A 72089-nucleotide genomic window follows, 5' to 3' on the forward strand; every position below is an offset into this window, starting at 1 on the left:
ACACATAATACACACTTGAGAGGGTTCAAGCACAAGTTATATTATCGAAATATCTAAAAAACTAGGAAGAGGCCATCTAAATAGTTGGTACATTTTTTGGAATGTACTGTAAGGTCATCCAGATATGCAAGGATGAGATGAGCTAGATCATGGAAGATGTAGTTCATGGCTTGCTAGAAGGTGGCACCAACATTTTTAAGACTGAAAGGCATAACTTGGTATGTGAATGTACCCCAAGGGGTTGTGAATGTGGTTTTGTACTAATCCGTATGACGAATATGAATTTGGTTCTACCCAAAGAATCCATCCATGAAGGATAAGGCCTCATGATTGGCTCAAGAATTGATGACCTGGTCGAGGAATTGTGTTGGGTAATTATATTTAGGGCATGCTTTGTTCAGATCCATAAAATCAGTTCAAATGCGGATGGTGCCCTATTTTTTCATAATGGGTACATTGTTAGAAACCCAAGAGGTGTAAGAAATAGGGTAGATGAACCCAACTTTGTTGATTTTATCAATTTCCTGTTTGATTATTGTTTCCTTAGAAGGATGTAATTGACATTTTTTATGCCAGATAGGATGGGCATCAGTCCATATGTGAATGTGATGTTCCATGATGGTGGGATAGATGCCTGGCATCTCTAGGTAATCCCACACAAAATATCCCCGTATTTTTGGAACAAGGATGTATATGCAGTTATTTCTTCTAGAGAGCATGCTGCCCCCAAGGAGATCTCTTCGGCTTTTCCAGGTTTTTTTGAAATATTCACCTTGATGGTAGGTGAAATGTTGGACATGTTCCCTTCCTCAAATGTATCAGGTGTTGGGATGGGATTTTTGAACCAAAATCTTTTGATTCAATGGCACAGATATCTTGAGTTTGTGCGCTGCTAGGAACAATTTTTTTTTTGGGTAGAAAAAATGAACAATGGTGCATGGCATCCCAAGGATATTTAGGTTCCGTCATGGCTTCTAGAATATCTTCATCTGAGTGAAAAATATTATCTAGTGTTGACTTGGGTTGCGCTAGGTCTTGAAGTTGGGGTTCAGACCTGGTTGTGTTGGTCGACAAGAAATAATATGATTCGTTGGTTGATGTCGTAGAATCAAGAGATGTTGACAAAGTGCAGATGGGATGGTTTTGCACCATCGGTGGTGTTACCATTGTTGAAGTGGGTTTTATGGTCTCAACACCAAAAAATGATGAGCATATGACATGAATCATGGTTCCTACGAATGAGGAAATGAATCGTATATGATGTTGTGTGTCATCAGCATTGGGTGGTGGTAGAATTTTGGTTATGGTGGATCGATGCTGTGTGGGAGGAAGTTCTTACATTCTTGTTGGTGTACAAGGGGGAAAATTAGCTTCCTCAATAAGATGTTGACGTTGAATCCTAAGCTGTCGAAATGTGTGTAACATAGGGCATGCTTTAATGCTATGAGAGGTATTGGTACATATACCACTTACCAGACCAGAACTAACCAAGTAGATACTTTGGGAAGCGATACTACTCATAGTATGAGATGTTGATGCCTCATTGATGTCATGAAATGGAATATCCTATGGTGCTATCCATATCTGGACCTTAGTATTACCGTGAAGTTGCTTCTTGGTGTGGGTTGGCCTTAACGTTGCTCTTTCTACACAAAAATACGGAAGCCATTGATAATTAATTGTATGGTGGAATTGAGAGAATATGCGACAATAACAATGAGTGATTTTCTCTTGATTGGAGAGATGCTTGTGTGGAACTTGGACCACTATGTCGAAGATGTCATTGAACTCACCTAGTTTGCAAAATTCATTCACCAAATGGTTGAGTTTATCGCATCGAGCACATGTGATGGGTAATCTTCTTTTCCAGGTGGCCTTAAATCATTTTTTTATCTATATTGATGGTGGTGAGGGGAGATAAAATGTCTAGGGCCTTGCTTTGTTGTTGGTGACCGTTTCTCCTAAAACACACATAGAATAGACCTAGATGCTTTATTCCCTCATGGTGGTGAATGATTTCATGGTTTCATATTTGATCCGACTAAATCATAATTCTAAGCGATAAATCACCCAATGAATCTAACAAAGAACAAAATCGAGAAAGATGGGGACAATGTCACACATCATGATTTCCTGCACAAATCTAGCAAGTGTGACGCCTATGCCTGGGTCTAGTGCTTTTAGTGATGTGGGGCGCTAGATATAATTGGTTAAATTCCCTTAATTTGGTGTATTAGTTGATCAAATGATCTAGTACGTCGCACAATGTGCAAGTTGGTGATGGTAGGGTGGTTTATGGTTCTGGTTTCCTCTGATCATGGCAAGGGGTTGATGGACTAGATGAGGGATAGGAGCAAGAAGATTCTTCCCTTATGACATAAAATATGTTTTTGGATCCATCCTCTATTGAGAATAATAGGGTATTAGATTGGGTGAGTGCACTTAACACATCCCGATATCGAGGGATTTCGGGGCAATGATGAGTATAATGCTTGTACCCTATGCCAATGGCACATGCGTGGTTGGTGCGCAATTTCTTAAGACGTGTGGGTGTATTCTTTTCTCTGATAGGGGGATGAGGGTTCACTGGCACTTTTGGGGCATGTAGAAGAGCTTTGAGTTCTTTTAACTCAAGGTACCTATTGGTGGGGTGCCCTACTGTTTCACACAATGTGTAGGGTTGAGGGACCCTAGAGGAGAGAGTGTTTGACGCTTCTGCCTTTTTACCTTTTTGCTTATCCCTTTTTTTTTCATAGGTTGGTGTTAGTACAAGCACTGATTATGGTGTGGGCACTACTTGAGTAGGCATTGTTTGGGGTGTCACATTATCTTGAGGAGGAATAGGACTAATGCATGTTGCAGGGATACATGTGCTTGTTGATGTGGCCTGTGGGGCCAAATACCAAATCGGTATCGCGAGTCATATGGGGAAAAAAAAGCATTGCGATGACTTTCTGGAAGACAAAAACAGGTGGGGGATATAAAAAGGGTGAATGAGTGATGGAAGTTGGTAAGAAGGTCAGATTGGTAACAACATCATTATTAGTGTCTAGAACTGGTTCTTGAGTTTGGGGGGTTTTTGATGAGGTCATAATACACACCGGTGCTCCAATGTTTGGGGAAATTTCGTGTATCACTGGAGGGTCTCCTTGGAATGTACCTAGGAGCATTGATGGAATAAATTGGTTAGGGCTGAGCTCAGTGTAAGTAGTGATCAAATCGTGAGAAGATGAGACTAAGAGTAACACACTATCAGGTGTGGGTAAGTTTTCCTTCTCATAGTATGCTGGGAACGGGATCCCCCAAGGACAGTTTTGCAACGAAAGGCCCATGTTTTGGGTCAAATTTTGTAGTAAAGATGTAAAGTCTCTGCATTTTGTGGTCATAGAGCACAAAGGTGTCATGAGTCATAAAGGGTTGTCAGCCCTTATTTTTGTAAAGTAAAGTCAGCAGTAAAAGATCTGCCCATGGTCCGCAAACCATGGGATTGTATAAAAAGAGCTAAGTAAGCTCTAAGTAAGTTTTTGGGAAGGAAGATAGCCATATCTTTGAAGTAAGAACTCTAAGTTTGGGGTTGTAGTGTAGGTAGAGGCTTTGCAACTAAGTACGCAGAGGCCTAGGGTGGAAGTCCGCAATAGTGTGCGTGGACCCCTGCAGTTGTGTGCATAGGGCGGATAGAGTCTATAATCATCTAAAGATATCAATAAAGAGAAGCATTCTACACATTATGTGTCTTTGTTTCTTGTTAATGCATCTTGACATGTTATGTATTAATTTCATTTATAATGCTTATATGATGCACGAATGTATGTAATTATGTTGGTTAAGTGAACGCAAGTAAGAATATTTTTTTACACAGTGCTAACTATGATTGTTTAATAAGATAAGTAAGAAACTTAAAATAGTTTGGGAATCTGCACTGTACGTTGCCCTAGCAGCACGAAAGTACCTAAACCCAGGTTAGTGTTGCGCGAAGGTCAATCGTACCTTTTCGTGGAGGTACTGAAGGGTGGAGTAAAGGACTAGTCTGGAGAGCCCTATAACTAAGTGACCTACATGAAAGCAGGGATAGAAGGAATAAACCGACATCACAACCATCTCAGGGTGTGGAAACTTGGTTCCAGCATCCCCCCATACTGCTTTGGGTGAGACTTCGGTCCACGCTCCACGGGATGATGCCAAAAGGGCCAGTAGTGTAGGGATTTGTTTAGCTAACTAACGTTGAACCTGGGTCAGGCCCCACCAAGCCAACAAATGGTCCCATCTGCATAAGATATGTGTGATGTCGTATCACTGGAATCCAATTAAGAAAGAAATCAGAGGCTGGTTGGATAGGAAGATTCACGAATTCGCGGCGTAGGAGAATAGAAACCCACAACTGATAAAGGAACAGTGGTTGGACAGGTATCTATCTACAGAGATCCACAAGATCTTTTTCTGTTCATTTCCGGTTGAGGTATATGAGTGGATCACGAAGCTAGAAGATAGCCAAGGAAGTTGGAGACTTGACGGCCCTATTGTTTGGACCCTGGAGCTAGTACAGAAATTGGAAGCATTTGAGGATAAGATCGCCCACGCTATCAATCATTGGCTTGATCATGTTATAGGATAATTTGTGAATTTGTTCACAGTCGATACCTCAGTCAGCTATAGCGATGCGGAGTGGCACTTTTTCAAAGGTCCACGAGGTAACTACTTGAAATCTTTGAATACCTGGATTAAAATGTTATTGTGCGAAAAGTGGGTTATGCAGCTACCTTGATGTTTGTAGCTACGCGAAGCGGAAAAAATTACAGGAACAGAGGAAGAAAGGGTTCTGAGTATAATCCATTGATTTCACCTCCACGAGGTGATGAAGAGGGAGTAGCACAGTCTTCTCCGTGAAGTGTTATTTAGTTAATAAGGCAGGGATTACTACGACTGCCACCTCCACCCACACCACCTCCAACATCACCACCATCGCCTGCAACTTCACCCGTACCACCTCCACCTCCACCATAGTTCAGCATGGCGAATTCAATGAAGATTCCCTTGTTCAAAGGCTTGGGAAATGAGGACCTGGACCAGTTTTGGTTCATTGTGAAATCTGTATGGGAAGCTCAAGGCATTATAGATGATCACTTGAAGTAGGAAACACTAGTTAGTGCATTACAGGATCACGTGCTAACATAGTACATTAAGTACTCTAATGATAACCCAAATGTTGGAGTGGAAAATATCCAGACCGCGTTGAACAAAGAATTCAGTAGGCCTAAATCTAAGGCACAGTCAATTATGGGGTTCAAGGAAATTGTGATGCAACCAGGCAAGACCCCTTGGGAACTAGATCAGAGGTTGAAGTGTAAAATCCGTGAAGCTAATATGAACTTAATAGATGGACAACACCGCGAATGGTTCATGGCTTTGCTCTTGCCACACTTAAGGGTTGCGCTATCACAATAGAAGATAACAACTTAGGCAGAGGCCTTAGAGATTGCAATGAGACTGCATGAAACACCGATGCAAGATCCAAATCTGGGGGTTCAACAGATCCATGCGCAGTTGAAAAATCTTTGCCTTGAGATGCAAAGTTTGAAGCAGGACAGAATAGTTTAACCAGAGGTGCGCGAAGAGGTATGGTGCCTGAAATGCAAGGGTCACAGGCATGACAAATACCATTGCCCGGTCTTTGCAAACTATATTGCAGGAAGAGGAGCAATTCCTTTAAGGCTGAAAGCTTAGGTAGGACCAAGCGCAAGGCCTGCATTGTGGTGCGCTATATGTCAGGTCACAGGAAAACATGCCACATATAACTGTCATTTGCTGCAGAAGTTTGTACGGACACCACAATAACTGTTCTGCAACTTATGTAGGTCGATAGGGCATGATGAGTGCAACTGCAGAAGCTATGAATTGATGATGGATAGAAAACCTGCCTATAGGGTTTAGGTAGAAACGCGACCCCCTAACCAGAGTGCGGGGATGGCACGGATAGGCTTTCAGGGGTGCGAATGAGGACGAGGCAGAGGAGGACCTCGCAGAGGTAAGGGACAACTGATTTGCTATAATTGCGGGGGACCAGGACACCATGCCTGCAATTTCACTAACCCAACACATCCTTCATGCAATTATTGCACTTTATTTGATCATGAGACGGAAGACTGTCCTACGTTGATAGCGAGGATATGCAAAAAAGGGGCGCTACCACCTCAGCCGACTCAAAACCTGCAAATGATGAGGTTTGAACCGCACGAAGAGGATCTGAATGTGAATATAGTGCTCCAAAGTGGAATCACAATAGGAGATGACAAGGGGAAACAACTCGAAGACAACATATGGGTTCGCAAAGCTCCAGTTAAGGAGGATGAGTTCAATTTGGAGCACGCACATGAAACATTCATGGAGGCAAAGAAGAGCTTCGCTGAGGCCTCCACCTCAGGAAGCAAGGATAAGCCTGATCAGGAGATGACGATTATGAGAGCAATGACGATAGTGAACCACTCTGCGATTATGAGAGCGATGACGATTTGGATTGTATCTATAAGATAACAGCGCGAGACCATGATTGGGTGAATCCAATAGCAGATGGATGAATTACATGGGATCGCGAGAGTTCTTGCACCTCGGACTCTGATGAAGAATTAGAGCACTGGTAGAATCAGTTACATGAAGTAAATACACCGAGCTGTAACATGATGACCCGGTCGCTGCGCTGTGTGTCGTCAGAGGCAAGAAATCCACCCACTTATGATGGCCTGAATGATGTAGATATATTTTTGGATGCATTTGAGAGGGAGGTACCAGAAAATCAGCTCTTGTAGGTGTTGGACTGGGCACTGCGTGTTACACCCACAAGATGGTGGGGTATGCACAAGGGAAGCTTTGATGATTGGCACGAATGTAGGAGGATGATGAGAACATGCTTTGGGAAGCCAAAGGTATGAATAATAGACAAGTATGATGGGCAGGATGATCCACGAGCACACTTGGCCAAATGGGTTCAAGCTTATGGAGAGAAGCCCCAACCTGAATGGGTGCACCTGTTCTATCACAACCTGGATGTTGTCCCGATGAACTGGTACGTAGAAATAGAGCTCCACCATGGTACATGTGAATGGGATATTATGCACGAAGGATTCATAATGAAATTTAGCTTCAAATATTGGTTTGACTATATCGACGATGTGCTACAAGAAGTAAAAGCAACAATCTTTAGGATACCGCAGGATCCTTTGGACCTGATTCAGCCTGATTGGGCTACCTAGCTGAGTCACGCGCTAGAATGCTATAACGTTACAGCTAAATAAGAATATGAGGATCTGCAAAAGGTTAACATCCCTGAAATGGAAGGTCACCACAAGGTTGAAGGACCACAGATTTAGAATCCTGATACAACCGCACTGCTAAAAATGAAACAAGTAAATATTGGTACGGAGGCAAAGCCCAAATTCGCGAAGATTGGAGATTATTGGGATGACACAATGGTGGATAAAGACGGTGAATTGCTCCATGAATACCAGTATTTATTCCCTACCAAGTTTACAGATCTAAAAGGGATAATCGGGGAGCTAGGTGTTATGAAGATCATGTTGAAGCTTGGCACGAAGCCGATTAAGCAAAGACCTTACCATCTCAATCTGTAGTATAAGGAGGAGGTCCATGTTGGGCATGGAATCCCCCCAAGGCATGTTTTGGGGCTTAAAGCCCAAGTTTTAACTGAGTCCATTGTAAAGACTCCGCGATTTGTAGGCGGAAAGTCATAATAGAATCACTGGGTTGTCTGCCCTTGTTTTTATAATGTAATGTCGGTTTGAAAGATATTCCTATGGTCCGCGGACCATGGGATTGTATAGATAGAGTGAGGCTCTAAGTGTATAAGATAGCTAAGCAAGATAAGTCTAAGGAATTGATGAAGCGTTGTTTCGAAGTGTAAGTCATGTATTTGTGTCGTAGAGTAGGAGAAGGCTCTGTAGCTGAGTGCATAGAGACCTAGCAGTCCGCAGCTGAGTGTGCGGACCCCTGCAGCTGAGAGCGCAGGGTAGGTCGAGTCTGTAACCATTGGAAGCATTAATAAAGAGAAGTTTCACCATATTTCTATGTATATTTTCCTATTTTATGTATTATTGGGTATGAATTGCAAGTTACTGTTTATTTGTTGCACAAACTCGTATGAATATGATGTATAAGTAAATATAACATAAGGCATACGATTATGCAAAGAAAACTAACTGGTATAAGAAGATAACTAAGATCTCGGGTGTGACATAGGGAATTAGTATAGATTGTTGCTCCAGCAGTGTGGATAGCCCCTAGCTAGGGCTGCGTGAAGGTGAATAGATCAAGGCGTGAAGGCTAGGGAAGTGCACGAAGTAACCTGCGTGAAGGGAATAACAGTTGGACAGGATCAACCCCTCAGACATCCCAAGGGTGCGGAAACATGGTTCCAACACCCCCCATACTACTTCAGGTGAGACCTCAATCCATGCTCCACGGACTGTTGCCGAAAGGGCCAGTATTACAGGGATTTGTTTGGCTAATTAACTTTGAACCTAGGCTAGGCCCCAACAATCCAACAAATGGTTCCGTTGTTAGGACTGGGATCTGCGTAGAGATGTCTGATGTCGTATCACTGGAATCCAAATAAGAAAGGAATTAAATATTGGTTGGATAGGAATATTCACGAGTTCGCAGTGCAGGAGAACATGAATCCGCGACTATCAAAATAAGAGTGGTTTGATTTCTACCTGTACACAGAGATCCATGAAATTTTCTTCGCATCTTTCCCTACCGAGCTATACAAGTGGATCATGAAGCTAGCAAATAGCCAAGGCGCAAGCTCGACAAACCTATTGTGTGGACTCCAAAATTGTTGCGCAGATTGGAAGCATCGGAGGATAATATCACGCGCGCTATTGATCACTGGCTTGATTGAATTATAGGAGGATTCATCATGAGTTCGCAGTAGATACTTCAGTCAGCTATAGCGAGGCAGAACGATGCATTCTCAAAGGACTACGAGATAAGTAAATTAAGTCTTTGAACACGTAGATTAAAATGCTACTATGTGAAAAGCGGCTTATGTGAATTCATTGATGTTTGGGGCTACGCGAAGTGGGAGAATTTATAGAAATGAAGGTAGTGCAGAACTAGAAACTAGCCCCTTGATTTCAACTCCGCGAGGAGACAAGGAAGAGCTCATGAAGGTCTCACCAAGAAGTGTGATCAATTTAATAAGGCAGAGGATTCCACACAAACCACCCCCACCCACATGCCACTAGTTTCATCATCTTCACCCCCATCTTCGCCCATACCACCTCCGCCACCACTGCGAATCAATATTGCAATCGCGATAAAATTTCCAGTGTTCAAGGGAGTAGGAAATGAAGATCCAAACTAGTTTTGGTTTGTGATAAAATATATATGGGAAGCACAAGGAGTTAGGGATGACAATATAAAGAAAGCAACATTGGTCAGTGCTCTGCAGGATCGCATGCTGACCTGGTACATTAAGCATTCCAATGACAATCCGAATGCAGGGATCGCGGATATCCAAACTGCGTTGAACAAAGAATTTAGCAGGTCGAAGTCAGAGGCGTAGTTGATCATTGGGTTCAAGGAGATCATGATGCTACTAGGAGAGACCCCTTGGGAGTTGGATCAAAGACTGAAGTGCACAATTTGTGAAGCTAACATGACTTTGATGGATGGACAACTCTACGAATGGTTTGTAGCATCGCTAATGCTGCATTTAAGGAATGCATTGTCACAACAGAGGCTAACAACTCAGCTCGAGGCCTTGGAGATCGTGATGAGACTACATGAGACTCCGATATAGGATCCTAACCTGAGAGTTCAGTAGATCCACGCTCAGTTGAAAAACTTGTGCCTTGAGATGCAGAGTCAGAAACAGGACAGGACAACTCGCTCATAGGTGCGCGATGAGGTATGGTGTGTTAAATGCAAGGGTCGGGGTCATGACAAGGACCACTACCCAGTGTTCACTAATTACCTCGTAGGAGGAGGACCAATGTCATTGAGACCAGAGGCAAAAGCAAGACCTAGCGCGGTGCCTACATTATAGTGTGCGATTTGTCAAATAGGAGGAAAGCATGCAACGAACAACTGCCATTTATTTCAAAAGTACATGGAGAATTCACAACATTTTTTCTGTAATTTCTGTAGGTCAGTGGGACATGATGAGAAAAAATGTAGAAGCTATGAACTGATGATGGATAGGACTACCATCTATAGAGTTCAGGCCAAAACGTGGCCCCTTGACCAGAATGCAGGGATGGCGTGAACTGGATTTCAGGGGCGCGGATGAGACTAGGGTGGAGGAGGACCTGGAAGAGGTCGCGAATAGCTGATATTTTACAATTTTGGAGGGAGATGACATTATGCCTACGACTGTATGAATCTGATGCGTCCATCATGCTTGTATTGTACATTGTTTGACCATGAGATGGAGGATTGTCCCACACTGATAGCAAGGTTGTGCAACAAAGGAGCACTCTAACCTCCCCCAACTCAGAACCTACAAATGATGAGGTCTGAGCCGTGTGAGGAAGACCCTAATGTGAACATTGTGCTCCGAAGTGGAATTACGATAGGGGATGACAAAGGTAAGCATCCTGAAGATAGTACTTAGGTTCGCAAGGCTCTAACGAAAGAACCAGAGTTTGATTTGGAGCGCGCTAAGGAAACCTTCTTGGAAGCTAAGGAGAGCTTCGTTGATGCCTCTACTTCAAGAAAAAAGACAGACTGGAGCCAGAAATGGACCCATCGATGCTCACGACATTCCTGGAAACATGCATGAAGTTGTTGCGCGACAACAAGGCTATAAAGGGACTACAAGAACTTATAAATAGATGTGATGGGACCGCGCCAGGAAAACCGTCCATAGTCTGGAAGATCGGAAAGCACGTGACAAGGATGGGAAGAGAGATGAGATTGACTGCTCAGATTGGGGAATATTAGATGGACCAAGTGATTCTGGACCTAGAATTAGACGCAAACGTTCTACTGAAGTAGACATGGGAGCACATGGGAAGGCCTATGCTGCAATGGTCTCCTATCCAACTACAAATAGTGAACCAGCAAAAGATCCTACCTATGGGAAGATTGCAGGGAATCACCGTGGACATTGAAGGAGCAAGCGCACTGGCATATTTCGAAGTGATAGAGATTGTTGATGATAGAAATCCCTACCCTACACTATTAGGGATAGATTGGGCCACTAGGATGAATGGGGTGATAAATTTGAAGAAGCGCAAGATGATTTTTGAGAAAAAGTCTCTACGCGTAGTTGTACCTCTGGACCCTACGAAAGGATCATGCTACACGAAGCCAGTGCGCGACTATGAGAGTGATGATGACTTGGACTGCATCTACAAGATAACTGCACAAGAGAAATACTAGGTAAATCCCATCACAGATGGACAAATCTCATGGGAGTGTGAAATCTCCTGTACATCGGATTCGGACGAAGAGATAGAGTGATGGTAGAACCAGTTACACGAGGTAACCACACTGAACTATAACATAATGACGAGATTGCTACATTACGTATCAACGAAGGTAAGGGATATGCCTACGTATGGTGGGTTAAGTGAGGTAGATGACTTCCTGAATAGATTTGGAAAGGAGGTGCAGGAACAGCAACGTTTCGAGGCTTTGAAATGGGGACTGCGCGCTACACCCGCGAGATGGTGGGGTACGCACCAAGGAAGCTTTGAGGACTGGCGTGAATGTAGGAGACTGATGCGCATATGGTTTGGGAAGCCTCATATGCGATTAACATAAAAGATTTCCAAACGAAACGATCTGCGTGCACACTTATCCAAATGGATATAGGCATATGTTACAAAACCTACACGGATGCACACAGACTTCGCATTAGGAGACATGGTCAGTAAGCATGTGCGGGCGAGGCAATTGTGAGAACAACCCCTCAGGTTGGAACAACAAAGTTTGAAAAGAATGGGTGTGCAGAAGGTTATCCACACAGAAGCCTTTAACGAAGTATGTGAAGCACTAAACAAGGTCTATGATGCGCAATAGACTGATTGGGACCTACGCGTACCATCGGTTCTGTGGGCTTGTAGGACCACGCGCAAGAAACTGATGGAACAGGTGCCTCGGAGGCTGGAATATGGAGTGAACTCTTTAATCCCCTTAGACTATAAAATGCCTAGTCCATGCATAGCAGCACCAATAGATATGACGGCTCGCGGAACCTTGGAAGAAGGGATCGCGCAGCCGAATGGAGTAGAACACTTGGGACCTGAGGAAGAAATCTAACGGGGTGATCTTAGGTTCCAAGAACTTATGAAAGAAAGGGTGCAGTTAAGGGAGAAAAGTGCTTTGTTAGAAGCAGAAGTCAAGAAGCTTGAGGACGAAATAAAGAAATATTTTCTTGATAAGAAAACCACGGTGCGCACAATCACGTTGACGAATTTGGGGACTACGGTTGAGAGTTGATCAGCCTGATGCCTTGGATTGGACTGCATATTACTAAACAGATCAACCATGGTGGCGAGCTGCATATGATAAAGTGCACAACCTAGCCCGTAACAATAAAAGGTGGATGCTTTCTAGGAAAAGTGATGGATGACCGGTTGCAACCCTATACAAGTGGCATGGCCACCTGACTGGCTGTGGGAAGTACAGTCTTAGCACTCCAGGTAATTGAAAGGAGGCACGAGACTATAAAATACTCTGCCCGGGAGCTGTACAATGTTGGAGCTGCGCGTAGGAGCAAAGTGTCACAAGGTCAGCGACCGCGCAAGGGGGGTTGTGCCACTGCACAGGTTGGCTGGGAAGTGACCCTTGTGCTGCTGCCGCCAAGGGAGCATTAATGAACTAGATTTGGGGGGGAACGGTCGAATTCAAATTCAAAAGATGCTATAAATTACAAAGGGATGCCTAGCAAACAACACTTGGTCATTTGAAAATTGAGTTGTTCTATGCCCCACGTATTCTGAGCTGAGACCTAGGTGGCCTGTGCAAAGCATTGATTGAGCCCCTGATTGAGTGATTGAGAGATTTCCGGATGAGCAAGATGGCAATGTCTGAAGAAGCTAGGGAAATTGCAGAGACGACTAACAAAGTGGTCGCACAGGCCCTGACCGTAGAATATGCCTCCAAAGGTGTCGAGATTGTGGTGGAAACCCATAAATCACCGTGCATGCTGATGATGAAGAAAGAAAAACAACTGATGATTCTCGTACGTGTGTCCCCTCGAAACCCCCTGCGCACCAGATTAATGATGGAAGAGAAAGGGAAAGGAGTTAAATTGGAAACCGATATGGAGGAGGAAGACCTTGAGGACCTCATAATTGATGAAGACGAGGATGAGGGCATGGAGGAAGAAATTGAGCTTGCACACCCTCTAATAAAGCTACCCATATATATCCCCCATGGAAGGGGAAGGAAAAAATTCCTAAGGACCTCGACGAGAACAAGAGCTCTCTCCAAACTCCGCTCCTCCTGGACAACATCATCTTTGAGGGCACACACTTGGGATGGGTGCCAAACTTGAAGTTTGAAGATTGGGATCTCGCTGACCATGAGAAATTCCCTCATCTAGAGACCACGCAGCTCATGAAGCCCAAGTAGAACACCGCGGCGGGGGTTATAGAATTGGAGCCACGAATGCTGGGTTATTAAACCTGATCTAGGTACCGCATTTCCACCGTGCCCCAGTGACGATATTCGTCATCAAGCAGCTACTCTACCTGGTGCATGGTGGATTTTTATGGCTGGAGGATCCCATCCCAATCACGGACCACTTAATCCATCGCATTACCTGGCTCCCATGCAAAGGAGAGGACCCCGCAGATATCTCGGAGGGGAAAAGCAGCGATTTGGCCATTACGGAGACCATGAAGAAGAAATACAATTTGTAGAAGAAGAAAAGGGGCTATGCCATATCCAGCATCAACAAAAAAGCAATCAAAGTTGTGACCCAGATACTGGCAGGCAAGCTCATGCAGAAGTGTTGCGCGTACAAGGTGCCCACACCGGTGGTTTCACTTGTTAAGCAGTGCGTCGAGGGGGTCCAATTTAACTGGTCCGAGTTCTTCTGCGAAGAGTTCCTAAGGAACTGTCGCGAGGCATAGGAACAAGGAAAAATGTTCCACTATGCATGGCTTCTGCTGTCCATAGTGCTGGTGGCGGGGAAATTTCCGGAGGATAGCCAGTTCCCCACAATTGTAAGGGATCTGCCATAGGCTGCGATGTACACTTCGCTATGGGCCACTAACGACGCAAACCGGATCCGCGACAGTAAAATATTTTGGGTGTTCATGGAGATGAACATCAGAATGGGGATTAACTGCAAGCCGTGGTTATCACCCACTGTCTACAACAGCTTGCAAAGTTTTGCATAATTTAAAGCGGACTTCCACCACATATATCTCAAAGCACGCAAGGACCTAGCCAAGAAATGGAGTGAGCTACCCTTCATAGCCATAGATGATGTAATTTTCAATGTACTGGAGACATGGCCACCAGAGTGGCGTGCCACAGACATTGCTGCAATGGAGAAGTCTACTGCATAGAAGAAAAAAGAGGAAGCCAAACTAGGCATCACGTAGTTGGTAGAAAAGACAAGGCAAGAAGCGGTGGAAGCAAAAGAGTAGGAGGCATGGGATGCCACACAGGTAGCAGTAGAAATAAAAAGGCCGCAGTAGCAGTAGCGTAGAAGGCAACAGAAATGGGGCGAGGGGGCCAGAAGTCGCCTCCACTAGAGTAGGAGAAAGAAATAGAAACAGAGGAAGAAGAGGGTGATGCAGACCCACAAACAGCATCAACACTATTGAAGTGCCAGCAGTTGAGTGAGTGGACGGGGCCGTGCAAAAAGGTGAAAGCATCCAAGTTGTCAATTGACCCAATCACCCTTACAAAGGGTGATCTGCACGACATAAGAGAGACAGTATGTGACATCACCACAAGAAGCCCTCTAGAACTTCGCAGAGGAGAATCAGATTGTGTTGGGGGCCCTCCAAGCGCAGATTCAGGAGTTGCAGGTGTGCACTCCTCAAGTTGGTACTCTTTCAACTAGCCTTGTCCTAGGGATAACTGCAGCCAAGCAAATTCTACGTGCTCGGACAACCAACAAAATAGTGCTGCCAAAAGGGGCACTGGTTACAACAAATGAGGTCGACAGGCCAATGGTTAGTGCACTAAAAGGGATAGGGATCAACATCGCTACACTCCTGCAGGAGACGCTCTATGTTCTGTAGGATGGGATTGCTGTAGAACTGAGGGCTAGGGAGAGTCGCGTGTTGCAAGTGCTGAGCAAGCAGAAGATCAACATGGAGTAGTTGAGCTTGCAGCGTGACGAGGTTGTATTGCGGAACAGGTAGATGGTAGAGGTTCTAGAAGAATCCTACTAGATGGTCCTTGAGCTGGCCATCCCAGTAGACGCACCATAAGAGGCGCGCATCCACAGATTAGCAGCAGGGGTGCATGAGGCGCGAGAAGAAATGGCCAAGGTTCAGCTACAGCTGAACCTTCAAATAGTAAAGCTGCAGTTGAAGGCACAACCATCCACCCCTCCATAAGTAAGAGAATAGTGCGCCAACGCTATTACATCAGGGATGGAAGAGATCAGTAGTGCAATAAGGGACTGCACCAGAATTTTGCAAGAGTCATTCGAGGTCCTCACCAATCTACAGGAGGAACCTAACATCTAGCGCTTAGAGACAGAGGCACGTGAGCTCCAGTAGCAGTATGACAACATCAAAGGGACCACACAGATGGTGGCCCTCACTCAGAGGCTCGTGCGATTGCAACAGGCCAAAGCATTAAAAGAGCAAGTGGACACTGCACAACATCGAGAAGAATTTTTGAAGGCACGCGTTTAGCCTTGGATTGACAAGGCCTTCATCATTACAACAACAATTGAAGGCAAGCTTGCGCAAATGCAAGGGATGTAGGAACAAATCCAGGGAAGCAGTTCCGACACCACGGTCTTGGAACAATGTGTAGAGGAGATTCAACAGGTAGCTGCTGAGTGCACTACCAACCTTGCAGCTGTTCAAGAAAAGTTGGAGGGTCTCCGCACAAAGATCTCCACACTGGCAAAGTTACTCGAAGGTGAGTCACAATGTTTGTTTTGGGTGCCTATTGGGTGTGGAATCCCCCCAAGGCATGTTTTGGGGCTTAAAGCCCAATTTTTGACTGAGTCCATTGTAAAGACTCTGCGATTTGTCGCTGCAGAGCGCAAAGTCATAATAGAGTCACAGGGTTGTCTGCCCTTGTTTTTGTAATGTAATGCCGGTTTGAAAGATCTACCCATGGTCTGTGGACCATGGGATTGTATAAATAGAGCGAGGCTCTAAGTGTAGAAGATAGCTAAGCAGGATGGGTCTAAGGAATTGATGAAGCATTGAGGCGAAGTGTAAGTTGTGCCTTTGGGTCATAGAGTAGGAGAAGGCTCTGTAGCTGAGTGCGCAGAGGCCTACTAGTCTATAGCTGAGTGTGCGTACCCCTGCAACTAAGTGCGTAGGGTTAGGTCGAGTCTGTAACCGTTGGAAGCATTAATAAAGAGAAGTTTTACCATATTTCTATGTATCTTTTTCTGTTTTATGTATTATTGGGTATGAATTGCAAGTTACTGTTTATTTGTTGGGCGAACTCGTATGAATATGTTGTATAAGTAAATATAACATAAGGCATCCGTTTACACGAAGACAACTAACTGGTATAATAAAATAAGTAAGATCTTGAGTGTGACATAGGGAATTAGTACAGAGCGCTGCTCCAGTAGCGTGGAAGCCCCACAACCCCTGGTTAGGGCTGCATGAAGGCGAATATATCAAGGCACGAAGGCTAGGGAACAACACAAAGTAACCTGCATTAAGGGACTAAAAGTTGGACTGGATCAACCCCTCAAACATCTCAAGGGTGAGGAAACCTGGTTCCAGCACCCCCCATACTATTTCGGGTGAGAGCTAAGTCTGCGCTCCTTGGACTTTTGTTGAAATGGCCAGTAGTACAGGGATTTGTTTGGCTAATTAACTCTGAACGTGGGTCAGGCCCCAACAAGCCAACAGTTCGCTTAGAGCTAGACAAGATGCTCGCGGCAAGCATCATTGAGCCTATGGAAGAATCTGACTGGGTAAGTCCAATGGTGGTATAGGAGAAGAAGTAGAAGGATGAAATAAGGATATGCGTGGATCTAAGAAAGTTGAATGACACTTTCGTACATGATCCTTTCCCGACTCCATTCACTGATGAGGTGTTGGACATTGTAGGTGGTCAGGAAGCTTATTCATTCATTGATGGGTTCTCTGGGTACCATCAGATTAAAATTGCGCCAAAGGATACGAGCAAGATGACCTTCACGACTGAGTGAGGATGTTTTCAGTACACTGAAATGCTGTTTGGATTGAAGAATGCGCCTGCGATTTTCTCGCGCGTAGTCGTTGCTGCTTTTAAGGAATTTATTCATAAGTTCCTATAAATATACTTTGATGAGTAGACCGTGTTTTGGGCTGGTGAAATGCCATGTAGCAAGCTCACGCTTGATTCTAGATACCTATCGAAGACACCAAATCACACTAAATCTGAAGAATTTCCTGTTTTTTGTTTCTTTTTGGATTTTGCTAGGTCATGTGGTTTGCAGATAGGGACTAATGGTAGAACCCGCAAATATCATTGTAACACTAGACTTGGAAGCGTCGAGGAGTGTGAAATAGTTTTGCACTACCCTAGGACATGTGAGATGTTACATAAAGTTTATCAAAGGCTATGCCCAGATCATTGCGCCTATGGAGAATTTGTTGAAGAAGGATGGCACATTCTACTGGAACGAGGGTTGTAAGAAGAGCTTGGATGTATTGAAAGAAAAGATGGTCACCGCACCGCTTTAGTCTTCCTGGATTGGAAGAAGGAGTTTCATGTACACGTCGACGCGTCCTGTATAGCGTTGGGAGCAGTACTGACACAAGTTGGTGGAGGATACTTGGACCATCCTATAACGTTCGCGAGCAGGAGGTTATCCAAGGCAGAGAGGAAATATTCCACCACCAAGCATGGAGGGTTAGCCATGGTATATGTGCTCCAGAAATTTAGACACTACTTTCTGGGTGGCCCTTTTAATATGTGTACAGATCATTTTTCACTGAAATACCTGGTCAATAAGCTTGTGTTGGGGGGGGGAGAATCTGCAGATGGTTTTTATTGTTATAGGAGTATGATTTTGAAGTTATTGTGAAGCCTAGATGACTGAACGCGGGACCAAAACATCTGTCGCACATCGAAATAGGGGAAGGGCCCACTAATTTGGAGGAAGGATTGCCTGACACGTAGCTATTTTCAGTGCGCATTGCGGATGGTCATTTTGAGAATATAATACACCTCCTAATGACGAGAACTACCTGAGAAGGGTACACCATCCAACAAAAGAAGGAGTTAGTGGTGCTCGCAACGGACTTTTCTGTCATTTCCAGGCATCTGTATGGGGTCAGATGAGATATTGTGATGATATGTACCAGAGTTTGAAAGAATCAGTATCCTCACAGACGCTCATGGGGGCACTATGGGAGGGCATTATGCAGGGAGACCAACTGCACAGAAGATCCTATGCGTAGGGTTGTGGTGGCCAACCCTCCATCAGGATTCGAAAGCATACTGCAAAGCATGTGATGTGTGTAAAAGGATTGGTAGGCCATCGCGGAGGAATGCGCTACCTTTGAATCCACAAATGACGTTACAACCCTTTGAGAAATGGGTGATAGATTTTGTGGGACCCATCCATCCCTAATGAAAGATGAGAGCAAGGTACATTATCACCGCGACGGAGTATCTAACTTGATGGGTGGAGGCACAACCTATAAAGGATTGTACAAGTGTGACTGCTACAAAGCTCGTCTTTGAGTATGTACTGATGCAATTCGGGTGTCCAAAGATCTTGATGAGTGATTGCGGTACACACTTTCTGAATGAGACGATCAGCGCACTAACGGAGGAATTTCAGGTATATCACCAGAAGAGCACGCCTTATCACCCGCAGACTAATGGGATGGTGGAAGCATTCAATAAAGTGCTAGAGAATGATCTGACCAAGGTTTGAAACACTCAGCGAAGTGATTGGGACCTACGCTTACCCACAGTACTATGGGCCTATCAAACGACATGCAAGAAATTGATTGGAAAAACACTCTTTAGGCTTATCTATGGTGTTGAGTGACACCCATGGAATACATTGTGCCTAGTCTGCGCATAGCGGCATTCACGGGTATGAATGATCGCAGAGCTGTGGAGGAGAGGCTCGCACATCCAACTAAGCTTGAGGAAGAAGGATTTCTAGCTAGATTTCACCAACAGGTCCAAAAGCAGCACAAAAAAGCATGGCATGATTGACAAATTAAGCTGTGCACTTTTAAGGTAAATGACCTAGTTTTGTTATACGATAGTAAGTTTGATAAATTTCCAAGGAAGTTCAGAATGCACTGGTTAGGGCCCTATATCATTAAGGAGATTATCGACGAAGGAGCGGTACAGCTGGTCAAATTGAATAGAGATCCCTTCCCAGGAAAGGTGTTGCGCACGGGATCCCCCAACGGAATTTTTTGGGCTTAAAGCCAAAATTTTGGTCAAAGATTGTAATTCCAATGTAAAGACTCCGCATTTTGTGGGCGCGAAGCATGTAGTTTTTAAAAGAGTCATAGGGTTGTCTGCCCTTAATTCTGTTATTGTAATGTCGGCTGTAGAGATCTACCCATGGTCCGCGGACCATGGGATTATATAAATAGAGCGAAGCTCTAAGTAGTTAAGACATCATAGAATGTCTAAGGAAGAATGATGTATGCAAGCTAGATCTGAAGTGTAAAGTCTAGTTTGGGTCGTAGAGTAGGAAGAGGCTCTACAGCAGAGTGTGCAGAGGCCTAGTAGTCTGCAGCTGAGTGTGCGGCCCCTGTAGCTGAGTGCGCAGGGTGAGTCGAGTCTGTAACCGTTGGAAGTATTAATAAAGAGAAGTTTCCTATCATTTCTGCGTATTCATTTCCTATTTTATGCATCTGCTACATTGGGTATAAATTTCACTTTTAATGCTTATATGATGTGAAAATGTGTATAATCGTGTGGGTTAAGTAAACGCAAGATAGAATATATGTTTACGCAAAGATAATAAAGACCTGTTAATAAGATAAGTAAGATACGTGGTGTAGTTTGGGAAAATAGTGCAGTTCACCGCCATAGCAGCGCAAAAGCATCTCAGCCCCTGGTTAGGGCTGCACGAAAGACTATTATAATAGATCGTGAAGATACTGAAGGTTAGAACAGTGCACGAAGGGACCTACGCGAATGCAGCTCTAGTTGGACTAAATCAACATCACAGACATCTCAAGGGTGCGAAAACTTGGTTCCATCATCCCCCCATACTGCTTCGGGTGAGACTTCAGTCCACGCTCTGTAGGCTGATGTCGAAAGGGCCAGTAGTGTAGGGATTTATTTGGCTAAATAACTCCAAACCTGGGTCAGGCCCCCTTAAGCCAACAAAAGGGAATGCTAGTCGATTGAAGCCATACACCAGCGGTCCGACCATGTGACTAGATGAAGGTAGCGTAGTCTTAGCACTACAAGTAGCTAAAAGGAGGCACAGGACTATAAACTACACTGCCCGGGTTGGGGAGCTATGCGATTGGAGGATTATGCGAAGCAAGGAAGTGTCAAAGGGTTCGTGGCAGCGCAAATGGAATTGCGCTACCCAAGGATAAATCACGCAGGTCAGTTAGAAAGTGACCGTTAAAGTCATTGTTCATGATTTGACGGTAGAAATGCGGCCAAATGGAGCGAGCAGCCAGAATTTAAGATGAAATTTATGGGTCAGATCCTTGAAGATCTGCCACCAATCCGGCATTAATGAACCGAATTTGGGGGGAATGGTCAGATTTGAATTCAAATTCCCTATAAATTACAAGTGGTTGTCCAGCGAAAACACTTAGCGTTTTGAGAATTGAGTTGTTGAGCTCTCAAGCGCACATGAATCGCAAGCATTATGAACATCTGATAGCCAGTAAAGTATTTGAGACAATACCGAAGGAGACACAAGAGTTATTGCAGAACATCATGTCAGCGCCCACAGAAGCTATAGATACCGAAGTAGAGGAGTCTGTACCAGAAATGGAGATGGAAGCAGAGGAAGCTACTCCAGAGGTTGCCGAAGTATTAGCAGAAGTCCCAAAATCACCAAGTACGTCAAGACCAAAACCCACCCCAACTAGGGAGAATGCGAAGGATAAAAATGGAAAGCAGCCTGGAATACCGGTGCGCGCATCTCCAAGAAGAAACCCACCGAAGCCTACCACGCAAGAGAAGGGAAAAGCCATCAATTTAGAGCCGGAGGAGGAAGAAATCAAAGACATCCTGATGGATGACAAGGATGTGGGAATAAATGTGGAGGAAGTTGAAGCTCAGGGTGCTGACCCTATCATTCAGTTGCCTGAATACGTCCCTCTGCACAAGGGCAAGACCAAGGTAACAGAGGATATCGATGAGAGCAAGATACCCTTGCAAACCCCTCTACTACAAGATGAAATTGTTCTTGAAGGACCGTGCATGGGGCGGGTTCCTCTGTTGAAACTTGAAGACTGGGACTTAGCTGACCACGAGAAGTTCCCATACCTGGCGACCGAGTAATTGATGTGCCGCATCATCAATACAAACACCGGAATGACCGCATCGGAGCCACGAAGGTGGCTCAAAGGAGTAGACAAGGTAGGATTTCTCAACCTGCTTTGGGTGCCGCACTACAACTGCACCCCAGTTATAGTATTGGTCATCAAGACACTGCTATTCTTGGTGCATGATGGGTGTTTGTGGCTGGAGGAGCTAATACCCATCACTGACAGGTTGATCCATAGGATCACGCAGTTGCCTTACACTGGAGAAAATCTGGCCATGATATTTGGCAGAAAAGGTGGTGAGTAGGCCCTCGCAGAGGCCATGAAAGAAAAGTTTAAGTTGGTGAAGAAGTCGTGTGGATATGCCATATCCAACATCTGTGACCCGACTATAAAGGTAGCTACACATATTTTAGCGGGGAAGGTGATGAGGAAGTGACGTATCGATGAGGTGTCGGTGCCTTTAGTCGCACTAGAAGCCTAGTGCACTGAAGGATTCCAGTTCAACTGGTCAGACTATCTCTGCAGAGAGTTCCTAGAAAATTGCTATGAAGCACAGGAGCTCAGCAAGACATTACACTACGTGTGTCTCTTACTGTTGATTGTGCTGGTAGCATCGGAGCTGCCAGAGGATAGCCAATTCCCTTCGGTCGCGCCAAACCTACCAGAAGCAACAAAGTATGATTCATTATGGGTGACCAAGGATGCACAACACATCAAGAACAACAAGATGTTCTAGATCTTGATGGAGATGAACATCCGCATGGCTATCAATTGAAAACCACGATTATCACCTACGGTGTGTGCCAACCTGCAGGGCTACGCCGAGTTTAAAGCAGACTTTCACGATGTGTCCATCAGGGCACAAAAGGACCCTACGTAGAAATGTTATGACTTTCCTTACCTGGCAACGGATGATGCCATTGATGCAGTACTTGATCGATGGCCGGTAGAGTGGTGCTCTATAGTAGACTTGGTGGTAGAAGGAAGCAAGTCCATTACGCAAAGAAAGAAGGAGGAGGCCAAGCTAAATATGACACAGTTGGATGAGAAGAGAAAGAAGGAGGTCGCTGAAGTGGCCCAGGTAGAGTGTGATGCCGCTCAACAAACAGAGAAGCAAACGGGTGGAACAGAGCGAGGCTCTGACAAAGGTGTGAGGTCGCCTTCACCTGAGACAGAGGAGGAGACAGATGAGTAGAAAGAACAGCACGACACAGACCCACAGGCGACGTCTGCCCACATCAATCATCCAAGGGAACAAAAGAAAGGAGGGTCTAGGAATAAATCAAATGCTACAAAGACATTGCTGGCCCAATCACGCTAACAAAGGGTGATATGCACGACATCGGTGACACAATGCAGGATGTCACCGCAGAGGCCCTACAACAGTTTGAGAAACAACAGCAACTAGTATTGGGGGATATCTAGACATGTCTGCAGGAGCTGCAGACCCACACAGAATAGGTTGGTACGGTGTCTACCAGACTTGCTATCAGCACTTCAAAAGCTGCTGAGACGCTGCACACAAAGGCCTCCAATGCAATAGTGCTACCTGATGGAGAACTGACCACAGAGAATGAAGCTGACAAGCCCACTGTTAGAGCCCTAAAGAGAGTAGGGTTGAATATGGAAGTGCTCCCTAGTGAGGCATTCCACCTCTTGCAGGATGGAATGATTGCAGCACTAATGGATCATGAGCACCACGCCCTCCAGGTGATTAGTGAGTAGCGGATCAACAATGAGCAGATGGCTCTACAATGAGACTCTACCATCCCTGTTGTGACCGAGGTGACCAACCAAAATAAGTGCATTGTGTAGGTTTGTCAAGGAGGCATGCCGAATGGTCCCAAAGTTGTCCATTCTTGAAGAGGAATTAGTCGAAGTGCACGTCTGCAAGCTGGCTATGAGGGTGCGTGACGCTTGTACTGAGATGGCGAGGGTTCAATTGGAGTTGAACCTATAGATCATAGAGTTACAGTTGAAGGCCCACCCTTCAACTCCGCCAGAAGTAAAGGAGCAGTGGGCAAGCACTGTCACAGAAGCAGTAGCAGTGGTTGACAGTGCAGTAGCAGACTGCACGTAAATTTTTGAACAGTTGTTCGAGGTCCTGACAAGCTTGCAGGAGGACCCCAATGTACAATGACTAGAGACAGAAGCGCGCAAGCTACAGTAGTGCTATGATGAGGTCAAGGGCACAACACGAACCATCGCACTGACACAAAGACTAGAAAAGCTGCAGGAGGCCAAGCAGCTAAAAGAATAGGTGGATGCAGCGCTGCACAAGGAAGCAGTGCTAAAGGCATGACTGAAGCCCTGATTGGATGAGGCTTACATAGTGATAGACTCTATTGAAGGAAATCTTGCGACTCTACAAGCAACTCATCAAAAGATTTAGGTCGACAGTTCAGGAGAAGTGATTGAGCAGATGGTTGAAGACGTGAAGCAGGCGGCCTCACAGTGCACTTCTGAGGTTGCAGTCATACGAGTCAAACTGGAAGGTCTTCGCGCTAAGATCTTCGCACCTGCTAAGTGACTCGAGGGTGAGTCATGATGTTTGTGTTGGGGGCATGTTGGGAACGGGATCCCCCAAGGACACTTTTGGGGCTAAAATCCCATGTTTTGGGTCAAATTTTGTAGTAAATATGTAAAGTATCCGCATTTTGTGTTCGCAGAGCGCGAAGGTGTCATGAGTCATAAAGGGTTGTTCACCCTTATTTTTGTAAAGTAAAGTTGGCTATAAAAGATCTGCGATTGTATAAAAAGAGCTAAGTAAGCTCTAAGTAAATTTTTGGGAACGAAGATAGTCATAGCTTTGAAGTCAGAAGTCTAAGTTTCAGGTCATAGTGTAGGTAGAGTATCTGCAGCTGAGTGCGCAGAGGCCTAGGGTGGAAGTCCACAACTGAGTGCGTGGACCCCTGCAGCTATGTGCGTAGGGCAGATAGAGTCTGTAATCATCTAAAAATATCAATAAAGAGAAGCATTCTATGAATTCTGTGTCTTTATTTCTTGTTAATGCATCTTGACATGTTATGTATGAATTTCATTTATAATGCTTATATGATGTGCAAATGTATGTAATTACATTGGTTAAGTGAACGCAAGTAAGAACATCTGTTTATGCGGTGCTAACTATGATTGTTTAATAAGATAAGTAAGACACTTAAACTAGTTTGGGAATCTGCACGGTACACTGCCCTAGCAGTGCGAAAGTACCTGAGCTGCAAGTTAGGGTTGCACGAAGGTCAATCGTACCTTTTCGCGGAGGTACTGAAGGGTGGAGTAAAGGGCTAGTCTGGCAAGCCCTAGAACTAAGTGACCTGTGTGAAAGTAGGAATAAAAGGAATAAAACAACATCACAACCATCTCAGGGTGCGGAAACTTGGTTCCAGCATCCCCCCATACTACTTCGAGTGAGACTTCAGTCCGCGCTCCATGGGCTGATGCCGAAAGGGCCAATAGTGTAGGGATTTTTTTGGCTAACTAACGTTGAACCTGGGTCAAGCCCCACCAAGGCAACATAGTATGAGAGTCAATGAATCATAATTATTTTTCCGTCATGGGGAAACATCATTATTCTAAACACTGATGAGGCGACTGGTAACATCTTGTACATGTAGCTTCACCCTAGTAGGATACTGTAGTCCAACTAGGTGTCTAGTACTTCAATGTCTATTAACACATTTTTTCTAGCCTACTTAACTAGCACGCTAGGGTATAGGCCAACGAGAGCAGAAGGGTGCCCATCGTACACTCTAAGCGTGATGTCAGAAGGCTTGAGTTCAGGGGATCCTAGTTTTTTCCAAACGTATTTGGACATGAAACATGTGGAGGCCCCCTTCGTCAAAAATGCAATGATGAATGTTAATGTTTTGGACTGAGGTTGGAATTTGGAAAGAAAAAAATGATGGTAGTCTTGGAGTAGCTTTATCCAAGTCGAATACCATTAGGCAAAAATCGGATGGGTCAATTGTTCCTAGAGTGGAAATCAACGATTTCCGTTGGGTGGGGAATGTTTGCAGGAACTCTAATGCTGACATAGATGATGGTGATTGTGCTAAGTCTTCGACTATGTTGTAGTTATGAGAATCTTTTAAGTTATTTCATGCACGTCATAGAGTTCCTTTGACCATTTTAGGCATATATTCTATAGAAGGTCGAGGAATGGTCAATAACCCTATAGGTATTTCCATGGTTGAGGTGGACGGATTGGGCTTTGGGGGAGATTCATAGCTTCTATTTCATGTTTGGAGGAGGATATCTTCTCTTGTCATGAAAATTTCATGATTATAATTTCCATATGGATTAGAGTGGGGTGATTGTTGTTGAGTGTTAACCACTCCCTGATGGGGGAACGGGTCTTGCATTACTACAGTTTGTTGACCTCCTTGCCCCCTACTATCCTATATCCTTTTTAGGTTAGGGAGTTGAGGAAAATTATGGGTATAGTGACTATATTCCCCACAGATAGCACATGAATGATTAGTCCATAGACTTGTGTTCTTTCTTTGTTTCTGTGGGTTATTGTTGGTCAATCCTTGGTTTTGATTTCGGTTAGGGTTCCCCTTCTTGGTGCCCATGGGGGTTGTTTCCCCCTTGCTCAGGTTCTCCTTTTGGCTTGTTTTTATGTTATTTCTTAGCAACATTCGAGGGGTTATTTGGATTCAGTTACTCCTCCAATTGTTGTTTTGAAGTGAGAGAAGGTTGCACTAGATTAACCCTTGCATTATTTTGCGTTGGTGGGTTATTCTGTTGTTGTGTGAGGAAAGGAGAATACTGGTTTCCTTGTCCCTCATTAATGTATGGCTTCTGAGAAGAGGAAATTATGTCTATATTCCTATAGGAGTATTGGTTTCCTTGTGGGGGAGGATATGAGCCTCTCTAAGGGGGATGATATTAGTTAACTCTGTATTCTGCATAGGTGTGGGTTGGTCGTGGTAGTATTCTATATGTTTCAATGGTGGTGCATTTTGTGTAGCATCAAATGCTTGGCCATTGAACGAGTATCCAGGGCACTCGTAGTTATTACTGAGTTGGTTTTGGGTTACAGACCGAATCAATCCATCAACATTATTGGATGTGCCTGGGGTATTTTTATAAGTTTGTAGGCATGGGGCTTCTAGAAGCACATGATAAATGTACCTAGACTAGGTGTAGATAAGCTCCAACTATTGAGATTTACTAATGGCTTCTTCCTCATTATGCAGGGATGAATTTTCCATGTCTTTGGATATTTCCAATGTGAGGGATCTCAAAAACAAGTCCAAGAGGACTTTATCTTCAAACTGAGCTTTGCATAGGCTATGAAGTTTTTTCCATTCATGTATATGATTCGAGATGTGGGTAGCAAGTGTTTGCTTGAAGTGGGTGAGGAGTTCCAGGATCGAACCATGGAGAACCAGGAGCTGGAAGAAGGTGAGGAAAGTTGTAGCTAGGGAGCTAAATTTTCTATGTGATGCAGAAGGCTAGTCAACATACCATTTCATTGCAGGCCCAGTAAGGGTGCATTGAAATAGTCATAATCTAATAGTATCATTGGTGATACTATTATATGAACACCATAGGTGAAAATTCATGACATGGTTTCCTAGATCATCACCCTGTTTCCCTTCGAACTTTGAAATATCCAAAGGGAGCTTGGTGGGCATAGTTGATTCATTTTTTCCATGGACAATCAGGTTGTTTGTTAGATTTCTTAAATCCAGTAGGTTTAAATACTATAAGAACTATCTGTGAGGTATCTTCCATAGCGAAATGATTTTGGATAGCTATATGTAAAGTGGTCCTATGTGGGGAAGTCTTAGGAGAACTACCTCATGGGCGTCTCACAGACTATTCAGAGGAGTGGTGTGTGGGTTGCCTAAAGGGGTAGCACATGGGGACCCTTCTAGGGTGGTGAAGGGTGCACTTTTATGGGGAGGGGTCCCGAGAAATGATGCACCAATAAAGAAGCTCCAATAATGGTGGCTATGTGATCTCCTCTACACTTGAATGGTGAGATTTCTAGCACACCTCCCGATAATGGGGGGAGGTTTAAAAAATGTCTAAATCGAAGAGGAGCCATGGGGTCCCCTATGGTGTCAATTAGAGAGTGTGCTACTTTGTGTATGGTGAGGGAAGGAGATAATTATCAATGCAATAAGATCACATATATAAAACAAAGAAAGATAATAAATGGTTACTTTCCTTTTACAATTAAGCTATGTGATCAATCAAACAAGAAAAGGGTTTTTTTGTTTGTTGCGTATGATAACAAATCCTATGTAGACCTAATCATCCTTGCCACTCTCAAATTAATTGGGCCTTGTGAAGGTATCTTCTGATGGGTCCTCGGGAAACATCCTGAAAGAACTAGCGACACCTTCCAACGATTGAATAATCATCCAAGGTAATGGAAATGAGGCTCAAGTGCTATCTGCACCATCACCTATAGGGAAAGGATGCCCTAGATTTTTTCCACTAAATTACCTTCGTCCAATGTGAGTATTCAAATCTTTAGCTTCCTGGTAGTCAGTAACTAGTATTGAGCACTAGATGGGTCAGGCATCTTCAAATAGTACCCTGCACACTGGACCTAAGATGAACCCCCTCTGAATCGGGTCTCTACCATGCTTGGGTATTCTTTTCCATGGGATGATGATGCCAGCCTAAGCCAAATTTACCCACAGTATGCAAATAAAATTCATAATCTCATTTCTCCCAGGAATTTCAATTACCCTGCTTAGTCAAACCTTCATAAATTAAGGTTTAAGACCCCTTCATTTAATCTCATGCGGAAATATTTCATTTTGACTATACATAGTCTTAACCTTTATAAATCCTTTTGAGCAGAACTTTATTCACCCTTCCTAAACTTTGCTTAATCCTTAATCCCGCATGTATTAACCATACCCTCTCTTTAACTTTGGTTATATGCAAACTTAACCCATAAACCTTTATCTGCTTTATTTATATTATAACCCTCATATAATAGAAATACACGTAAACTTACCTTTTCACCAGTCCACGGCCTTTGCACATTTATCGATGCTTACCATTATTAGGTTCATTCTCCACCATTGATTTCACTCCATCAGATCAACAGCTATCACATGATCTCCATTCATCCTCCGGAACTCAAATACATTTAACCCTATTGTATAAACTTCTCGGGTCCGCTCCTTCCAAAGCCTTATCGGCTTCAACCTCCGGCGTAGATCTTACCCTGCGATCCAATGGTTGATGTCTTCCTCGATCAGAAGAACTGTTGGGTGATCCTACGTCGTAGATCAAAACCCATTTGATCCGACGGTCCACAACAATATCAGGTGAGCTACTTGCACGAGGATTTCCCGCCCGATAAAGTGGTTTCCTCTCTCCTCCAACATGCTACATGTCGCCTGCTAAATGGAATCGGGTGACTCCCCCTATTACCACTTACCACTTTTTCTTCGTCCAATAACCCACTTTTGCTTATAAACCCACCTTTCTTCTTTGACTAACACCCGAGATTATTAACGCCTGATGACCATAGATCTTCTACCATCGATGGCTGCGACAGCTCCTCCGGGTTCCTCTTCCACTAACACTTAAGTTAATCTTCATCGTTCATTTCTTTAACTTAGTGTTGCACGACTTAATCTTGACCACTCATCTCCTTCAGCCTCGTTCGTTGATCTCCAAGATCCAAAGGATCCTATGCATCGACACCTCACTTCTTCATCCTCCTATTTAGTTTTTTTTTTACGTGGTTTCTTCAGTTTTATTTTGTAGTTTCGGTTTTCTTCAGGGTTCTGGTCTTTCATTGTTCTGCCACACAATTCTCTCTTGAGCTTAACTCTACATATTCTTTAATCACTATCACTCCCGAACTTCACTTGGATCCTTTGATCGGATTCAACAATCAAAACACGATCCTTCATCCTCACTTCTTCTTTGTGATCTGCCTGAATTCCACCTACATACATATACTATGCAAAAACTCTAATTCACCAACAATTTATCATTAAGTTTATTCAATCCACATGCTTACACACTTTAGGAATCGAACTCTCTCTCTCTCTCTCTCTCTCTCTCTCTAGATATATATATATATATATATATATATATATATATATATATATATATATATATATATATATATATATATATATATATATATATATAAATATAAACAAATGTTTACATAATGAGACTTTCTGTCTCTCTAGCCTGATTTACATTCAGTTGGCCTTTCTCGTTTCAATGCCCATAGGCTCACAATCCAACCTATCTAACTCTCGACCTGATTAACTAACCAGCTAACCTGTGACTATGCCTTTTAGGCTTACATTTGTACAAAAGGATTCTACAACCAATTCCTGGTTTAGATCCATAACCTTCTCAACAAAATCCTAAAATCTCTTCCTTATCTCTAAGGATCCTCTCTAATCCACAAAATCATGAACTAACTCCTAGTTCCTCTAACTCACACACTATTCTTGAAATATCTCTTAACGAGAAGACTTCATTACAATATCCTCACTATTATACAACCCTCATAAAAACATAAGAAAATAAATAATTAATCACTCTTTAGGGAATCAGGTCCCTTGAAACATAAGACCCTATGCTTACTAAAATGTAATGGTTTTTCTAAGGAGGATGCTCCTGCATCAGACTCCCCAGGTAAGAAAATTTATGACCTCCTGGTCATAATTCTGGATAATTGATTCATTTTGGATCCCGGACTTTATTTTGTAATCTGTCTTTACTTTTCAGCTATTCTATTTATGTTGTTGTCTGCTATTGTTCTCCAGGTCTCCATACCTTATGTTGCAATGCTTCACTTTCCATGCTCTCATAGTCTATTGTTGTCTTCCTCTTGTTGTTGCTTCTTTTCTTTCTTGTTGTTGTCTTCTTCTGAGACACTTTCATCATTAACCTTCTTATCAGTTCAATCTCTTTGTCCAGTATATCCTCTATCTGTTGATTGCCTTCAACTCTTAATTGCTGAATTTTCATTGTTACTGCCACTCTTACATCCTTACCCTCTTGTTTACTACTGTCTTGCACCTTTTCAGCTACTGCCATATTGTCTTTCAAGACAATTTTCTGCTTCTGTTTAATGTACCTGTCAACTTCCTCTTAACTGTCATTTATGAAAATTTCTTTGTCATCCTTCATCAATAAGTTACTCTAGATATTTATCCTCTTCTATTCTATATTTCTCCTTGGAAGATCTAGCTCTCTATATAACTCAATGATTTTACTTGGAGTAAAATTTGGAAATTTTACACAATCTCTCATTTCTTCATTTGCTATTGACCAATCATCATATGGTCCTTCTTCCTCTGCTAAATCTTCCTTAACATCTTTCAGTAGATGTTCTTTCTCTTCTTCTTTCATTTGGCTGTCCACCTATGCCAGATATGTTCCAGTTTCTACAACACAATCTGCAATCGTAAGACAATTATCAAAATAAAAAATATAAGGCCTTTGTGCCTCTTCTTCCTCTGGAAACCTTTCAGTATGTTTCTCTAATCTTTCCTTTAACTCCTCTGTCATCACATTAGTATGTTGATTCAAACTCAAAGAATCCTTGAGACTATCAGCAAGTCTCTTTTCCACACCATCTATTTTAATGATGCCCCTCTGCACTTGTTCACTATAGTGAATTGTTTCTTCTCCAACCTCATTGTCATACTCTGCTTCAAAACTTTCATCTTCTGGAAGGTATTCTTCCATGTTTTTGACAACTTAAAAAGACTACCTATCTTCATCCAAACATGCAACCATACACAAATTATTAGTTTTAAAAACACAAGACCTTATGGTCTCATTTGATGCTTCAACCATCAAGTCTTTTGGCTGCTCTGAATCATTCATATGATTCAACTCCTTTGTCTCTTCATTACTTTCAAAAATTAATGGTCCATGTTCTAGTTCACATACAAAAACTTCAACACCTTCTCCAACATTTTCCTTTTGCTATAGCTCAACTCCTTTGAGCTTCTCTGCCTTCAATTTGACATCTATAATCTGTTCATGCTCCCTTAGCTCCTTTATTAACTGCATATTCTCTTGTTGATTCATCTTCTCTTGTAGCCTTTGCCACTTCACTTTCTTTCTCATGACATAACCATATTTCAGGTCCTTCTCATTTCTCTGCAACATCTCCATTAATATTTCAAGCTGAACTGCTATCTCAGATATTTCTTTATCATATTTTTCATCACTCATTCTCATGCCATTTTCCTTGGCATCTTTCTTCTTCTCCTTTCTTCTTCCATGGCTTTCCTCAAAACCTCTACTATGACTATCAGTAGTCATTTTCTCCTCCATCTCTATCTTCATGAGCTCCTTACTCACTTCCTATGCGCTGCATTAAAGCCTCTACAACAGCAAGTCCTCCCTGTTGCCACTTACCTCACCAAGATTTCCTCTGTACTTGGCCTTTTGGCAAGCCCTTGGTTCTCTATATCTGGAACCTCTTTTGATAACTTCTCTCTGCTCCTTCTAAGCTTCAACTCATCTGCATCTTCTAAGAACACAATTGTCCTCTTGTATTTCAATCACTAATGAAATACTAGGTTCTGACCACCTCTTCTTTCACTTAGAAACTCTTACCAGCTTCCTTCATCCCTTAGCAATTCTACCCACATCCTCTGTGGAATTGCCTTTGTGAGTTGCAACAAAACCCCTGCAATAACAAGTCTCCTTCTTGCTACATATGCTTCACTAAGCTTTGCTCCTTTGAGCTCGGTCTGTTAGCATTTCTCTAGTTCTTTCCTATGGAACCAATTGAGCACTCCTTGCTCTAGATTGTTGCAATCTTCTCACCTTCTTATGTTGCTACCTATGTAACAATATAAAGACCACACACTCTCCAATCTTCAAATCAAATTATAATAAAAACATATCATCTCACCTTCAAGATCTCTGCATGATCTTGTCCCCCCATTCACCTGCACTTTGAATGGACTGTTCTTTTATCCAGCCTTCAGCTGTATCTTCAAACTCTGCCACTCTTCAAGAACTTGCAAAAGTCCCTCTTACAGTTTAACTACTGTAATCCTGCTCTAAATTTTCACTCATTCAATTTCTGCTAATCATTAAACAAACTTGCATACCATCACCTGTCTTCAGGATCTCACCACTCCTGCAAATCTGTTTCAACAGATCTTCATGCTTCCACTGTGCAAATTTTCAACACTCAGCTACTGTCAATCAGATTTAGAATCTAATTCTTTCTTTCAATCTCCCAGCTTTATCTTGGTGAAGTCCTAACTGTCAGCAACAATTACTCCTTCGCTGAGTTTTCTTTCACTATTTCATTCTTGCTCTGAGTTTCTTCAAAAAATTTACCTGTTCCTGCTCTGATACCAAATGATGCCAACCTAAGCCAACTTTACCCACAGTATGCAAATAAAATGCATAATCTCATTTGTCCCAGGAATTTCAATTACCCTGCCTAGTCAAACCTTCATAAATTAAGGTTTAAGGCCCCTTCATTTAATCTCATGTGGAAATATTTCATTTTGACTATACATAGTCTTAACCTTCATAAATCCTTTTGAGCGGAACTTTATTCACCCTTACTAAACTTTGCTTAATCCTTAATCCCACGCGTATTAACCATACCCTCTCTTTAACTTTGGTTATATGCGAACTTAACCCATAAACCTTTATCCGCTTTATTTCTATTATAACCCTCGTATAATAGAAATACACATAAACACACATAAACTTACCTTTTCACCAATCCATGGCCTTTGCACATTTATCGATGCTTACCTTTATCAGGTTCATTCTCCACCGTTGATTTCACTCCATTAGATCAATGGTTGTCGCGCGATCTCCATTCATCCTCTGGAACTCAAATACATTTAACCCTGTTGTATAAACTTCTCGGGTCCGCTCCTTCCCAAGACTTATTAGCTTCAACCTCTGCCATAGACCTTACCTTGTGATCCGATGGTTGATGTCTTCCCCGATCAATAGAACTGCTCAGTGATCTTGCGCCTAGATCAAAACCCATTTGATCCGACGGTCCACAACGATATCGGGTGAGCTACTTGCACAAGGATTGCCCACCCGATAAAGTGGTTTCCTCTCTCCTCCGACGTGGTACGTGTTGCCTACTAAATGGAATCGGGTGACTCCCCCCTATTACCACTTACCACTTTTTCTCCGTCTGATAACCTGTTTTTGCTTATAAACCCGCCTTTCTTCTTTGACTAATGCCTAATCTTATTAACGCCCGATGACAGTAGATCTTCTACCATCGATGGTTGCGACAGCTCCTTCGGGTTTCTCTTCCGCTAACACTTAAGTTAATCTCCGCCATTCATTTTTTTAACTTAGTGCTGCGCGACTTAATCCTAGCCTCTCATCTCCTTCAACATCGTTTGTTGATCTCCAAGATCCAACGGCTCTTATGTATCGACACCTCACTTATTCGTCCTTATATTTACTTCGTTTTTATGTGGTTTCTTCAGTGTTCTTCTGTAGTTTCAATTTTCTTCAGGGTTCTGGTCTTTCGTTGTTCTGCCACACAATTCTCTCCTGAGCTTAACTCTACGTATTCTTTAATCACTGTCACTCCCAAACTTCACTTGGATCCTTTGATCAGATTCAACGATCAAACCACAATCCTTCATCCTCACTTATTCTTTGTGATCTGCCCGAATTCCACCTACATACATATACTATGCATAAACTCTAATTCACCAACGATTTATCATTCAGTTTATTCAATCCACACACTTACACACTTTAGGAATCAAATTCTCTGTATATATAAATATAAACAAATGTTTACATAATGAGACTTTCTATCTCTCTGATCTGATTTACATTCAATTGGCCTTTCTCATTTCAATGCCCGTAGGCTCACAATCCAACCTATCTAACTCTCGACCTGACTAACTAACCAGCTAACCTGTGACTATGCCTTTTAGGCTTACTTTTGTACAAAAGGATTCTAAAACCAATTCCTGGTTTATATCCATAACATTCTCAACAAAATCATAAAATATCTTCCTTATCTCTAAGGATCTTCTCTAATCCACAAAATCATGAACTAACTCCTAGTTCCTCTAACTCACAGTCTATTCTTGAAATCTCTCTTAACAAGAAGACTTCATTACAATATCCTCACTATTACACAACCCTCATAAAAACATAGGAAAATAAATAATTAATCACTCTTTAGGGAATCAGGTCCCTTGAAACACAAAACCCTATGCTTACTAAAATGAAATGTTTTTTTTCTGAGCAGGATGCTCTTACATCAGATGATTGAAGGATTTCAAGCTCCCTAGAAAGTCAACAACTATCTTTCAAAGGTGTAACATGACCATGGAGGCTTATGGGATGCCTACCCCCAATGGTGAACTATAAATTTTTTGGTGGTCCCTGTGAGGAAACTTAGTTGGTTCAAGTTATGGTTGTTTTTAAGGAGTATTAATTCACTTATGCAGTGATTTTGTAAGACAAAATAAACTAAGTACCCAAAGCTCCAGAAATTGGATTCCTTCTAGTACAAAGATTATGGAAGCTTAGTGTGCGATGCAAGTGAGCATAAAAAGTGTGGTAAGATGCGGATATTCGATGATCCTTTACAATATCCTTCTAATTACACTAAGTGTTGATTGTTCCTTGCATTGAAAAAGAAATATGTTGTGGATTATGGGCCACTTACTCTTTTCCTATTAAATTATGTGAATTTCAACAAGGGAGATGGAAATTCAAATGATTTAAGAAAGTTTTCATATGCAAACCTAGGTTTGTCTAAGAGATGCAAGGGAAGCAAAGATTACTTACTTTCTCTAATAACACTTGCTCCTAGTCCCAAAAATGAAGAAATAAATTCTTTGGTTAGTAGTAAGATTTGTGGATGATGGGCCACTTACTCCTTTACTAATTAAGCTATGTGATTTGTAGAAAATTTTAGCAAAATAGTTTGAAAAACATATGTGGAATTTGGCCACTTACTTCTCTCCCTAATTAAGTTATGTGTGTATTGAAAATACAAATGAAAAATACTCTAATTTCTCCACCAATTGAGGTTAGTAAAGAAACCAGGCATACTAAACAAAAAATACAAAATGCAGAGGTGAAGGCAATTCACTAAAGGCTGCCAATCACCTAAGAAAAGAGAAAATACAAGTCTCTTTTTTGCTTTATGGCGACCGAGCAATTTTAGCCACACATAGACACACACACATGTCTGTCAAAGAAAAAGATGCACAGGAGAGCAAAGAAAAATAAAATTTCAATTATGTGTGCTCAGAACAGGTCCTTGAGGTCCTGCAAAAATTCTAGAGAGTGTTGAGCGCCTTGTAGGATGGTTGTGCAGAGAGAAGGTCCTGCAAACACAATCTTTAGATTAATGAAAAGACAACAATATGGTTGCCATTTCTGTGGTAGTGTTTTTGTGGCAATGGTGTACCAAAAGACACCTCCTTAACAGTTGATTGTTCCCTACAAAGGATCATAGTCATAATTGGTGTTGTTAGTGAACAAACTTAAATAAGCACAACATTGTAAGTAGTGGAAATAATGCATACATAAACACAAACTAAACAAAGAGGTAAATACATAAACAATTCTCAATAGAGAAAACAAGTCAACAAAATAATGGAAAAAGATCCATTTATTGATTGATGGTAGTAGAGGTTGAATACAATAGATGAATATTAGACACTTGAAGATAATTATTTGAGTTATGGTGCTCAAAAATCCTCGACAAGGGGGTTTCTTTTCCTCAATCTCTTTGCAATTTTCTCCTCTCTCTCAAAGAAGTATGGAGACTCTCCAATGGTGGATTCCTCTTTTAGCAATAGGATGATGGATTGCTTAGAAGAAATATGGGCAACATGCTAATGCTCTTCCCTTCTTTGGCTTCAACAATGGAATGGTGGTTTGCTCTGATAGCAATTTGGCCAGCATAAAAATGTCTCATATTTTGGTTCTCCCATGGTCTGTTTATATAGAATTTTTGAATTCATATTCCCCCTCTTGGTTCTTGTATGATAATAACACATGAATAGGACAAGATGATTCCATTGTGGGTTTCATATTTTCAGGGCAACTCAAATTCGGTTGTCCTAGACTGATCATGTTAGAGAATCAACTCCAAGTGTGTGGAGTGGTCTTGAATCACTGAGTCATCCATTTCTGTGACCACACGACTTTTGAATGATATTTCATACATGCGCAGCTATCGAAGAAATAGCCGCGACGACACCAATTTTTATCTTTGTAAATTTTGGACCTTAGGAGAAATTTATTTTTTTAAACCTTGTGATGTATTTAGCTGGAAAATATTCACCTGTGCATTCTACTAGACACCTTTTAACATCTTTTGGATTGTGCAAACATGTGTATGATTTTCTAGTGTTAACACTGATGAGCCTTTCAATAGATTTACTTATACAAAATTGATTTAGAAGAAACTTCCTTGAAACGAGGAAGGCTCCGCTCCAAAATCTCGAGATTTGCGGATCTGGCCCCCTTTGTCCTTATCATTCACCTGGAGTTCCTCAGTTTCTAGTGAATTCGATTTGTTAGAGAGGATTTTGTGATCTCAAGCTGAGTTAGGGAGTTAATGAGGTGGACAACCTCCCTATATTCTCTCTAGGTGTCTCCATCAAGCCTCTGCATGGTAAATATGTCCAAACATGCTTCTTTGTCCTGCATATTAATCACATTAGGCCATACAATATGACAAACACCTTTTAATATTCCTACTAAGCATACTATGGCTAAAAAATCGAATTAATGTGATAAAAAGAGAGTTTTAAGGGTTGGAGGATAGCACAATGAACTCCAAAAGATACCTATTGATGGGACCCATCACCTACTATCTAATCAAACCATCCCCTTTAGCCTTGGTTGTGTGTTCATGTATCCCCTTTGTTTTTTTATGCATTAATAAGATAAGATAATTCAAGATACCCCTTAATCCTGCATTTCTTGTGCCAGCATTTTTAAGTTTATAAATTTCTGGTTCAAAAACTTAATGTTTTCAATTTAAGTATATAATTTAACCAACAAAAGGTCTCAGCTGAAATGCTTGTCAAAATTTTAGACAGTTAAAATAAAATTATAAGGCGGTTGAAATTATTCCTATATTAAAATTGTATATATTAAAATTGTATTTGATAGTATGACCATTCTCTCATAGGGAACTCTTTACCCCTAATAAATCATCTACACAACTATAATGTAAACGCGCTTATTCATTACAATAGATCCACTAAAATAATGATAAATTAATATATCACAATGAAATAGATATTTGTAGGCTTTTAACCTTGTATAGCTAATTGTGCAAATTGTTTGGCTCTCATTTTCAACGCTTTATCACCTCTTTTTCCCAAATTTTTCTTTATAAACTCCTATATAAACTCCTATATAATCATGAATTTTTCATCTCATATTTACTAGAAGACCTATTATCCACAAGATTATACATCAAGAAGGAATTTTGAGGTAAACTGTTAATTTTATGAACATTTCATCTTTTGGTAATTTTGACTATAAGCTTTTCCTAACAGGAAGCTATAAGTATATTTGATTTTGTAGCGACCATAAACTTGTAGCTGAAACATGGACAAGGCTACAAATAGACAAAATATGGACGTACGTTCATTAACTAAATCATACACGTAGAAATGGAGAGTTAATGGTCTAGTCAATGAATTTTTATAATAATTTCATGGCAATGTATTAGTAGTTATCCAATTTGGCAAGGGATTACAATGAGGAATCAATCCATAGATTCATGGACTAGTTGAAGAATTGATAGAGAAATGATTACTGGAAATCTTCTTTCACCAAAATATTTTGTTAGTAGATTTATTTAAGTTCTATATAATGATTTGATAAATTATTTAATAAAGTAATGATTTGATAAATTATTTAAGTTCTATATAATGAGGCTTGAAAACTATAGTAAATACCATGTATATGTGTATGGATGGATGATAAAAGGATCAAACTTGATATTTTGTACTATATTTCACTAATTTTGTACTATATTTTGTACTATGGATGGATGATAAAAGGATCTTTTTCATATGGTTGTGATATGAACATGCTTTATGCTAAATTAGTTTAGATATTTAATGTTTTAGTAGTGAAGACCAAGGTGAGAGGGCCCGCTGCACAAGGTTATTTGTTTCTCGATAGATTTAGTTTGAATTTTAAGTTTAAATTATTGTTTCCAATTTCAATTTTGATCTAGTTTAGTTTTTTTTTTTTTAATTGTTGGTTATTTGATTCATTATGAAAGTAATTTTCTAGGCTTAGATATAGAGTATTAATTTCATTTATCTGTGTAGGTTTGTCGTTAAAGCTATCTGAAAATTAAATTTAGTTATTGATTAGGAAAAGTACTTTCAATATAATTATAGAAGTTAATATTCCATTGTATAGTTAAAATGTAAAATGGAGGATATAAAAGTAATTTGTAGGTCATATATCAAATTAGTTTATGTAGTAACTTTAGTTAGAATAGAAGGTTAATATTTATTAGCTTACTTAACTTAATAATGTGTATGCTTCATAAGATTATGAGTTTAGATTGATAATTAAATGGAAGAATTAAAAAATAATTAAATTATCTAACACAAACATATTTTTAATAAAAACATAAAAGATGCAATAGCAGACACACATTAATATATAAATTTTACCCTAGATATCCAAATTGAGAAACGTAGAAAGATTTTTCAATATATTCTATCTTTACAATGTTACAATACAATATGTATATCTTGTGACATCCATAAATCACCAATCCAATTAAAGTAGATTAGAATACACATGTAGTTCAAACTAGAATTACAAAACCATGGGTTGAACCACATGCCAAAAATTACCAAAAACAAATGCAAAAAACTACCCAAATACTTTTCATGGGAGTTGCACTCGACGCAACAAATCATGCATGGGGATAGTCATGCAAAGAATATAATACATACCCAACAACATCATCGGCATATATAACATCAACATAATGCAAAATTTTTAGAGGGGCCACCAATCCATGTATATTCACCATATGAAGTAATGTTACTACATAGCTTGATATTATTCTAAGAGTTATAACTTTTTTTAAAGAAATTAGAAAAATTGTATTATAAAAAGTTGCAACAAAGTTGAATAGAAATGTATTACAAAAGAGAGTTTCCATGGAAAAGAACTGTCAAGTTAGGAAAATAGCATATGTAAAAAATCAAAAATCTGAAACCATACTTTGTTGTGGCTTCGAAAAGGTTCTTTAGCATATGTAAAAAACCAAAAATCCGATACCATAATTTGTTATGGCTTCCAAAATGCTCTTTCTAGTTGACACTCTAAAAAGGACTCTTAATATAAGTATTGATTTACATAATATAAAAACTAATGAAAGACATGTTTTTTTGTTGTTTTCATATTGTTCAAATGTTGGTAGGATGGGGGATTACCCAAATGCATGTCTTCTCACATTTGATACATACTTTCTTCTTCCTTGATATATTCATGGGATGAGTTGACTAACATTATGTAGTTGTAAGAAACTTGTGAGCCTTTATTGAGATTAGAGACCATGTTTGCTAACATGGAACAATTAACTTCCAAGTCTTATATTTATCTCTTATGTTAAAACAAAGTATTTATGACCAAATAACTAAAATAAATGTTGGGGCACATGCACATTGGGACTACGTTTGCCCACTTTTCGTCACTCACTAGACATTCCCTATCCTTTAGGTCCACTTTCTATTTGTAGTATTTTCTAATTTTTAGTAAGTCTATTTTTAGTAGGAGTGCCACCTAGGGTAACATGTGATTTTGATTTTCTAGTGACATGTCTATTTCCTATCCATTACAACACATCCCTTATTCTCTAATCACCTTTTCCATGAATGCACACTTTGTTTCTCATTTTCGGAAACTACCTTATCCATAATTGTTATCACTTACCTTCATTTGGCTTTTAGTCCTATTTTTGTATTTCTCTTGCTATTTTGAGTTAGGAGTTGCATGATGGAGTTATTACTTATGTTTTAACTAATTTTTGACTCATTCTATCTCTAGTCAACCCCATTATAGACTCCTACTCTATTTCAGGCCCTACAACTCATTTTTGGGCTAGTTGCTAAATAGGGAAAGTGTTTTTTTATTTTTTCTTGTGCATGCACTATGGAAACCAAGCCTAGTGTAATTTGGTTACCTCTTAAGGGAGTGTTATAAATATGTAATCATGTCAAGATATACACAATATTTATAAGTAGTTTGAATTGGTTCTTTGAGCTACATAGTATTTTAGTTCAATTCCATTCTCTCTTATTTCTAGTATTGCAATTGCTAATGTAGTATTTTTTACACAACTAGATCTTGTGTTTGTTCTTAGAATACAACAATAAATACATGAACTTTTATTCTCATGGAATTTGGCGGTTATTTAGAAAATTGTGGTTCTATTGCTATCATTAAATTACTCATGTCTACAGAGCACTCTATGAAGTTCCTAGGATTCCTTGTAGTCCATATTTAGATTATGTTTCCCAATTAGGAAAGAATTAGAAGGAATCCAGAGTTACAATTCCTATAGAACAATAATTGTATTCCATTTCGACTATTGTGCAGACCCACTCTAGTTACCAAATCATAGAGATGAGAGAACTAGGGGGGAGAGAACATGGCATATGAGGATTGATCCACAAATGCAAGCACTCAAATAATGAGAAAAGTATCCAAGCAGCCCAAAAGGGACCCAAGACCACAAATACTCAAAATCAAAACAAAGCACTATAATGTAGCACCCAAAATAGAATCCTTAGTAGAACACTTAAATAAATCCTTTGAAGCACTTCGCATTGAATAAAGACTCCAAAGCATATGCTAGAGAATATAAGGAATTCGTACCCAAAAGATCAATAAGACCAAGGAAAACCACTTCCATGCATTATCATTGAGACCACTTGCATCTTAAGTCATTTCCCCATCTAAAAGTTGAGATAACGTGCCAAAGGTTTAAAAATGCTAACTAAGATTTATGGCTAGCATGTGTGAGGTTGGTAGTGAAGTGGTGCCCTTCATATCCCATCCCCCACTTGATGTCATCCAGCGCTGAAGTTTCCTTAACATTTATTTCTTATTGAGGTTGTGATGGTCCTTCATGTTTGATAAATCACAAATTGACTTAAGGGATGGCTCGAAAATATAGATCCCCACTTTTCCTAAGGACCTATTCATTTAACTTTGTGGCTTCATGAAACATCTCCCATCCCCACTGTCATCTTAGGTTGTGGGAGTGTTTCTATTTTGAACTGATCCCTATGGTCTGTTATGTATATTGAGTTACAACTGTTGGGAATGCAACAAGATGATGGAGCTTAGTGGAAAGAAGTCGCCTTCACTAAGTGGGCCCGCAGGCTATTTTTGGCGCAAAGTCTATTTTTAGACTATGTCTATTTTTAGACATATGGATCATGGTCTATGAGTTGTAGGATGCTATTTGTGGATGATTGGTCATGTTGGTAAAAATAGATGTACTTATATTTTTAGACATATGGGCTGTTTCTATTTTTAGACTGCCAGGCTAAAAATAGAACAATGGAATATTATTATCTCATAATAATATTTGGACTATAAACATTATCTAATCCTCTTGGAGCACTTCAGTTTGAGCTACAGATGTGGCACATGCAGCTGTCAAAAGGAAATACGCTTTCTTTGTGGGTCAGTTGAGCTATTGCATGCAAGACTTCAGTTAGAACTCATGTGGTTGAGTTTGGTGGAGTTGATTGTGGAGTTGATGGAGTTGTGTTCAGTTTGACTTGGTTGAACTAGTTGTATTTTAGTCTAACTAAAAAATACACTAGTGATGAGTTGTGTGAAATAAATATTGATTAATTCACTAATTATTAACTCATAAAGCAACTAAAGTATACATCAGTTAACTCAAAGCAGGTACAGTTCAGTGGAGACAGGTGTTAAAGGTTGAGATTGCTATCAATTGTGACTATAGTTGTGCATGAGATTTGCACATGCATGGATGGAGATTGCCCATGAGGCTTGCGTAGTATAACCAAAGGAATTTGATTTCACAAAATGATTGATTCTCATGCAGGATTGCGTAGTGGAGACAGGCAAGCAGCAGGAGGAGATTTGAACCTGTGATTGATTCATATCTGAGCTAGTTTGTGTGTAACAGGTGGAGATAGTACTGAGTACTTGTGAGGAGTATTGTGCTATGTATTGTTACATGTTCTCAATCAATATAATATACAGATAGTGTGGGGTTTTCAGCTGTATGCTTTCCTCGGGTTACATACTGTGTTAATGTGTGCATGCGATTGCTGTTTCATTGTTCTTAATTCCGCAAAATTGATGATCAACGTAGAGGAGGTTATGTATTATGCATGCATTCTGCAATAGTGTATAATCAAGATAATCTCTATGAATAAGTGTTATATTATTCAAAATTTCTACATGGTATCAGAGTTGTTGATCATCAGATCTATTATTCCGAAACTGTTTACATTTTATTTCTTCAGGCAGAGTCTGTAATCGGGCCAAGTAGCCTTTGGGTTCATCCTTCCTTTGGAAGGTGAGATATCCAGTAAAAGCCCATACAGTCAATCTCTGTACGAGAAATACTTTTTTCTCACGAATTTTATATCAGAGGCAGTTGAGTTTGGATCTGGTGGTATTCGAATTTGCAGCAGTGTTTTCTTGGTGTCAACGTTGCAATGTCTTTCAACGAATTGCGATTGGAGTATGCTCTTGAGGGTAGCTCGAACTATATTGCATGGAAGGACAGGATGGAGGTGGTGTTAGATGATAATGGGTTGAAGGAATTCATAGATGTTGAGGTCCCAAAGCCTATTGATGCTGCCGAAGCTGAGGTTTGGAAAAAGAAGACAACAAAGTGTCGAAGGATTCTATTGGAGGGCATGAAGGATCACATTGTGTCCAGCCTGCATGGAAAGGCTTTTCCATACTTGATGTGGAAAGCGTTGAAAGATATATTCCAAAGAAAGAGTGATCAGAGGAAGCTGGCACTCAAGGACAGACTCAGAAACATTAAATGCGAGAAGGGAGACAGTATGCCCAAGTATCTCACGAAGTTCACTTAGTGCAGGGATGAGCTGGGAAGTGTGGGGGTGACTGTCGATGATGAGGACTTGGTGAGCTTGGCTCTCCTTGGTCTTCCGAAGAGTTGGCATTCCTATCAGGACTCTGTCAATGGTCGGGAGAAATTGCCAGGATGGGAGAGACTTTGGTTAGATCTTGTGCAGGAGGAGATCAGGTGGAATACCAGGGACGAATCTTCATTAAAGGTACCTGATGAAGAAAATTGTGCTTTGGCTGCCAAAGAAAATAAGGGGAGGAACAAGAAAGCTTCTCATTCCGGTGCGAAAGGCAAGAAGCAGGACATGTCCAAGGCGAAGTGCTTTCACTGTCACCAGCACGGACACTATGCCACAAATTGTCCACAGAAGAAGAAGAACAAGCAAGCTACTAGATCTGCAGCAGGAGAGGCTCTAGCCTCGCAGTTTGAGCTTGATTTTTCATTGATCGCATGCTTGGTATCAAGTGTGATGGGATCGGTATGGTTCTTGGACAGTGGTGCGTCTTTTCACATGACAGGAGATCGAGATTTATTTTCTGATTTGGAGGAGAAAGATCTTGGAGTGCACATCGAGATGGGCGATGATGGTAGATACAGTGCGATTGGTATTGGTACCATTTCCTTTAAGAGGGAGTCTGGTAAACCCTTTGTATTGAAGGAAGTGATGCATGTTCCAGGATTGAAGAAGAATCTTATCTCTGTGGCGATGTTAGAAGACAAGGGATATGATGTTGTTTTCAACGAGGGAAAGGATTTCCTGCGCAGTAAGACAACTGGAGAAACCGGGAAGATAGGGGTTCGAGTCAGGAACCTTTATCAGTTGCATGTAGATGGCTGCACAGCAATGGCATGCAAGGCAGAAGGATTGGTGATCCGGGATGATGGCGAGTTGTGGCATAGGAGATTGGGTCACCTTCACCATGGAGCCTTGAAGATACTACATCAGATCACTACAGGGCTTCCTAAAGGCACTTTTGCGCAGTCAGATCAGTGCAAGGGGTGTACTTCGGGAAAGTTTGTGAAAGCCACCTTTCACGAGAAGGATAGCCATGCCACGACGATCCTTGAGAGAATTCACACAGATGTTTGTGGACCTTTCTCAGTAGCTTCGATAGAAAAACACTGGTATTATGTGATTTTTGTTGGTGATTTCTCTCGTAAGTGCTGGATCTTCTTCATGCAAAAGAAGAGCGAGACATACTCAAATTTCTGTGAGTTCAAAGCACTGGTTGAGAAGGAGTCGGGGAAGAAGATGAAGGCTCTTAGGAGCGACAATGGTGGTGAATACATCTCTGGCGAGTTCAAGGATTTCTGCAGTGCAGAAGGGATTCGAAGAGAGCTCATAGCTCCCCATAACCCACAGCAGAACAAGGTTGCTGAGCGGAAGAATAGAATGATCGTGGGTGCTGCACGAGCAATGTTGCATGATCAGGGCCTACCCCTTCACTTGTGGGTGGAAGCATGCAATACTGCAGTATATGTGCAGAACCGTTGTCCTCACAGGATACCTGGCATGAGTACACCCGAGGAGGCTTATTCTGGTAAGAAGTCTGATCTTTCTCATTTGAGGATTTTTGGTGCTAACATTTACATGCATGTGACGAAGGATGCCAGGAAGAAGCTAGAGCCGACCACAAAGGTTGGGATATTTGTGGGGTACACTGATACGCCCCACAACTATCGTGTGTATTTTCCAGACAGTGGCAAGACTGTTGTGCGACGTGATATAAAATTTCAGGAGGAGAAATCCATGAAGTGTTCGCTTGAGAGGGAGCCACACTTGCATGCAGATGAGGAGCTATTAGTTCCTAAAGATGAGCTTCAGGATGTGGATCAGCCACAGGACGAAGTTCATGGAGTGGAAGAGACCACTCATGCAGCGCCAACCATCAGAGGGCGAAAGCGCTTGACAGAAGCTGAGCGACTGGCTCAAGATGCAGAGAAAGTTGTAGGACCACCTACAACTCAACGTAGACAGAGACAGTCACCCGATCGGTACACTGGATACATGGCTCTTGTGAGAAAATGTGTTGTGACTGAGCCATCCTCTTTCGAGGAAGTTGTGGAGGATCTCGCATGGGTAGATGCCATGGTGGAAGAGTATGATTCAATTGTCAGAAACAGTGCATGGAAGGTTGTCCCAAGACCAGAAGGGAAATCAGTGGTGGGTTCGAGATGGATCCACAAAGTTAAGCAGGCAGCTAACGGAGTGTGGAGAAGTACAAGGCAAGATTTGTTGCCCGAGGCTTTTCACAGATAGAGGAGATCGATTATGAGGAGACCTTTGCACCTGTCACAAGGTATTCTTCCATACAGACGATTCTTGCTCTCTCAGCGCAGATGGGGTGGCACATTCATCAGATGGATGTGAAGACTACGTTCCTCAATGGAATCATTGAGGAGGAGGTGTACATAGAACAGCTCGAAGGTTTCGAGATCTTCAACAGCTAGTCGCATGTGTGCAGGCTCAAGAGAGCGTTGTATGGGTTGAAACAAGTACCACATGCTTGATACACACGGATCGACAGTTATTTCACTGGACTTGGATTCTCCAAGAGTGAGGCAGATCCTAACCTATACCAGATTGTGGTGGAGGGTAATTTGCTTATCATTGTATTTTATGTAGATGATTTGATTCTAACGGGTGATGAGCTGTTGATACTTTCATGCAAGGATGATCTTGCTAAGGAGTTTGAGATGAAGGACTTGGGCCTCCTTCATTATTTCCTGGGATTGGAAATCTGGCAGTGCAGTGATGGACTATTTATTTCTCAAGGTAAGTATGCTCGGGAGATACTGGAGAAGTTCAACATGCATGCAAGCCTGTTGATACTCCTCTTCCTGGAGGTTGGAGGAAGGAGGATGCCACTTCAGCAGAAGAAGTGGATGCCACTGTTTATCGACAGTTGGTGGGGTCTCTTATGTATCTGGTCAATACATGACCCGATATATGCTATGCTGTTAACCATCTTTCGCAAGCTATGGTTAAGCCAACCAAGCTCTTCTGGAAGGCAGGCAAGCATGTATTGCGTTATCTCAAAGGCACATCGGGATATGGATTGTGGTACAGACAGGAGGATGAGGTGAAGCTATGTGGCTTCACGGATGCAGATTAGGCAGGGAGCCCAATGGACAGAAAGAGCACATCAGGAGGGGTCTTCAGTATCGGGTCGACAGTAGTTTTTTGGTACAGCAGGAATCAAAGATCCATGGCACTCAGTTTAGCAGAGGCCGAGTATATGGCAGCAAGTTTGGCTGCATGAGAGGCTATATGGATGAGGAAGATCCTGGTCGAGTTGTTCGGTTCATACTTGGAGCCTACTGTGATTTACTGTGATAACCAAAGTTGCATTAAACTCTCGGCTAATCCAGTATTTCATGATAGATCTAAGCACATTGAAATCAGGTACCATCATATTAGAGATTGTGTGCAGTGGAGAATCATGTTACTTTCATACATTCCAACGACGGATCAAGATGTTGATATCTTGACGAAGGCGCTCACCAGGATAAAATTCGAATACCATCGAGGCAGGATAGGGGTTGCTGATAATCCATATCTTGTTGAGAGGGAGTGTTGAGAATGCAACAAGATGATGGAGCTTAGTGGAAAGAAGTCACCTTCACTAAGTGGGCCCGCATGCTATTTTTAGACTATGTCTATTTTTAGACATATGGATCATGGTCTATGAGTTGCAGGATGCTATTTGTGGATGATTGGTCATGTTGGTAAAAATATATGGACTTCTATTTTTAGACATATGGGCGGTTTCTATTTTTAGACTGTCAGGCTAAAAATAGAACAGTTGAATATTATTGTCTCATAATAATATTTGGACTATAAATATTATCTTATCCTCTTGGAGCACTTCGGTTTGAGCTACAGATGTGGCACATGCAGCTGTCAGAAGGAAATACGCTTTCTTTGTGGGTCAGTTGAGTTATTGCATGCAGGACTTCAGTTAGAACTCATGTGGTTGAGTTTGGTGGAGTTGATTGTGGAGTTGTATTCAATTTGACTTGGTTGAACTAGTTGTATTTTAGTCTAACTAAAGAATACACTAGTGATGAGTTGTGTCAAATAAATATTAATTAATTCACTAATTATTAACTCATAAAGCAACTAAAGAATACATCAGTTAACTCAATGCATGTATAGTTCAGTGGAGACAGGTGTTAAAGGTTGAGATTGCTATCAATTGTGACTATAGTTGTGCATGAGATTTGCACATGCATGGATGGAGATTTCCCATGAGGCTTGCGTATTATAACCAAAGGAATTCAATTTCAAAGAGTGATTGATTCTCATGCAGGATTGCGCAGTGGAGGCAGGCAAGCAGTAGGAGGAGATTTGAACCTGTGATTGATTCAGATCTGAGCTAGTTTGTGTGTAACAGGTGGAGATAGTACTGAGTACTTGTGAGGAGTATTGTACTATGTATTGTTACATGTTCTCAATCAATATAATATACAGATAGTGTGGGGTTTTCAGCTGTATGCTTTCCCCGGGTTACATACTGTGTTAATGTGTGCATGCGATTGATGTTTCATTGTTTTTAATTCCGCAAAATTGATGATCAACGTAGAGGAGGTTATGTACTATGCATGCATTCCGCAATAGTGTTATATTATTCAAAATTTTTACAACAACAACCTCCTTTCTCAAACTCTTTGAATCCTAAAACTAATGCCACCATTAATTTCAATTTTTTAAGAGCTTTCTGGATATATAAATTTTACCTCAATCTAAGTCGTAGGTAGAAAGTTATGCCCCTTAGAAATTTAACCCATGAAAGGGATCACATAATTAAGAGGGAACGATATGGCACCCATGTGGCCACATCTAGCCTATGTGGTGACACGCTACCGCCACTTGGGGGCTACATGTCATATACACCATATCAGATCAAGTTGATCGACATGCCAAAGCATTTTTGGTTTGGCGAATGGTTGATGATCGATGGTTGAAGTGGGGTCCACAAGCACTCATCAAGTCATCTTGACACACCTATCAATAGGTTTTCTCTTCCACATGATGATTCCTTTGATAACCTGATGTCTTGACAATTTGAAGGCCTAGTAGGGTCCACTCAACACACATCAGGTCAGGTCGATCCCTTAGCCTCACTTAATGAATTTATATGAATTGACCAAGAGTTGATGGTCAATGGATGAAGGTTGGTATCATCCCATCGGCTTTGAGCCTCTCCACATGTTGATCTATTCAACTATCTTAAGGGTTTGATTGCCCAATGGGATTTGCATAACATAGTTTTGATGGATCAGGGTTTCGACATCATCTTCCTAGTGATGGACTCTACCCAAGTATGTTGCACCACACTGCTCCGCCTATCCAATGACACCAAATTTGGTGTTATTCAAAAAAAAGAGTGACTGCCCCAAAACCCATTCTTTTTTGTATTATGGCATAAGGGCCCGAGGCTCTGAAAACTCAAATTTATGAGTAATGACTAGTAATAGGGGTAGAGGTATATATCACCAAAATGTACTAGTTTCTAAGACAAAAAGGGGCAAGGCCCAAAACAACAAATTCATATAAATTTCTTAGTTATACAAGGATAATAGTTACTAGTAAATTAAACCTTATTGACCTCCTACAAACTAGTTAAGCTTTCTCAAAGACTTATGATTTATCAATTAACTGAGCATAATCATATAGGTTCATATTTCAATCATAAACATAATGTTGAACAACACAATCCAAACAATCATTATAAAAATCATAGGCATGCATGATCTCACACTAGTCCCAAGCATAACATTAAACATATGTAGATGTAATATACTTATCTGTGTATTTTAAATTGGTTAGAAACTGCAAGAGGGACTTTGACTCTCCACCAAACCATAGGCTAGCTACACAACATATTTCTTGTAGTTGACCACCCCTAAGTCGGTCTAATTTTTGAGGAAATGCTTGCTCAAGGAATTCACACCATATGCTAGATACACAAAATATTTCTTGTAGTTCACCATCCCTAAGTCGGTATAATTTTTGAGGAAATGTTTGCTCAAGGAATTCACACCATATGCTAGCTACAAAACATATTTCTTGTAGCTGACCAACCCTGAGTCAGATCTAGTGTTTGAGGAAATGCTTGCTCAAGGAATTCACACTAAAGGCTTGGTTTAACTCTCAGAGTATGGATCCCACTATATAGGTGGTTTATTAATTGTCCTCTAATAGAAAGCACTAAGGTGGTTTATTAGTTGTACCTACAACAAGCACTGGGGTGGTTTATTAGTTCTTTCCTAATAGCAATAATTAACACCACAATGACCCACTTTTTCCTCTAAGTTCATTCACAATGATTCACCCAAGGTTCAGATGGAGTATTACTCAGTCTCAGGAGTTGGAATTCACTATTGTGGTGGCTTATCAGTTGTCTTTCATAGAAAGCACCACAAGGGTTTGATGTCCACTATTTAGGTGGTTTATCAACTACTTAGCAAGCACCAAAGTGACTCAGAATTCCTTGTCCATATGGTTTATCGGCTATACAAAAAGCACCACATTGATTAAGTCTTTCAATGAACCTCCCATTGATCCACACAGGCTTAGAAAACACGGTCCATTGGCCTCACACATAGTTCATAGGGAATTCACTCACAATTCACAAGGATTTAAGTCATGAGTATACAAGGTTAAGTCTTCGTGGCACTGGTTTGTAACCTTGACTACAAAGGCTTTGTATACTTGGTCAAAAAATCCACTCTATCTTCTATTGCCAATACTCAACATTGCCCACATGTTCCCACCATCAGTTGAGCACACTTCAAAAAAAGGAAGATTCATTGAGAACCAACTAGAAAATCCAACCCCCATTCTCTTCGACTATGCATTTGTATCCTTCTTTCCAGCGTCCCTTTATGAGGTTGAGAAGTCATCCCCCCATATTTGTGATGTGCTAATGGAAAAGGGCACTAACTATCCTCCGTTGCCTTAAATCACATCTCATCAGTTTACTATTAGCAAGTATCTCTCCCCCAGTGGTATCTCATAAATCAATTGTCAGGAAGTGGCTTGATCTAGTCTATAAGAGATTAACTTTCAACAATTAAATTCAGGGTCGATTTCATGGCTTTTTGAGAAAACAATATCCCTCGGGAATTGGGGTTCTAAAAGTTTGTCCTCTCCTTCACTCAACAATCATAAGTATCAAAATTAAATTTTCAAGGCATATGATATCAGCGAGTCATGGTTCTTATGCCCACACTAGCATTACAATCGTATTTTTAAATTACAAAAAATGGGGTAAATGTGAGGGTTGTCATACTTCATTTGCAAGACCATTAGCCTATTGATTAAGGGACCTTGGGATCTAGAAGAAGGGGGTGTCCTTAATTTATTGGGCCTCTTTTTGCATCCTTATTATGAATCCCACTAAATTACCATTACATGGAATCTTCTTAGAATTCATTACACTGATCTTATACTCAAATCTCCAATGACAATCAAAGTCCTCATTCTAGCTACATCTATTTATATTGGTCCTTTAAGAAGGGCATATGTCTCTACCTCATAATTTGTAGTTGTCCCTAGACCCCAAACATAATTTAATTATTATTTAACCCTAGGATAATATATAATCCTCCCCCTACCCACTTCTACTACTCCTAAGAGTTATAACATATTATGAATGCCTAAAGGATTTTTTTGGTCCATGTAACCATGCACCTCACCTTATAATCAATAAGAAAGGATAAGATATTCTCCATTGCTCAAGGCCATACAACAAAACTCAAAACAATTATAACAAATTTGATATTAACTCAACATATCACTCGTAAAAATTGAATCTAAATGAAAAAAATAAAACACATTCCTTCCAACCACTTGAAATAAACCCAATTAATAACACATACTTAAAAGTACAAATTACAACCTATATTATTTACCCTGTAATGTAATAACATCCAACACACCCAACACTTTACCAATCAAATCTCTTACATTTTATACGTGTGTTGTCACATGATGGCGTTCCACCACACCTCACATGATGTATATTTTTTTTTTAAAGGAAAGATTTTATAGCAAACCCATTTTACTTTACATTCCCTAGGTTAGAATTGGAATATACTTTATAATCTTTTATGACGTTAGAATTGGTTATACTTTATAATTTAAAATTCTTACGGCTAAAATAACAATAGGGTTTTTTTGTAAGCTTAAAGAAATTTGTCGAAAAATGTGGTCAGAAAACTTTGAACGCTTTAATGTGGCTAAGATTTTTAAAATTTAAGTAATTTGAATAACAAATTTAAAGTTTTTAGAATTAGAATTTTTTTTAATGACTATTAACACATAAGAATGGGTTATATTTTATAATGTGAAATTATTATAGCTAAAATAACAATAAGTTATTTGTTTTTTATGTAAGTTTGACAAGACTATATTTCTATATGTCTAATACATCACTTCAATTAGGACAAGGAATTGAACCAGAGTTTCCATCAAAAGAATACATTAATAAAACACTCAATCACCATCTATCCAAGACCCCATAAAAAGAATATATTAATAAAACACTCAATCACCATCTATCCAAGACCCCATAAAAGAATATATTAATAAAACACTCAATCACCATCTATCCAAGACCCCATAAATAGGTTATTTTTAAAAACGACAAATGATCTGAGTTTTATTAAAAGATAAGAATATATTATGATCTAAATAACTATTAAAATTGATAAAAACTAGGATCATTGTTGGATTTTAAATTTAAATTATACGCATTAAAAAATAGATTAGGTAATTTGCATATTATAAAAGTTAATGAAAAATGAAAAGAATATAAAGTATTATTATAAAACTTAATAAAAAAAAGGGAAGAATATAATTTTTTTTGATATATGAAAAGTCTCATGGGAATATTTCAAAAGTATATATATATATAATCTACTTTTAAGGTTATAATTAAATTAGACATTAAGATGGTATATGAGATTTTTTTCTTTATGAAATAAGTTTTGCAAGGTAGTATAGTCCTTGCCACTCAAGTGGAAATTATAATCCCTACCACTCAAGTGGAAATTATGGCAAAATTAATTGCTTATTAATAGGTAAATACTAGAATAAATTTTTGGTGGGCATTAACCACTAGCGTGTACATTTACATTTTTACTCTTACTTGTATAATGGTGGGTAGTAACTCTTGGTAAATACATTTATTTACATCTTGTTCCTACATATTTTTGATGCAAATATTTGCTTTAATTATGGTGGACATTAAATAATGGTAAATATTCAAATTCAAGCTTCTTTGATGCATATTTTGATTATGTTATTTAGGTGAGTATGGGCCATATTCGAGGATTTTAATTTTATGTGGTTTTCCTATGAAGCTTAACAAAGAAAAATCATTGCACAAATATCTAAAAATCACTACATTAATATTTCATCTGCATCAAAAAATTATGGGAGAAAAATCTAAGGTAGTGGTCCACATGGCATTATATTGTGCTAACTATGCAATAAGACCTTCAATTTATGGTCAAATCAAATATTTGAAAATTATTTTTTTCAATAACTTGCATTGGTCAATGTTAAATTAGTCAGCAAGAAAATCAATTGCTAGAGTACATATTGTGATAACTATGTAATAAGGTCTTCATTTTATGGTCCAATCAAATATTTGAAAATTATTTTTTTCAATAACTTACATTGGTCAATGTTAAATTAGTCAGCAAGCAAATCGATTGCTAAAGTACTGCCTTGCTAGAGACTAACTAGGAACTCTCCTCTTCATAAAGATTTGTCTGCTAAAGTATAAAAAAAAAGATGTATATACTCTACCCCTTTGAATTAGAACTTGTGATCTCATAAGACATATCTTCTTAACCCTTTAACCCCCTCAAAATAATATTGTATATTTAAAATTATAATTTTTTATTATGAATAAATTTATAAATTTTGAATTAATTTTTTTTTTCTTCATATATTTAAAAATAAGTTTAATTTATAAATTTTTTATAATTTTTTTTTAACAGTAAATTAAAGCAACCTCCGATGGGGGTGACCAAACGTTAGCACAAGTGTCAAATGAGTGACCCTTGGGACCCACTCTGGCTCCACGTGCACATTAATTCTACATCATTCGAAATTTGAGTATTCACTCTGCTGGTACAAGGGAAGATATTTCTCTTCCTGTGGATAAATTCGTAGGCAGGTTTGGGACACAGTCTAGTGCGGAAGCTCGGGCGATGAATTTTGGCAAGCGGGTTGTGTGGGTCTGCATCCATGGTAGCTCTTGGGGTTTCGACCTTGGTTAAGAGGCGTTGTGGAGGTTAGAGGCTCTGTGGTGCAGTTTGAAATTTATTATTTTCTTTGTCTTTGGGACCCAAGGATGCGAACTCCAAGATTTGGCCCATCATTGGCTCATGCTCAGCAAAATTTTCTGTCTGTGCATTCATATTTTTGAGTGGGGTAAGAAATTTGTGTCTCTCAGCTTCTTTGCTTATATGTATGTTCTAAAGATTTCCTATCTGGTGTTGGGTGGGTGCGAGGTTGCAAGCTCTTCGTGGTCTCTCCTAGGCATCTCCTAGTGTGAGGACAACTTTAGGGTGACTAGGGAGCGACCCGTGTGTTCTTTCTTTTTTAATTGAGGTTGTGCTATTTGTGGTGGGGGACAGTTAGGGTGGTGGACATCCTGTTGAAAATCTAATGAAAGCGATTTTGAACGATAAAAAAAATATTAAATTAAATCAAAAAACAAAAAATATCCTTTAATTTAAATTTATTGTAATTACATTATACTTATTATAAATTATATATATTTATGTAACTACAAGTTATGATTATACTTGCCTTCTATTTCATTATCACGGTGATGCAATTTTTTGCAGTTATTGACATAGTTTACATTGCCAAAAAAACATTATCTTTAGCCAAAAGAGATCATTGTTCATATTACAAAATTGTTCATTGTACACAAGATTTTTATGAAGAAATGAGTTGAGAGGAACTCCTAGAACATATAAAAGTGTTTTCAAAAGAATAAGATTCATGTGTAGATATAAAGATTTCAATTAAAACTTACAATATTTCAAAATCAAACTAAAATTGTTAATGATTTATTTTTTTATTAAATTTTCTCAAATTATGAAGTAAGTTGCAAGATCAATAAAGTTTCCAAAAATATTTCAAAATTACTATAAAATATTTCAAGCATATTGGCATAAATCTTATTATCATAGAAGCAATATACATTTGTAATGTTTAATATTAAGTAACAATGGTATCATATGACCTTAAACCACTTATTAAGTTATCCATCCCACCCATCACTCCATGCATCCCCTCTTCACCTTCATGTTACCTTCATTCACCAAATACCATTCTCTGGTTTTGCTCCATCATTGTCTCTTCACCCTCTTGATTACTTCCTCTTCTATCTCTCTACATAAGTCATAATCACATATCTATGACTACTATAGGTGGGCATGGAGTTATAAGAATATTGAAAATATTTCATTTTCTAGGCATGGGTGTTAAAAAATAAGTAACTATTTACCCAATGGAAAAATATCAAGGAATCATTAAAGTTAAATGGGGAGTCATGCAAGGATTTTGTGTTGATTAATAAGATGGGGAGAAATCTGCGGAGAGTTTGAAGTGGTTAGTCATTTTTATAGGCTTGGAAGGTTAATTGTATATAGGAAACATTTGGGTGGATCAACTTGGAGCCTCTAAACGTTCCAAAGTGCAGTTTTGATCGCAATTCAATTGAATCAATATTGTGCCCTTGACCTATAATTTGAGTTTGTTTATTACATTTAACAATTGGGAATATTTCTTTTCTGCAGAAAAATCATAACATTTTATTAGGATCTATAAAAATTTATATAAGTATGTGCCTGAGGCATTCAACATAAGTCTATCATATAGCATGAGAATACAAAAACTGAGCTTTATAGGAACAATTCAACCCAAAATATAAAAATGATCAACAATTGGGAATATATTAATTTGAATTCTCTTTTATTATTTTTATTTATAAATTTATGGGATTGTTTATTCCACACATTTACCCCTTCATGTGGTGGGTTACTTCTAGATTTAGGACATGGTGTATGAAGTATGGTGATTTATGCATTTTAAGGCCCTTATATCTAGCCCACTCACTCCAAATATATATGTCATGGATAATGGATAGTGGATAATAGATGGTTGTAATAATTTTTCTCTATGATCTATGATTTTCTACCATCATAGATTTGACTACACTTTCTCATTATTTTATGAAATTTTATAATACATTGACAAAAAATCATACATGTAAATTTAAGTTAAAGATTGAAAAATAAGATAAATCCATATTGAATAGGGTCACGTTTCATAGAAGTTTCCTTATTTTGGTCTTCAATTTAAGATTATAGTTACCCATTTTCAACTTAATTTACATAATTGAACATTATCTATTATGCGTTGAATGGTATTGTATCCCATTCTTTTCATTTACCATGTAACATAGGAATGTATCATAATCTCAAAATTCATTTAAATCTTCAACATTGAAATATGGTTTCATTTACATGAACCCTATAGTATTTAGGGGCTTGGTTTCTACAAGATCCTTTTTGCATTTAAGAATATGTAAATTAATTGCGAGTTTTTAAAAATTGTGATTGTATACATCAACCTTTAGTGCCATGGATTTAATTGATTATGTTAGATCCTCTTTATATGATAATTGATTGTGAGTTTCTCAAAATGATGATTGAAAAAAGAGAACAATGAAGTTGACTTTAATGCTCTTACATTAAAGTATAACATTCCATAAATATAATAAAATTATATTAACTCAGTGATCATGCTCTACTTTAGGGTTAATGTACATTTTATTAATTTTTTATTATATCAAATTTAAGTTTATAGAAATATATTAAATATTTATATCTCAAGTGAGATAAACCTCTCAAGCAAGAATCCTTTGATATAGCAAAGATCTTACGTAGGATGTAGGCTGCCGGGATTTGGTCATGGGATAGAAGAAATGGGGATGGGACTCAAATGAAGGTAGGTTTATAGGATTCTAAGTAAACATCGCTAATAGATGTAGAATGATGAGATATAGAGTAGATGGGAAAAAGTGAATACTTAGAGCCAAAAAGACTCATAATTGACCTACAAGAATCAAAGCAAAGATAAAGATAACTCACAACCTAAAGTTGGGAGGGACATACTTATTTAGGAAATGACGTGAGTAGCAATGAAACATGCAAACAAGGAATGCATAAACACTCTAGATTGTTGATCTAGCCATTAATTCTATGCCCAAACTAAGATGGAGTCCAATTGTACACATGTGACTTGTAGCTAAGCATTTTATGGTTTGAGGTAGTTCATAGCTTGAGGAGAAACTTCGTGTTTTGAGGAGCTAATCTATAGCTAAGGGTAGACCCACATGGAAACAACAAAAAAACATACATATTTACTAAGCATTAGTATTCATTAATGTTGTTAACAAAGTATCATCACTACCTCTTTATTCTTAAGCCAACAATCTATTGCTACATCTCCTCAAACTAATGGAATGTAGAAAAAAATAGATGGAACTCAGTGAAGGCCACTCATTTTTTATTTATTTTTAATTAATCATACATCATCGCTTTTAATTAATCTAATGGTGTTCCAATGGTGATCAAGGCATCATTATTCTATTGGAAAATTACTTTCAATAAATGATCAACATGTATAATCCATTTATGGTCATATGTACATTTGAGTGACTCACACTAATCTCTCACCCATATTCTCTCATGACAACAACTAACCTATAACTATTTTTTATGTTTAACCTTTAATTGATGTTACATTAGAATATGAAAATTCTTTTGTATACATTTAGAAGTCAACTATAACACTACTTAAAACTATTTAAAAGAAAATTTAAATATATTATTCATAAACTTTATATTAGTTATCCATAAACCATCCACCACACTTCTCTTATCTTCAAACAAAATATAGTCGTAATTCAGTGTTCCCTTTCCCACTTTAAAAAATGCTAGGCTAGTTATATTATCTTGCACCTACCTCTTGTGATCCCTATCTTCGTGTATTCTGCCAACTAATTCTCAATCTAAATGGTAACTCCTTTATTCTAGTGTCATAAAGATATTTATTCTTTATAAAGTCAATGCCACCATGTCTCTACCTTAGTGGAAAAATCTAATAAATTCCATAAATTCATCATTATCCATACAATGATTAATTTCCAATCTTTAAATTACAAACAATTGCTATCTTGACAAATGTCAAAGCTCTTACCTACCTTACCCACACTGCTTTTAAAAATGGAACACGTCACTTCAAAACACCTCTACCGACATTCCTAAGCATCTCTTTGCCTTCCAACTCTTCCCCCCACTTGCTCAAGAAGACTATAACTAATGAAATAGACCGTTCAAGAATATGGCACAATGTATTTAATGTGGATGGATAAGTTTAAAAGGTTAAAAAATTAAAAATGTTGACTATTGAAGAAAAAAGGCATATAACTTTAAAAGAACTACTCTTTGTAAGGTGCATTTTTTGCTATTAGACATTGGTTATTGTGGTTTGGTTGTTGATAATATTAATATTGATTTTAAATCATGACAATTTTGATTATTTTGAAGTGGTAAAAATTAATGACTTCAAAGATGTAATAAGTTAGTTTTTGTGGTTATAATATAAAATTAAAGTTAATATTTTTTAATAATTAAAACTAAATAATAGTATATATAATTGATGATAAATTATGAAATTATAACATATATAAAGTTACATTTAAGTTTATAGAACTTTTTAGAGATTAATATCATAATTATTTAGTATTTTTTAAATGTGTAAATATTTTTAATTGATTAATAATCAGTATATATTTATTTTAATTTTGAATTTACTAAGTGCAGAGAGTGATCAAATCTTTGTAGATGGAAACTTCGAGAGATTTGATTTCTCTAGACTCTTGGTAGATTTGTAATTAAGATAGATTTGTATTGGGTTTGAGTAAAACACTAATAAAATATTTGAACTAATTTTTCTTTTCACTGGTTTTATATATAATATATATAGTTGACATTGAAATATTTTATTTATGATTCACACTCTCCACATTAAAATGTTAATACATGCCCCTTCATATTCAGTAGAATCTCTCTCTCTCTCTCTCTCTCTCTCTCTCTATCTATCTATATATATATATATATATATATATATATATATATATATATATATATATATATATATAGATATATATATATATATATATATATATATATATATATATATATATATATATATATATATGAGTTGTTTTTAGTGAGACATTTTGGAAGCTTTTCCGGTGGGTTTTTCGGTCTAACTGCTCTAAAATCTAGCAGGAATTTATTGAAATCACAAGCTTGATGGGTAACCCCTGCATAATCGAAGTGTCTTAAGGGTTTTTCAGGGTGTTGAATCCATATATATAGTTAAAAAACTAGTTTAAATAACACAAATCAAGATTTCACCTCAAAATTGGAACTAGATGTATTACAACAAATCGGATAAACAACGGCTCTGCAACCCTAATGTTAAGGTGGCCATGAGTTAGGCGGCACGGGAAAACCAAAAACTGCAGCAAGCAACAGACACAGAAACCAAGAACCAACAGAAATGATAGAGGAGGAGAGGAGGGGAGAGATCCCCTCCTATCGAGATGCAGCGGTAGGGGAAGCCTAGAACACTAGCAACCAGACAAAAGAAACAAGAAAACTGGGACCGGTCCTTGGAGCATGATGGCAGGCAGGCAGCAGAGGCAAGTGTTTATCATGTGCGGCGAAGAAACCAAGATTTATAATCCCGATGAACAGACTGGAGCGATACGGAAGTTACATGAAAGACCATGCACTAATCTACAAATTCATCGGAGTTTGGCCGACGGAAAAAGACCTCACTAGATGGATCCAGCAAAAATGGCAACCTTGAGGCCATATCGAGCTAAAACTGGGAGTAAGAGGCTTCTTCACGGTAATCTTCTCAAACTTGCAAGATAAAGAAAAAGTGTTTGAAAATGGCCCATACTTTCATTATAATGTTGGACTGTTTATGAGATACTGGGAAGAATGTTATAACCCTGATAAGGAAAAATTCTTAGCAGCCCTGGTATGGGTAAGGTTATTCGGGCTACCAATGGATTTTTGGGATCCAGAAATCCTAGAGGGTATAGGAAACACAATAGGAAGCTTTGTTAAAATAGTTGAAACTACAAAAAAGGGAAGATACACCTCATATGCTAGAATTTGTGTCTACATGAATATAGCTAACCCTATTCCAGATACAGTCGAGCTAGAGTATCATGAGGAAGTATGGTAAGAAGATGTCATGAGTATGGACATCTGTTCAAGGAATGCCCACTCAACATAGAAGAAGAGGAGCGAAGAAACAAACAACAGAGGAAAAATCAAGAAGACAAGGAAGGGTTTTAGGAAGTAAAAAGCAAAAGAAGGCACACAAGAGAGAACCCCAGTGAAGGAAGGAAATAACAACAAACCTAGCCAAGTAATACAAATAGCTTTGAAATCTTACAAGAAGAAGAAGAAGATAATGAGACCCAAACAATGGATTATCAGGGACAAAAGGGAAAGGAAAGCAGCACAAGTCAAGGCAAATCACATACTAAGAGAAAGGCTCAAAGTGAACTAATAGAGAAGGAGGAAAATGAAGCAAGGGAAAGGATGGACAACGCAGTAATGGAAATCGACACACGTAGAGGAGAAGAACTAAGCTCATAAGAAGAAGTATTGCGGAAACTTCTAGATGAATGGAGACACCTGGATGAAAGATTCATTTCAGAAGAGAAAAAAATAATATATAGAGAAACTTTTCAATAGTACCAAGCAAAGCAGGGATAGGGAAACTTGAAAATGGTAGAACAACTAGGCCTCCAACAGGATAATACTCAAGACCATCAAAGAAAAGCAAAAGGCGGGACAAAAAGAGGTAGGCGAAATATACAAGAATCAATACAGATCATGGGAGAAATGTTAGTGAACACCGGGAGAGTAGTTCCACTCTCGGCGGTATTCCACCAATCAAGCCAAGCACCCCAATGATAATCACATCCTGGAATATAAGAGACCTGAATAGTAAAGGCAAACAAAGACACTTAGCGGAAAGGCTAAGAAAAGAAAAACCCCAACTAATGTTTCTATACGAAACAAAAATCTCAGGAAGGAAAATGGGGGAAATCCTAAACAAAATCAAACCGAAATATGAATGCATGACCATAGATGCGAAAGGCAATGCGGGAGGCATAGTAATACTATGGAACCCTGCATAAATCATAGCAGATCACTGGATAGGAATGAAAAGAATACTCACAAGGAAGTTCTGGTTAATCTGAAATAGAGAATGGTTTCTATTTTTGGCAGTATACGATCCTCATACACCAGCGGAAAGAGGAAGCTTCCTCCTCTAACTTCAACAGCTAGGAAACCTTCATGAAGAAAAGTTGTGGTTGATAGTAGGAGACTTTAAAATGACAACATAAAAAGGTGAGAAGAAAGGGGGATTGCAAAGAGAAGAGCTAGAGATGGAGAGATTTAGGGACCTTCATGCAGAACTGAAAATGGTAGATATCCCAACCATAAATGGAAAATACACATGCAACAATCGACAAGGAGGGAGCAGACAAATAACATCAAGGCTAGACAGATTCCTATCAATAAAACACTTCATTGGAAAAGATATCTTCTTTGAAGCAACAATCCTCCTCTGTTTAGGGTCGGATCAATGTCCCATCAAATTAGAAATAGCTATGAATCAGTAGAACCAGAATAGACCCTTCAGGTTTGAGGCATTCTAGTTGAGAGATCCCACCTTCATAGAAAAGATGAAGAATTGGTGGAAGGAGACTGAGACTAGGATGGAAGGAAGAAATAAAATGCACACTCTCCAACTCAGATTAAAGGACTTGAAAGGAAGGATAAAGAAGTGGAACAGAGAAGAATTTGGAAATATTCAAAAGGAACAAGAAACGCTCTAGATAAAGATGAAACGAATACAACAGAAAATCATAGATGAAGGGAGAAATGAAGAACTGGCAGAAGAAGAAGGACTGGTGCTAAATAAACTGGAGGAAAGAAGAAAACAAGAGGAAATCTTATGGAAACAAAAATCGAGAATCCAATGGCTAAAAGAAGGAGAAAGAAACACGAAATTCTTCCATAAGGCAATGCTGCAGCACCGACAACAAAATAGAATATTCTCCCTAAAAGACAACCAAGGCAACAGGCTAACACAGAAAGCTGAAATGGAGAATTTGATGGTACAACATTTTAAAGAGCTCCTGACAGAACCCAATATCAGAAGGGAGGACGACATTGATAAAATTAGTCAACATATCCCCAAAATAGTGACTAGAGACCAAAACTTGGCACTCCTAAGGGTCATAACGAAAGCAGAGGTGGAGGAGGTAATAAAAAAGATGGCAAAGAATAAAGCACCTGGGCCAGATGGATTCACCTCAGAATTCTATCAAGCCACATGGAACTTCATGAGTCAGGATATAGTGAATGCAGTAGAAGAGTCTCGATGCACCAAAAGAATGCACCCGGCCTTGAATGCTACATTCCTAGCCCTGATACCAAAGACAAAGAACTCAGAAGAACCACAAGGATTCTGACCGATAGCGCTCTGCAACGTTATATATAAAATACTAGCTACAATCATGGTGAATAGACTAAAACCAATACTACTAGAGTTGATATCCCAGGAGCAGACGGGGTTTGTCAAAGGTAGACAAATAATAGATGGCATAGTGGTAGCACAAGAAGCAATTCACTCACTGAAAAATTCAAAAACCAAAGGGATGCTGATAAAACTAGACCTAGCCAAAGCTTATGATAGACTTAATTGGGGATACCTCCAACAAATCCTAAAGGCATACGGTTTTGACGACAGGTGGATAAACTGGGTAATGTCAATGATAACTATGCCAGTTATGTCAGTACTACTAAACGGGTCACCAACAGAAGCCTTCAATCCTTCCAGAGGACTTAGGCAAGGTGACCCGATATCCCCGTTCCTATTTATCCTCGCAGCAGATGGACTAGGAAGACTATTAAAAGCTAGAGTTAATAGTGAACAACTGAAGGGATTATGACTATGGGGAAATGACCTACCTATAACCCACCAGAAATTTTTCGATGATGTTATGTTATATGGACAGGCAACACTCAAAGAAGCAAAAAAAATAATGGAAATTCTCACAGAATTCATAGGGGCCTTGGGGACAGAGATAAGTAAAGAAAAATCTGAAATTTATTTCTTCAATACCCAAGCTTCCTCCCAAGCCTTCCTGACAAGAACCATGGGATTTAGAGTCAGAAAATTCCCTACAAAGTACTTAGGCATCCTGTTAAATGACAAGCAAAATAGAGTTGCTAATTGGGGTACCCTGATGGGTAAGATTCAAAGGAGAATGCAAAACTGGACATTCAGGGCATTGAACATCCCGAGCCGCATAATCCTGCTAAAATCGGTGCTCCAATCCATACCGATCTATCAATTGACCAGCCAAGCCACACCTAAAACAATTTGCCAAAAAATGGTAGATATGTTTAAAAAGTTCCTATGGCAAGGGTTGAGTAAGATAAAAAAAATGGGTGCTTCTATCCTAGAGTTGGCTAAGTAAATCCCTAAAAGAAGGAGGACTAGGCCTGAGAGACCCATACATCCTGAACCAGGTAATGGGGGAAAAGTTGTGGTGGCAATGGATACAGGGAGGGGACGACCTATGGAAAAAACTATGGGAGAGAAAATACAAGATGCCCAGGTCTCCAAAAGGAAAGCTGAGAAGCCAAACCGAGAAGAAAGGCTCTGCAATCTGGAACTTGGTAAGAGCCAACAGGGATCTGATCAGGGAGCATAGCTTCTGGGAAGTAAGAGAGGGGGATAAAGCGAATTTCTGGGAAGAGGCATGGCAACAGAGAGAAAAACTCAACAAACAACCTCTACTCCAAGAGATCCACCAGTTCACCATCCAAACTGAGGGCGATACAGTACGAAACTACTGGAGCCCAGAGTCAGATGGATATTGGAGAAAGTGGAAACAAAAGGAAAACTAGCCAGAAGCACTTGTAACAGCTCACTGGGAAATATATGAAAAGGAAATGGAAACAAGGAAAGTAGCGGTCAAAGAAGGGACAGACACTCTAAGATGGGGAAATAGAATCAAAGGTATGTTCACAATAGCAGAAGGATACCATCTAAAAGCAGGATACAACAGACACCCAGAAACAAAAAAATGGGAAAGCATATGGAAAACAAAAACATGGCCGAAGGTGGCATTCTTTACCTAGATCCTGAGCCACGGGAGAGCACTATCATGGGACTAGTTGAGGAAAAAAGGAATGTAAGGCCCATCGCGATGTGCCCTCTGCCTAGAACAAGAAGAAACCATGGAGCATTTAACCAACGCTTGCAAATTCAGCGGCAACCTGTGGAGACAACATCAACAACTTTTTGAAATCAGTATCAGAGCCATAAAAAACATGAAAAAAACATTAGAGAATTGGAGGAACAAACCTTACCAGAATACAATCCTGAACAGGGCTTGGAAACTCTCAATAGGATTCGTTTTGTGGAACATCTGGAAAGAGCAGAACCGCCTGATTTTCAAGGAGGATGGTAGAGAAAATAACGAGATATGGAACCAAATCATCCAGAATATAAGAGAGACCATTCTCACAGAGAGGTGGTACGAGGAGGATTGGAAAACTGACCAAACAGAGACAAGAATAATGACACGCCTACAACTAAAGCCTAGTATGACGAACAAGATAGCAAGGAAACACCAAACTAACAAGATGGAAGAGGTCAATCACTACAGAAATCCTCAACAGGGGTTCATCAAGTTGAATTTCGACGGGGCAACGAAAGGAAACCCAGGAGAGGCAGGGACTGGCGGAGTATTCAAAGACGACAGGGGAACGACGCTCAGAATCTACGTGATGGACTGCAACAATGCAACAAACAACGAAGCAGAGCTTCATGCACTGAAAAGAGGGCTGGAAATTGCCATAAGGGAGGAATACCAAAAGCTACAAGTAGAAGGAGATGCAAAACTGGTAGTGGATATAGTCAAACAGCTACAGCAAGGAACACCAGCGGAAAAAATCAGCTGTAGCTGGAGAACTGCCTGGTTGGTGAAGGAGATAAGTAAACTCCTAAGACAGGTAGCCTACATCCTTCCCACCCATGTGAGAAGGAAGGGCAATGAACTAGCAGACAGTCTAGAAAATTGGGGTTGCAGGAATGGTGGAAGAACTCTGGATGCAAGTGAGGTCGAGCTAATTCAGACGGAGGAGATGGAAAACTTAATGCAACTCCTCGAAAAAGACAAAGAAGGAGAGAGGAACTCCAGATCTAGGAACATCAGAGAAAATCTAGAGAAACCGGGGAGGCGCAACCAAGAAGGGGAAGGAAGAGGACAGGTGGGGGAAAGGATAGATGCGGAGAATGAAGTGAGTAGACAGGTAATCTGGTAGGTGACGGAGTAGGGAATAGAAGGTACAACTCCCACGAGTATGAGGGTGGTGACGGATGAGAACGACATAGAGGAGGGCAGGGCAGAGAGTAGGAGGGCGGGCAGAAGAATGATACCAAGTGGCAGAACAAGGACAGTAGTAACACGACAAGAGCAGCTGGGAGAAAGTGTGGATTAATGAGAGGCGATAGCAGAAAGGACAGAAGGGCAGCATCTCGAGATGAGGATGAAGGGATTCGTGCTGGTAACAAAGCCAGACAGGTGGCAGTAAAGGCAAGGGACTGGAGGGAGAGAGGAATAAAACTTAACGAAAATAAGAATATAGCAAATTGCATGCAGACGAAGACAAGGAAAGCTGGCGAGAAGGAAGGTGGTAGAAGAGAGAAGACGCAGGCGGCAGAAGGAAGAGGCAATAGATCGGCAAGTTGGTATGTAGTCCTTTCGCTCCACATTCCTACTAGACTCAAAAGTATTTTCAGTAGGAAAATAGGAAGACTGAGTTGGAACATGTATAAGACTGTAAAAAAGGATAACAGAACTTCTCGCGATAAGGGAAAAACCAATTCCGCAGAGCATCTGAATTTCCAGGGCAGGGAGATTGGGTGGGAGGGTCTCGCACCCAGGAAGGGAGAGGGCCATCCTGGGAAAAAAGCCTGTAGTATTCCCCGAAAGAACATGACCCTAGCTAGGCCTATAGGAATTGATGGGAGCGAGCCAGTAGACAAAAGGGAAGAAACCTGGGAGGGAAACTGAAGGATTAGAGGGAACCAGGCAATCATGAAACCTAGGGGGGAGGGAAGGAGAGCCGACTTTGGGAAACTTGTTGACAAGACAGGGAGACCTTGGGAAAGGTAGAAACAGAACTTGACCTCATCCGGGGAGGAACCAACGAGGTCGACAAAAATGGAAAGGCAGGGCACAAATTACTGCCAGGGGAGGAAAAAGGGAAGAAACCCATGAAAATACCAAATCCCAACCAAAAAAAGGACCGGATCTAAACCCAATATGACCAATAACCCGAAGGTAGAAAATACAGGAAAGGGAAAGAAAATGAGCAAGTGGGAAATTGCTTTGATTCATTATTATAACCCTGATAAATGCATCGATTTTGTGATAGGTATATTAACATGTCAGGGAAAGTACAGTAAATAGAATAGAGAACACCAGGCAGAAGATAGCTGTAGCTAGGCAGGGAGAAAAATGGCCCCCAGGAGAGGAAAGAGAGTAACCAAGACGGAAGAAGGAGCAAGTGAGTCGACCAGGAAAAGAGGTAGGAAACCAGGTAGTGAACATATGAAGACAATCATCGACGCCTACATGACAGGGAATCTGCTGAACATTAAAGCCTAGATTTCGAGTTGGGAGATGGAACTGAACGATAGTAGCAAGCACCAGGACATCCCCATGGAAGAGTGGGAAAGCATGGTGCCGGATGCCGGGAACACTCACGGGAGGCATTCCCTATTCAGACAAACTATACAACAATACTGAGTAATGAAGAACGTGGTGGCATGGACCATCACCCTACATCGAGAATAAACTGTGGGAGAAGAAGCAGAGGCACAGGACAAGAACAAGGAAAAGGACCCAACTAGGGCAGAACTACTCAGGGAGATAGCGACAATACAAATACAGGCCTACAAAAATAATCTGGCCCTGGGTAGAATTGAACAGACTCTGAAAGACCTGAAGTGGAGAATTGAGCAGCGAAGTGTCCAGGATCTAATGCCAAGGCACTAGCCCTAGTAATATCCTCGGATGAGGATTGAAGCAATGAACAAGTTTGATATCAAAAAGGCTTCTTTTGATGAAATGCATTTACATGTTTAATTTGCATTCTAGGAACAGTAGTATTGACAGTCAAAACAATGATGCTAGATGGATAGCAATAAACCTATTTAAATTTTGGACAGGGTTTAAAGATGACAGGTGGTAATCTAGTTTCCTTCAGGCAGGTAAACCACCTGGAGAAAATGGTTGTTAAATTTTTTTAAAATGGAATATAAATAGAGGAACTGCCAAGTTTACAACAACAAAAAAAATATTTCACCTCAAAATTTTCCGCCGAATTCTGGCACCAGAAAGTCTAAAAAGTCGCACTAAAGACAACTCCTATATATATATAACCAAAAATGTATACAAAAATATTTGATTTATGACCTACATTGAACATTTTTTTGTTATTAATATATTTTTGTCTTGAATATGACATGTTAGCTAAACATAAAATGAAACAAACATCACACAATATCAATAACTTTATTAATTTCTACCTTGCCAGGGACTATAACACTCGCGTCGCATTCAAAGTCCATTGAATCTCGATTATTTTGTCGAGCTTTTGCAATTTTAACCAAATTTTTAGGAAAATGATAAATATTTCTATTTTCCCATAAATTCGAAAATATTTTCTAATTTCTGAAAATCTTATTTCTAATTTTCTATTGATTGAGCAAGCTTGGAAGTGACATAATTCCCCCATTGGGGAGTGATTTATTTTGGTATTTGTCATTGCATGAAAAAATATTAGAAAAAAATGTTAATTCTTTGATTGACCATTATGTCGGTGAGTGCTCTAACACTAACATTGACACAATGCTCTTAGCAGGTCCTTTACATAAGAGAAGGGGGGTAGGGGGGGGGAGGTGGTGGTTGGGTGGTGTCGTTTCATCGGTGAGTTCTCTGACACTAAAATTGAAATTGACACTATCACAGGGACTGCTACTACATTTCCCTCTTATTTCATTTTAAACTTTTACATATTTAGTTGTGGGGGAGAACAAGGGCATGGAGTTGTGAATCTATGCGAAATGAAGGATGTGCAAAGGTAAGGAAGTGCGGAGAAGCACCTTCGCACATGCACAAGGATTGTATGAGAATATGTGAGAACATGAAATTTCTTAACTTTAATCAATTTCCCATTTTGTTTAATATACGTAGAGCAACTAGATATAGCAAGTTTGAAGGAGGTAGGGAAAGCTCTGGAGTGACAAGGCTTTCAGAGGATGTACTTGTGGAGAATTGTTTAGGAGATGTTGATATTGCAACCTATTTCTCAACAATAGTCTCACAAGGCTATCAAAGAGCTTACATACAAGGGATACATAGTCCCTAAAGGATGGAAGCTAAGCCCCTACACAAGTATTAAAGCAATGTTTGACAAGAGACGAATGGTGGTGCTTTCACTCATAATTTCGTGCATCTCTACATAAATTTGTGAATTAAATACTTATTATTCAATATTAAGTGAAGTGCCTTTTTAATGCATGTGAAGAAGAAGTGTTGTGCAGGAGAATGGTTGTGTGGAGCAAGGAACATAAAATTTATTCTGCAATGTTTCGTACCTCTGCATACATTCCTGCATACCTCCCAACATACAACACTACATATTAATCAATTAATAATCAACATTTTTGGCTTATTAAATATTGGGACATGGAAGCTCGTTTGATTTGAGCTTCTTGAATACTAAGTGTGATTTGACATTTGTGAATTAGTACTTATTATTCAATATTAAATGTAGTGAATTTTAATGTGCATGAGGAAGAAGTGTCGTGTGGGAGAATGGGTGTGTAAAGAAAATAACAAAAACTTTCATTTGAAATGTTCGTACCTCTAAAATAAGGGTGGGTGATCAACTCTGCGCACTACTATGTTGAAATGGACACATTTTATTTGATATTGGGATGTAAAAGAGATCTAGTGAAATTGCTTTGCAGGTGGTCCGATGTCCAATTCTCAAAACTTTGGTGGTTCTAAGTGCAGAGGTTCAGTTGTGCGCAAGTATGGAAGAAGCACAATGAAAGCTTCTTCTGCACCTTCGCACTCTACATAACTTTAAAAGATTAAAACATATAACATCTTTTGAACTTTATAGTAAAATAACTACAAACGTTTGGGGCATGAAAAGTTTGGATTATGCGTATATCGGGTGTGAAATGATGGTGGTCGATTAACTATCCCAACTACTATGTCTACATGGGCTCATTTTATTTGAGATTCTCGAATACTAAGTGTGATTTCAATTTGTGAATTAAGTGCTTATTATCTAATATTAAATGAAGTTTCCTTTTAATGTGTGTGAGGAAGAAGTGTTGTGCAGGAGAACGGGTATGCAGAAAAAAACAATAGAAACTTTTATCTACAATGTCAGTACCTTCACATAAATCCCCCTCCCCCCACGTCCCCCATAGTTCTTTCAAAATATGGGTGGGTGATAAACTGTGTGCACTATTATGTCAACGTGGGCTCATTTTATTTGATATCAAGATGCAAAAGAGCTCTTGAAAAAAAAATTGCGAGTGTCCCAATGTCCAGTTCTCAAAACTATGTTCAATGACTTTGTGTGCAGAGGAGTGGTTGTGCATAGGTGTAGGCAAAGCACAATAAAATCTTGTTTTGTACCTCCGCACTTCACATAACTTTAAAAACTTAATACATATGACATGTTACGAACTTTCTAATAAAAAGAACTACATAGCTTTGATAATGAAAATAATAAAAGTTGGCTCTATTCTCGTTTCCCTTCATTCGGGAGTACTAGGGCTTATTGAAGTTAGGGGCATGTAATTTTTAGTTTGGTCAAATGTCCAGTTCTTAAAACTATGTTTGGTGGCTCTAAGTGCGGAGGTGAAATTGTGCACAGGTAAAGAAGAAGCACAATCAAAGATTCTTCAACACCTTTGCACTCTGCATAACTTTAAATGGTTAAAACATATAACAACTTTCAAACTTTATAGTAAAAAGAAATACAAAATTCTGGGGCATGAAAATTTGGGTTACGTGTATATTGAGTGCGAAATAAGTGTGGGTGATTAACTATCCCCAATATTTTTTCTACGTGGGCTCATTTTATTTGAGCTTCACGAATACTAAGTGTGATTTCACATTTATGAATTAAATGCTTATTATCTAATATTAAAAGAATTGTCTTTTTAATGCATGTGAGGAATAAGTGTCGTGTGGGAGAATGGGTATGTGAAGCAAACAATGGAAAATTTTTATCTACAATGTTCATACCTTCACATAAATTTCTACCCCACACATTTCTTTTGAAATAGGGGCGGGAAATAAAATGTGCACACTACTATGTGGACGTGGACTCATTTTATTTCGAATATCGGGATGCAAAACAAATGTAGAAAAATTGTTTTGCGGGTGGTTTGATGTTCAATTCTCAAAACTATGTTCAACTTCTTTGTGTGTGAAGGAGTAGTTGTGCACAACTGCTGACAAAGGACAATGAAATCTTGTTTTATACCTCTGCACTTTGCATAACTTTAAAATATTAATGCATATAACATGTTACGAACTTTATAGTAAAGTGAACTGTAAAGCTTCGATAATGAAAATAATAAAAGTTGGTTCTGCTCTCGTTTCCATTCGCTCAGGGATACCAGGGCTTATTGATGTTTGGGGCATGTAATTTTTAGTTTACTTGTATATCGGATGTGAAATAAGTGTGGGAAAATTTTATTTGATATCAAGATACGAAGGAGTTGTGCCAGTTCTTCTTTTTCGATGATCCAATGTGTGGTTTTCGAAACTATGTTCAATGGCTATGATCATTTAAAATTTGGGAACAATACGATTTCCAAGTATAGTATTGTGCAGAAGGGAAGTGTGTGGAAGAACTGTGCAGAGGGAGAATGCATGCAGTAGTGTGGAATATTGTGTCTCTTTTTATTCACACCTGTTCTACTGTAGAACACTTTTTCCTCATAGGGATTAAAAACACACTTCATTTAATATTGGAAAATAAGTGCTCAATTCACAAATGCTCAGAGAGATCTAAGTTTTATGAAGCTTTATTCCTTTGCAACTCCACACTCTACATAATGTATCAACAACTATATGCATGATTACTATAGCATCCAACTATATTTATGGATGAACATAAATGCAAATTACCGTAGAGAACCTAATGAAAGTTTAAAATTAACATGTTTGTAGTTGCATTGGTGAGGTTTTCATCGTGTATTTTTTGGCATGCATATTGCCAATGCATATTCGATTACTTCTTGAGGGGGTTTGTTACAAATGGTTTTCTCCAAAGTGCTCTATTATGCACTCTGTTAGGTTGTTGTTTTGCTAGCTGTCGAAATGAAAAATAAGTAGTGTAGTTTGCTTTAGTTGTTAGCGTAAGAAATATGCAAAGAAGATTTTTTCAAAGATAGGGACATATTCTACGATATCTTCATTAGGTATGTTTTGGTTCCTTTGATCTAAATGTAAGTCCTTAAAGAGTTTCCCCAATATACGTAGGAGTAAGTGAGGTTGACCAGATCCGCAGCTTAGTTTGTTACAATTAGCTTCCAAATCTAGTTGTTACAGAAGAGTTTTACCATTATTTTCCAAGTAAATTTGCATCTTCGATGTGGATATATGCATATGCTATTAATGTGTATATTCGCTGGTATTTTATGGCTTTATCGTGTATAGATATATCTTTTTGTTTGTTTCCTTGAATGTTCTTTATGTTGTGATTATTGTGGAGCGATATCTCATAGTGAATTTAGAACATGTTTGAAGTGTGATTTCTAAGGCATCAATGGAGAGGCATTTGTTTGCTATAAAAAGAGAGTGTACGGATGTAATTCTAAGCCAACATAATCTATTTCATTTAAAAAATTTTGCATATGTTTTAGGAGATTTCCTAGTTTATGTTATGTGAATTCTATTTCATTTTATATACACATCAATAAAATTTTGGGAAGGAATGGTAGAACATTTCAAAAAATGTTTAGATGGACATAACACTGAAGCAATATTATCTTATCAACATGAATTGAACATAGACTCATTGATAAAGATGCATGGTATAAGTAGCCCAAATGTTTATTT

The sequence above is a fragment of the Pinus tabuliformis genome, chromosome 4_2, assembly GCF_031772625.1.
Source record: "Pinus tabuliformis cultivar Carrire ecotype Pingquan chromosome 4_2, CPIR1, whole genome shotgun sequence".
In the NCBI taxonomy this organism is placed as follows: Eukaryota; Viridiplantae; Streptophyta; class Pinopsida; order Pinales; family Pinaceae; genus Pinus; species Pinus tabuliformis.